This window comes from Pithys albifrons, chromosome 8, assembly GCF_047495875.1.
Source record: "Pithys albifrons albifrons isolate INPA30051 chromosome 8, PitAlb_v1, whole genome shotgun sequence".
In the NCBI taxonomy this organism is placed as follows: Eukaryota; Metazoa; Chordata; class Aves; order Passeriformes; family Thamnophilidae; genus Pithys; species Pithys albifrons.
The window spans coordinates 17135063-17191760 of record NC_092465.1 but is presented as its reverse complement, the minus strand read 5'-3'; the positions used below and the strand labels follow the sequence as shown (position 1 = coordinate 17191760).

Here is a 56698-nt window from a genome sequence, read left to right as displayed (position 1 = left end):
TGTTTGATGTCTTTGTTTCCGATAGATGTTGACTGAATTCAGGAGGATGACGGCACTTTGAAAAAACCAGCTGGGGAAGTCAGTTTGCTAATTATTAACCCTCTAGGGAGAGATTGGATTGGAAATGTGCATACAAAACATTTTGGAAAATATAAAACCTAATGTAGATCTCTTAGCATAAAAAATACTTAACATTGTGGCTTATATTTTTAAGAGGAAGGGAGGAGACAATTTGTGATATATGACTGAACTCCTCAAGATGGGTAACAATTTGGTCTCAGACTCCTTTTTTTCCCTCTAGTAGGATTCAGCAGTCCTGAGGCAGAAGACCTTTAGGCAATGACTTAGGGAATGAAGAGAAGTTGTATATTTATTGTGACATAAATCATGGGGGGGGGGGGGGGGGGAATAAGACTGTTGTCACCCTCTTGATCATTTTGCAGTGAGTCAAAGGGGGATTGTCAAAGCTGTTAAGCAGAAAAAATCATCAAAGTGCATACAGTGTCTTACAAAATACTATTCAGAAGCTACTGTGATAAATATTCAGATACCCAATATAAAAATATAAATAAAAAAAATAAAAGGAAAAAGCACCAAAATACAGTGCTGTTCAGTGTTTAACTAGTGGCCAGTCTTAGCTATAATTATAGCATGAAATGGAAACAGAAAAAAGAGATAAAAGGTGAAAAAAAAATCTGGTACAAAAAGCCCCAACAAAACATGGGAGAAGAAAAGAAACTCATGAACAACTTTAGCTATCTGCTTACACTGGAGCTCTTTTCCTGCTTGACACATTGGTTGCAGCACAGAGGCATCAGCTGTTGCAAGTAAGTGCCAAAATAGATGTAGTAGAAAGCATTATTGTTTAAAACAAATAGGGCATATGGATGCTGAACTGATTTTTGTTTTGTGCCCCATAGTTCAGTGTGATGCCATTTTAGATGTCTGATTGTTAGATAAAAATCTTATTGTTAGACAAGCTTTTTAAAGTTAAACCATTTGACAGTTAGTTTAATATCAGAGTTGTGCCTATTTTTGTCGTTTTAATTCTGTTGGGGATATTACATACCTAGCTAAAGTGCTGTCCAGTAGACAATGTGGTAGCTAGCAAAGTACCTTCTGAGCTTGTTCATTCTCTGACTACTTGTGACTCTTTAGGTGTTTTGATATAACTCATGTGTGCGTAGTGACAGCTGTTAAAATAGTGAACTGGAGTAATTATGAAATGTGCCATTTCCACAATGCTCCAACAGTCCCCTGTCCCTCCCAGGATCAATTTAAAATGCAACTGGTTATGTAAAAGGAACACTTACAGTATTTTTGACAGAAAGCTGATTACATTCAAGCATCCCAGAGAGAGTCTCAAAAATGAGTCTCAGTATGTTACTACACACTTCAAGTAGAGGGGAAATCCACACATTTGTGCAAGAATTAATGCAAGAGGGACCCAACCCTGACTGAGTGTCAGTTCTATGAGATGCCTTCACTCATGGGTAATGCTGCTGTCATCCTGCCCATGTGAGGGAAAAAACGAAGCCTGCAATCAAGCAAACAAACCCAACAGGTGGAGTATTCAGGATGTGTGGGCATGCATTGCTATTTCATTGCTTATGCAGTTACAACACTACTAAGTAGCCAAATTACGTCAGAGGTCAGTCATTGAGTCCATGAATTAGCCAGTCTTTATTTCTCTGTTTCAGAGGAAAACTGGGCTAAGAGAAAGGAAAAGCTGTGCATTTTACTATTCAGCTGTTTGGTGGCAGGTACAGGCAAAATGATTTGCCCAGTGCTGAGAGCTGGGTAGGTTCAGGCTTTGTTCTTGGCTCCACCATCACTATGTTATCTTGGCCAATTCACCTGGTTTTTTTGCTTTGAGCTTTCTGCATACGAAATGGAGAAAAAAACTTATTCTTTGGCAGTGTTATTGTGAGAATGATTGCCAAGTACCATGCAAGCTGCAAAAACAACACCTTGTTACTAAGGGGAAACCTCTTTGCAGGAACAGTGTGAAGTACCTCATTCCATCACTGTTGCCTGTGTGCTTCTGAGGCCAGACAGATACGTGATTTGCCAGAAAGTTGTTGGTAAAATTTAATTTTCAAAGGGTTTTTTTTTCCAACTAAACTTGAAATAATGTTTGTTCTCAGTTCAGGCTAATAGCAGTAACAGGAAGAGGCTGAAATGACAGGGTAAAGAAATGGATAAACCAAGTCTATTTTCAGTTATGTGTTGGGTTAAAAATGTGAGATTACCATCCCATACTTGTTTCATTACAGTGTTCTTATGGTGTTATATTACAGCATGAGCAATCTTTCAAAATCCATGGTATTGTTTATAAAAATAAACTAATTGAAGGTAATTTCTGTTTAAAGTGATCTCTAGCACTATTTGTTTGCTCATACTTTCTTTTTATGTCCAACACTTGTGTTTAAACTTGTTTTGTTAGAATAATAAAATATAGTCTGACTTGGAGTCCCCACTAACCTTTGCTTTTAAAGTCAAGACTCTTGGCTTCCCTTTTGCTTGTTCCTAATTTGCCATGTCTGTCACGTCCTCTCTGGCAGGGCTTGTGGCTATAAAACTGTGTGGGAGTAAAGGTTAAAGATAAATGCTAGGTTTAACAAATGTGGCTATTCTTGCTGTAAGGATTCACTTCTGAAGTTAGTGGTTGGTTTTGTCCTATTTTTAAGGTAGGATCACAATTGCATTGTGTGTCCATGCCTCAGTTAAAATCAACATACTTTTAGCACTTTGTCTCTGAAGACTTGTCAATTCAAGGGCTAGATTCATAAATGAAACATAGTCTACCTGTCGGACTTTATACCAATAAGTAAACATTCAATAGGTCACCATGAGAATACGAGTAAGACTGTGCTCCAGTAGTAGCAGTACTCATTTGTGCGGAAACGGAAGAGAGAAACATAAATTCCACTTTGTGCTCTAGTACATATTTTGGTGCCTTGAATAAAGCTCATCAGCTCCAAAAGGAAACACTGAGAACTTACTTTAGCCTGGTAGTTATTGAGTTAATCTGGATCAATTTAGGTTCAGGTTCTTCCTAGAAAAAGGGATTGCATTTGAGTCTTTTGCAGCAAAGATGCCCAAACTGTTATGTGTTTGTTAAAAAGGGGACAACAGCATCTTCTCTTTCTCTGTCTGGGAACCATCCTAGAGGACCAGTCCTTTGATACAGTTTAGAGACAAGTGAGGAGATTAATAGCTCTGCACTGTTCAGGCTTCTGCAAGTGTATTGGCAGCAAAAGGAAGACTAGAGAAAATGTGAGCGTGCTGCTGAGTAGGGTAGTGGTAACAAAGGCTGTGAAAAAGTCAGAGATATTAAATGCCTTCTTCATCTATCTTTATTAGTTAGATTTGTTTTCAGGAATCCCAAGACCCTCAGACCAGTGAGAGACTTGGCCTCAGTAGAGAAGATCAAAACATTTAAACCAACTGGATAGAAACAAGTCCATGGGACTCAGTGGGTGGCACCCACAAGTGATGAGGGAGCTGGCAGAGGCCAGTTTCAAGTATCTTTGAAAGACAACAGTGACCAGAGAAAGACTAGAAGTTCAATGCAGATGCCATGTCTAGCTTCAAGAAGAAAAGAAGGGAAGATGTGGGGAACTACAGGCCAGTCAGCATTATCTCAATACCCAGGAAAAGTCTTGGACCAAATCGTTCTGGAAACCATTTCAAAATATATTAAGGATATGAAGATGTTTGGGAATCATCAATATGGATACATGAAAGGGAAAATCATACCTGACCAATCTGATAGCCTTCTATGATGAAATGACTAGCTTGGTGGATGAGGAAAGAGCAGAGGATGTTAATCATTTTAACTTAAGCAAAGCTTTCATCACTGGCTGTATCCTCATTAACCATCTGCTGACTAGACAAGTAGATAGTGAATTAGATTGAAAACTGCCTGAAATGCCTGTCTTAAGAGATAATAATCAGTGGGACAAAATCCAGTTGGAGTCCAGTCACTAATGGTGTACCCTTGAGGTCAATACTGGAACAAATACTGTTAAACATCCTCATTAGTGATCCTGGATAATGCAACAGAGTGCACCTTCAGCAAGTTTGCAGACAGTTGAAGACTGGGAGGAGTGGCTTATACTCCAGATGGTTGTGCTGCCTTTCAGAGGGATCTTGTTAAACTGGATAGATTAGTCAAGAGGAAACTCATGGAATTTAACAAGCTGGGCAGTAGCTTTACAGAATAGGACCTGGGAACCCTGGTGAACACCAACTTGAACATGGGCCAGCAATGCGACCTGGTGGCAAAGGTGGCCAACAGTGTCCTTCCTAGACTGCATCTGGAGTGCTGGATCTAATTCTGGAGTTCCCAGTGCAGGAAAAATACGGTTTTACTAGACTGAATCCAGCAAAGAGCTCCAGTTCCATGATTATCTCCAGTCATGTGAGGAGTGGCTGAGAGCTGGAGGAGAGAAGGCTCAGGGAATTAAAGAAGATGAAACCAGACTTTTCTCAGTGGCATTCAGGGAGAGAACAAGAAGCAATAGCCACAACTGACCTACAGGAATTTTTTTTTGACAGAAGAAAAAGGGTTGATTTTTCTTTTTACTGTGATGGCCATCAGACACTGGAGCATATTGTCCAGAGAGGTTGTGGAGTCTTCATGCATGGAGATACTAAAAATGTAACTGGAATCCGGGCAATCTGTTCTAGTTGGCTCTGCTCTAAGCAAGGGGGCATGCTAAATGATCTCTACAGATACTGTGATTCTTTGACTAAGTTACTTCAATTTGTTTCAACTGCATCTGACTATTTCTCCCAGGTTCACTGTTTATAAAGAGATTTCTGATGCTTCCAAAGTTTTCACATATTAATGGACTTAAATTATGGTCCACAAGTTCCTGCAGGGCTATTTAAATGCCACATATGATAGATCCAGCCCAGGTTATTCCATGTGGCCAAACTGTTCCAGTGTAAAATACAAACAAACCTTATAAAACTTATGGACTTCATAGAATGGAGGGATGCTGTTTAATAGAATTTATACAAAAATCGATGGTTTAGTACTATGGGCATATTATTGCCTCCAAAAAAGAAATAGAAATGTAGATGCACTCCTTAAAGTAATAGGACTATTTAAGTAAGCATCAGTGAAATAGATCACTAGCTAAACCTCTACACACACTTCATTATTATAACCTCTTGCTAATTTTTTTTAAGAATTCTGTGATTTATTTAGGTATATTGAGAATTATGACATATACAAATCAAAGAGTGATAATAGTGCTATTTAGGTATCTTACTGATTATATAGTGCTGTTATCTTTTTCTTTTTCTTTCTTTTTTTGGCATTGAAAAATATAACTAGATATACTCATGTAACATTCTTAAATATGTCTTCCATAAGCTACCAGAAAGAGCAGGCTTACTCCTTGATAGCCTTAGCAAAGGAAAGAAAGTGGGCTTTGACTTTTCAGAGCCAGAAACAGGTTCAGCTTGGACATGACTAATGATTTCTACAATAGAAGTATGTCACACACAGAGGTGATCTCTGAAGTGACCAAATCATGAAGCCTTTATAGCTTAAAATCTACTCTGAAGTCTTGCCTAGAAGCTTATTAATGGTTAGTGCATGTGCAGAGCACTGCAGATCTGAGTCATAAGGGATCTGTGCTGCTCTGTACTATCTTTGTCTTTCACATTCTCCCTCGTGCATTCTGTGTCAAGCACATGAAACCAGTTCACCAGTGGTACTTGTGCAGTGATGAAAAGCTGATAGGAATACTCTCATAGTCTCTCCCTGATTTACCCATGGTGTCAAGCACAGATAGGAGTTTTATAAACTCATTTATATGCACTGTCCACCCACAAAGTTTATCTCAAGTTGTGTTGGGTGTTGAGTCACAGACAGGTAGTTCTTGTTCAAGTCACAGCTTCGAGTAAGCTGTGAGTAATAACAAAAGCTATTTCAGTCTCACTCACAGAAATAATAAGTAAGGTACAAATACAAAAAAGCCCCTTCAAAACAACAGAAAAATGCAAATAGCAAGTTCCTGCTAGGAGTGCCTCCTAATTTGTTCACCCAGTAGGAGCTTTCATCCAGATTAAGAAATAAGTGGTGGACTTTATGAGCCAGATCACTCATCTGTGTGCTTGCTGACTCCACAAAAAACCTGTTTAGAGGCCTAGATGGTAAATACTACATTTAGAGAAGATGTGTTTTCACTGTCCAAATAGATCATATTTATCCAGATGCACAAAAATTCTATCCTTCATTGCCATTCCTACTGCTCTGCCAGGCACTGATGTTAAGTCTCTAGTATTGTTTGTCCTTATGCCTCATTCCTGCCCTGTAATATTTTTTAGAGATTAGTGTCACATTGGCACCCTCCAGACTCCAGACACATAGAAAAAGTGAAGAGAAATTTAAGCCCATTAGTAGATCTGCTCCTTCTCAGTGCTCAGCACTCCCTTAGAAAGCTCAGATGCCTGGGGGTTTGTTCCTCTGCCTACCTTGGATTATAGACTTTCCCAGTTAGCACACTTTCAGGAAGAGTCTCTGCTGACTCTCAAAAAGAAGGGTTCAAGTATGGGGGTTATCTGCTTATTCCAGTGAACACATGCAGGTACATAATTTCACTTCCCTGGAATTGTTTTTGGCCTCTCCTCTTTTTCACTCTGCAGTTGTCATTTTGATCTATCAGACTCCATTGGGCTTTTTGGTTTTAATGTGTCTAAGGAAAGATTTAATATTAGCTTGGATTCCTTTTGCTAGTTGTTGCTCACACTTTTTTATTGTTCTTTCACTCTGTTTTTCTTTAACATGTTGGTTTATGATCCTTTCTGTGTTTTTGCATTTGCAGAAGACTTGAACTTCTGATTTCTAATAATCTACCCTGCAATGATATTATTGGTGCCCACTTCCTTTTGCCACTTCTCAAGACTTTAGCAGATGGCACACACTGATGCTGTGCTGTGCATCCTTCAGGAAGTTCAGCTCCACCTTTAAAATTTGCTATTCCTAGCAGCTCATTTTTGTTTCCTCTTCACAAGCTTTCTCATTGCCATGTCCCTTTTGAAACTGGTTGCAACTACTGAGAATGTGTGGCCTTTGTCAAGCCTGTGGGATTTCTGAATGTAAACACAGGAACAGAATCCATGAGCTGAAGATGTAGGTCAAGATTTTGCACATAAATTAGGACCAAATTAGGGCTGCATCTCTTCTGAGGCTTCCCTGTCCCTACTGCCCTGTGAAGCAGTATTTATGGAGTCTTAGTCTGTGTTACATAGCAATGCTGCAGTGTCCAGAAAACAAGGGATTGCCTGAAGTACAGTGTTGGTTTTATTTCCCACCCTCTTTGCCCATCTGATCTCTCCCAGCACATTCTCTCTCTCCTTCTGGTCAGGCAGGCAGTCTGCAGACTCAGGACTACATATGCTTAAAGATGACATTTTGGTCCATTGGCATTCTGTGTCACCTGTTGGGTTCCTATTTTGTTAATTTAATTTGAGTATAATATCTCAGTAATAAACTTCATTACCCTATCACGAGCAGAGGTGACTCTTACCTTTTCTGCATATTTTATATTTTATATTTATGTCCTGCATGTGTGTAGCATTGTCATTGCCTTCACATAAGACAAGACATTTTATTTCCCTCCATTTATTCATTGGATTTTTAGCATTTATGTAGAAGTATGTGTTATTCCAGCATTTGTTTCCTCCTTCATCTTCCATTTGAAAAGCAGTTTCCTTGTTTTCCATTCCTTATTTTTGCTCTCTGGCCTCTCTTGCACTCAGAAAGGCACAATTTCTAAGCCTTTGCTGATGACATAGTGAACTGTATGTTCCCCTTACCTGCTGCTCTTCAGTGTATACCTTAATCAATCACAACCATTAAATGCCAGCAGCCTAGCCCACAGTGAGTTCACACGTTCTATACAACCTCTTTTTATTTCAAAAGTCCTTCCAAGTTCAGATTAATCTGGAGTTTTGTTCTTTAAACTATCCTCTCATCTGCATGTTGAAAGTTTGTCTCTTTCTGGTCAAACATAAGGCAGTGGGGGCATTTTGGAAATTGCCACTGGACTTGGATGAATTTTAGCTCCAAAATATGTGAGACACAAAACTATAGGCTCTTACCCAGCACTTCTAGGGAATTGTTCTGCTTTGCATGTTTAAAGAAATGAAAAAGCTTTTTCATTTAAAATTAGAAGCTCTTGCTTCTGAATTATTTTTTATTTGCTTAAAAAACATTTTCCAAGTTATAATTGATTTTCTTTCAAACCATGTTTTTTGCAACAAACTATCATCTGAATAGCCAGCTCCCACAATCATAATTTGAGTAATAATCCCATACCAGCACAGTGACAATGGAAAACAGCTTTTGAGAAGATTGAACATATAATCTCTGCCAGCAGAGCTACTAAACTGAGGCACAATTTCTGTTAAAATGGCACAGTACCGGTGTCAGAGATCCTTTTTTTAAAGTGCTACAAAAGAGTATAATTTACCACTTTAAAATTTTAAGCAGTTCTCTCACTGTTAAAGTATTGCTTATATTATTATGTTGTTCTTCCAGGAGCACACAGAGATCCCAGCAGGAGTCAAAGCCAAAACAACACCCAGAGAAAGACATTCTCCACTATCAACAAAGCTACAATGTGGATGTGTCCACACTCCTTTCTTTGTCTTATTTCTCAGACATTTCTAGCATTTAGGAGCGCCTTGTCTTATCTTAGTTTAAATATTCACCAGGGCAGAACTGGAGGCAGTACTACAGATGTTGCCACTGTCACATCTGAGTAAAAAAGGAGGTTGGTATTAGAATAAAGGTCCTTTTATTATTTCTGAAAGTTACTTACCATTTTTTAGTGCAGTGGAAGAAACAGAACAGTCTCTAAAATGCTATAATAACATCTAGCCTATTTATTATGGATGGTGACACATAAAGAGAGTTAAATGTGAGGGACCCTAGCAATAATAATCCTTTCAAATGCAATGAAACCTTCAAAACCTTGAAACTTGTGCTAAAGATTCATATAGATACTGTAGAAGGGATGTAAGAAATACATAAAAACTCAGCTGAGAGAGCATGTTTCAAAGTCACTGCTGGGGGAAGCAGAGAAAAGCAGAAGTTACCATCTCCAGAACTTCTTCCCACTCTTGGGAGATGCTGGAGGTAACAACTTTTTGCTTTTCCAGCATTCCCTTTGCGCTCACTGGCACATGTAGATGTACTAAACTTAGCCAGTAAAACTGGATTAGAGCGTGTTAATTGTAAAAGGAGGAGGAAGGTTGCTCATGCAAAGTATCTATTTCATGTGGTGAGCAGAAAAGAGATGGGGTAGAGATTTATGGATAGGCAAGTGTTGACACTTTCTGCAGGTAATGCTACTGTTGTAAACATATGGGCATAAAGGCAAAACTATCTGTTGATAAGCAACAAAGACTCCTGCTAGAAATAAAAGGCTCTTAGTCATGATGTTGGCATCTTGGAAAGTTTTTTAACTGGAACAGCAAAGTAGTCTGCTTGGAAGCAAAAGGCTGTTGTACATTATTGTCAGTTCCGTGGCTGGGTCCCTCCTGTATCTGAAATTCTGTATTTGGTTACCTCTGCAGGTGTGGTTGAATTTGGTCAGCCACTAGCTCTACTTTGAAGAGAGCTGTAGGTATTCATGAGAATGTGATGATGTTTGTGACTGCAATACGGAAATTGCTCACCAGTTATGCTGGGACTAATGCTGCTGTGCAGGTCACACTAAATTCAGAAATCTCATTGATAAAGCTAGGATAAATCCTTTAAGAAGTAGTCTTCAACCTTTTTATAATTTTTATAACCTTTAGTACAAACCCACTTTTTCAATAACAGAAAACTGTATTAGAATTCTGTAGGTTATCACATGACATACACTGAATTTCATTTTCCTGCATGTTCTTTCCAAAATTTTCCTTGGTGAGTGGGCTTATCAGGGCTGTACATTGTGTATGTCCTCCTATATTAATATTTGACAGAATTTAAGTCTAGAACATGTACATGGACATAAAACTAAATTAAACTAAAAGGCACCAATGCAAACAGCAATTTTTCCTATCCTTGGGCATTCTTTGATTTTTGAGTCAGGATCAGGGGCTGATTCTGTATTATCAATCACAATATTTTATGAACCAATGAACAAAGAAGGACCTCAGATTCCAAGGGCATATAAGAGACCATATGTTACATATGTTAAGATACCTCAAGAGAACCTCCCCTCTATTAATACAAAAATTGGCTGAGATACGTTTGCTAAGTAGGGTGCTATTGATTTCAGAGTTGCTGGTCTATGCTCAGAAAATATGCCCCACATGCTATTAGTTTAAAAGTTAAACTCTACAGCTCACTGTACCCAAACTGGGACAGTCAGTTATTACAGTGATAATAACATGCATTTGGAAAGGTTCATGGGAATGCAGGGTTCACACCTGCTTCTTGTTATGATGTTTTATTTAAAAAGAGACACATCATCCCACAATGCATTTAATTTTAGTTTCAATAGCTTGCTTTTACATCAGGCTCACCAGTCCACCTCATACTTGCTGTGTGGAGACTTTAAAGCTTTGCTCTTACCAAAAATGAACTATATCTGGTAGTGCAGCTTCAATATCACTGCATCTATGGACTCCTCTCTTCCTGAACCTAATTTCTGTTTTTCAAAATAGCTTGTGCCTTGGCAGCCAGGTCTTGTTCTGCAGTTTCCAGCAGAACACTTGCTGGATCTTGCAGGTGCCTGCTTTTGCTCACTGTCCTTCCACTCAACTCCTGGCCGGTATACCCTCAAATCCTGTGTCCCCAAGTGTCCAGATTCCTACTTGCTGGGCCCATTTGAAACATAGAAAAGAGACGGCATGTTGCATTTCCCATTTTTATGAAAACCTAGTATTTCTTTCCCTGAACAACTGCTCCTCCAAGTCTAACCAATATAGATTTTCCCATCAAGAAGTGTTTTTTTTTCTTGTGACTTTCGAAATCCTTTTTTAAACAGCTGGGACTTGAGCTATGCAGACTCTCCAGGTCAGGGCCCAATCAATCAGCATGCAGCTATAAACAGACATTTTATTTTACATAGTTTCTGTCAGTTTCCATTCTTTCTCTTTTCCCTTTTCAGTGTCAGTTTCCCTTCTTTCTCTTTTCCCTCTTCAGGCCAACTGGTTCTTGACATCTTTTGTTTTTACTTTTGGTTTCTCTAACTTTCTGCAGCTGGCACCAAAACTTTCTCAGCAACAGTTATTTCAACTGTGCACAGTCTCATCCCTTTCTCCTGCTTCCCCCAGCAGGGACAGGTCAGACAATTGCAAATTTCAGCTGCTAAAATTCCCCTGTGGACATTCAGCAGCCTCTGCCTTGGGGATGGCATCATGGCCATTGCACCAGCCTGGCAGCACATGGCCCCACGACCAGAGGGGGATGGGGATGCTGTAAAAATTTGTACCATCGTAGATATTTTATTTCATCATAGATATTTTATTTCAGTGTGTTTGTTAATTTTGGATCGTTCTCTTCACTTTTTGCCTTTTCTTCACTTCTAGCACTTACACTTTCCTTTATTCCTCAACTGAACTTATAAAAAGTTTTTTATAGTTTTAACTCAAGACAATTCAGTTTTTTCCTTTTCTTTTCTTTTCTTTTTTTTTTCTTTTCTTTTCTTTTCTCTTTTCTTTTCTTTTTTTTTCTTTTCTTCTTTTCTTTTTTCCTTTCTTTTTCTTTTTTCTCTTTTCTTTTTCCTTTTTCTCTTTTCTTTTTCTTTTTCTTTTTTCTCTTTCTCTTTTCTTTTTCCTTTTTATCTTTTCTTTTCTTTTTCTTTTTTCTCTTTCTCTTTTCTTTCTCTTTTCCTTTTTCTTTTTTCCCCTTCGCCGCATTTTCCCTTCATCCTTACTCCCACGTTTTCCCTTGCCGCAGCCCCGCTCCGTTCGGGACAGCCGGGGCCGGCTCGGCCTCGCCCCAACCTCGGGGCCGCTTCTCTCCTGGCAACAAGTGACGCGCTGAGGGGCGGCCAATGGGCAGCGCTCGCCGTGCCGGAGCGGGCGTGGGGCCGGGCAGAGCGGGCCGGTAGCGCGGCCGCTCCGCGCAGCCTGAGAGCCGCGGGTGGAGGATGGCGCGGGCGGCGGAGCGCTGCCTGCTCGCCGGCGGCCTCGCCTGGCTTCTGCTGTGCTGCGCGGCCCACCGGGACTCCGCAGGTAAGCCGGGCGCCCGCCGTGCCAGGGTGCGCTGCGGGGCGCGGGGCACCTTCCCCGCCCCGGCGGGCGGCTGAGCGGGTGAGGCGGAGCGGGGACGGGCCTTCCGTCCCGGCGGCCCCGCCGGGCGCTGCGCTGGGTGGTAAAGTCCAACTGCGTGGAAACAACCTGGGAAACTTGGAAGGAAGAGTGAAAAAGGCAGGGGAAAGCACAGCGTTTCTCTCCCGGACCGTGCGCTTGTCCCGGGGCGTCGCGAAAGCCACGGCTGCCCCGCCGCCTGGGCTGCCACGTTCCCGGAGGTGCCCGCGGGGCCGGGGCCGCCCCGGGGCCTTTGGCCGCACACGGCGCGGGGAGCCAGAGGCACAGCCCGAAGCCGGGCAGGTCCCCGGCACGGCGTGCGGCCGTCGCGGATGTCCGCAGGGAGAGGGGAAGGAGACTGCCTCTGTCCGACAGAAAGGAGGTGGAAAAGTTTCACGTTTAGCAAATTCTTGCAAGCCGAAGCCACTAGCTTGGGGAGAGCTGCTGGGAAGCAAGTTGAGCTCTTCACTTAGTTGTTCCTCACGTATTTTTTATATCCTATGACACTAACAGGCTTGGGTTTGTAGCTGGAGACGCCAGGTAAGACCTCATCGCCTGAATGTTGAACTGGACTAGTTGAGTCTTAATAAATTGCTGGAGATTTGGTGAGACACCACCAGCAGTTTTTCCGGGGAAATTTTAAAAACTGATTTTCTACTTGACGTCAGTATGAGGGTTGTGGGGGTAAAAGTGAAAGCAAATGTAACATGTTTACAGCCTCTTCTCACAAGAAATCAAAAAGAGGAAATAGGTTAGGAGGGGACAATATAAAGCAAAAAGCAGATACAGTGCTGAAAAAGCACAGGTTGTTAAAATTTCATAGTTAATAGGATGACAGAGACAGTTGGTTGAAATGTGCTGTTTAGAATAAGTTGCTGCAGTAGGTGGCTGTCTTAGAGATTCTTTACAGTGTGACCAGCTCAGTACTATTTAGATACTATTTGGCATTTACACAGGGGAAAATAATATTGTATATACTGGGAAGTAGTGGTAAAATTCACTGCATAACATCACTGAATATTTTCCTTGCTGTTCAGCCAAATCCATTATTAAGTCATAGTAGAAAAACGCAGTAGGAATGTAATTGACAGTGCAAAATAATAAATACAAAATGCTACTCAGCAGAATCTGTATTTAAGCAGCAGAGAAGTAGCTTTGTGGCTCTGGGACAGCCAAGGTCCATTTCAGCCTAATTAGTGAAAGTTTTATACTGTGGAGAAATTTTTATTGTGGCAGAGTAATAGCATTAGGTAATTTTTTTCATGGTTAGCTTAAACCTACTGCCACTTGGCAGAAGCATTCTTATACCAGCAGATGTGTTAGTTTGTAAGAGTTAAGTGATCCATGTATTTTAAAAATTATATACTGTACTTATTTTGCTTTTAATGACAAACTGCATCACAAACGAAAATGAAACTCATACAACTGAAATTGAAACTAGGGTGCGTATATAATTTTTTTAATTATACTCTCAATCTTTTGTGTGCCATCTTTGGTGGGATACCCTTTCTAATACTCTCTCCCCAAAACAGTGCCAGTTATTTCAGTAATACTGCAGCTGCACCTAGAAACTGGTTTGCATGTAAACCTGTCGTGCTGTGTATTGTATGTGATACATAGTTTAAAAAAAGTGCTTACTAAGTGAAGATTATTATTAATTATATTTTATGGTGTCTGCTGTGTATAACTGCACTTGTAGATAGGCATGAAGACAAAATTCTTTACCCAGTATGCTTGCAAAATAATCAGGGATCGATCCAATCAGTATATGTTAAATATAAAGAAGAATTCTCATCAATAGAGTTGGACTTAGAAGTCTGATTTTGTCTCTCCTCCTTTTATAAAGACTGAAAGAGCTCTTTTTTCCTAGACGTGAAGGGTACTCACTACAGAGCAGGAAAAAGTACTGAATGTGGATTATACGAAAGAGGTAGTTTAGCGTACGAACAGCGGTAGCTGTACTTTCCTGGTAGCATCTCTCAGAATTGTGATTACCCTTTTAAAAATTGGCTTCCTGTGAAAATGATGCTGAATCATAGCCATGTGTGGATTTTTTTGTTGTTGTTGTTGTTGTTACACAGGCAATGATGCTTTTATCATTCGTCATGACAAACAGAACAAATGCATACAAGTTAAAAACTCATTGATAGTGATAGATGACTGCATAGGGACAAGAGAAGCTTTATGGAAATGGGTATCCCAGAATCGCCTCTTTCACTTGGAGTCCAAGCAGTGCCTGGGACTTGATATATTCACGAAATCAGTGTCTCGCCTGAAAATGGTTGATTGTAACTCAGAATTAATGCTGTGGTGGCGATGTGCTGATGCTTCCATCATTGGCGCCTCTCAGTACAAAGTGACTATCAAGAATACCTATGTGACTGCAAGCATAAATGCAACAGACCAGTGGAGAAGCAACGATTCCTCCAGTGATATATGTCAGTACCCTTACCGTGGTAAGTAAGTTTGTACAAAGCTTTCAAGGTTCTTTATTTGTTAAGGGCTTTTTGAATATGTCTGTGCTGATCAGTTGTTGAAATTAATCACATGAAAAGACTGATCAAATATGAAACTTCAATGGTTTTTAGTAAAAAATAACAATACACAACTGCAGAAGTTGTGTTATCGGGTGTCTTCCTTAGCAGTTTTAAATCCCTCCCCCCATATTTGAGTGCAAACCTATTTAATTATGAAATACCATACATCTTCTACCAGAACTGACACTGTGCTCTTGACCGTGATAGAAATTTTGCTGTTAGCAGGGTTTGAGGATATTTTCTTTACTGATAGGCTGTGCAGTCCAATTCAGAGCATGCTGCCAGTTCACAGCCCGCTGGACTGTCAGGAGCCAACCATTCACTTCGATATGATAGTCTGTCCACTTGCCATGGAAGCCAGTCTTGTCTAAAATCTCATGATTGCTGGAAGAAGTGGTGAAAACATGTTTTACCATATTTAAAAGCAGATTTTGCTTTGTATTTTGATTGTTCAAAGTGGCCAGTCTGAAGAGCCCAGTGGGCTCCTGTTTGAAATGTTTTCCCCCTCCTGTATGTGTTGATTCCTAGAGCCTTGTTCTGTAGGACTCTGTGCAAACCACCTGGATTTCAATATGACAGTGAATTTATCCCTAACTTACCAGGATGGAGGAAACAAGTTTCTGCTGTTTCTCAGAAGAAAAACTACAGAAAAATATTTTCCTGTAATTTGTTTCAGTTCTAGCATTGTTATATATTGTCTGTAACAAGAAGATACAAGTGTGATTTTCATGGTTTTAAGTTAATTGTGTCTGCAGAAACATTGCTTTGTTGCCCTTTCCATCCCTGCGCAACTTGTATTGCTTCTCTTTTTTTCTACAGAGGTTTATACCAAAGACGGCAACTCATATGGAAAACCCTGTGAGTTCCCGTTTCTGTATAATAAGATGTGGCATCATGACTGCGTTCAGGACGACACACATATGGGTGGGAAATGGTGTGCCACATCTGAAGATTATACTCGTGATGGAAAATGGGGAATCTGCTTACAACCAGGCATGTTGGGTTTCTGAATAGACATCCTAAAAACATTCTGTCATTTCACGTCTGTTTAGCTCCAACTTGGAGTAGCATGTGGCTGTTAAACTGGAAAAAGCTTTCCTATTGTAGCATTGACGTACTCTACTGTATTTTTTGCTGACTGATACAAAAATCAGTAGACCTTCAGTATTATATTCAAAAGCTTTTCTTTTGGAATGTTCATTATGCTTCCAGATACTTGTAGTTACAGGCACCTTTGCTTCCTTTAAACAGAGGATGGATGTCATGATATCTGGGAACAGGATCCAGGGTCTGAAAATTGCTATCAGTTTAATACACAGTCTGCTCTTTCTTGGAAGGAAGCTTATATTTCATGTCAAAGGCAAGGAGGAGATTTGCTTAGCATCCATAATGCATCTGAATTAAGTTACATACAAGGTAAGTGTAATTACTCACATACGAATATTGGGACATCTTGATAAATTAGCATAAATTGGAGGCAGCATTTTAGTTTCTGTCTTAAAATTCTGGGTTAAAACTTGATTGTACTTAAAATGTTTTGGTTTTCAATTATGTAGCAAAACTAAAGTGCTGATCTCACTTTAGAGTGTTTTTTAAATTTATCTGTATGATTTCATTGTAGTGATTACATGTTCATATTTATAATGAGAAATGCCCTCAAAATGTCAAATACAGGCCAGAGTGACAGTTGGTGTTCTAGCAGCCTGTTACTCACTTATTGTGAAATTGTCCCCACTGATGTTCATTTTTGGCTTGGAGGAATTATCCATGTGCCTTTGGGACTGTAAAACCAAAGGGCAAACATCTGAAGACACTGGGAGGGAAGGCTTGTGTGAATTAATTCCTCCTCAGTTCGGGAAAGTTTGTGTCCCCAACTATAGTAGCAATCTTTCTTTCCTTAAATGCATACCATTTCAGATCACATCTTTAATTTAAAGGAGAGCAATAAAAGATGAGCAATTTATACTAATTGTTTTCTTTTTAAAAAAAATCTTTAGCCAAGGATGACATTGCTGAGATCTTCTGGATTGGCTTAAATCAACTGGACGTTTCTGGAGGCTGGCAGTGGTCAGATCACAAACCTTTAAATTTTGTCAACTGGCATCCAGGTACTGATGTTTGTGGTGGTATTAACAATATTCACAACAATAACTAGCATTTTACTGGTTTTTTTTCCCTTCTCATTCAATTTTTGGAAGAATTTCTTCCTCCTAGCCAGTGAATCTTTCTGTTCTCATTCTATATTTATGGCTGATTAGATTAATAGATATCTAAAAAGTTAAAAAATAGTACCTTTTAAGTCCATTTTAGTGAAGGATTCACAGCGTTTCTAGCTGCTGAATTTCTCTTCCCCCTGACTGAATGGCATTGACTTTCCTCAAATATTATGATTGATTGTGTATGCACAAGGACTGACATTACTTAGAAGCTTAACTTGTGTTTTTAAACTTCAAGGTTACTTAAATTTGTTTCAAGGTGAAGATGAAAGAAGTATAATACCTTTGAAAAACCTTTTTTAATTACTCCAAAGATCCTAGTAAGAGTGGTGAGACTGGGTTTTTTTGAATTTTCAGAACGGATTTGTAATATTCTGACAAATATGTCGCAGATATATATATGAGACTCCCAGAGACATAATCATTGGGATTGCTGAAGCTAATACTGTTCTGTCATTCAAGCTGAATTTGAGCTTTTTTAAAGTGGAATTCTCTTTTTTCCTTTACTTTCTAGAATAGTGCTGCAATAGGAATTCTTTGAAAAGTTGTTAAGTGGTTTCTGTTGCTTCTTTGAAAGCTTTACTAAGTACTTTCTGTGAGATTTTCCAAATGTGGTCTGTCTTTTGGAAAGGGTAAGAACTTTGCTGCTTGTACTGCTGACTGCACCTTGTTCTGGAACTGTGAATCACTGTAGGACTGTAATGCAGAGGTAGAGGCCAGACTATCCTGAGCTACAGTGGCATAACTTAGTCTGCAGTCATAGCAGACGTACTTATGTCTACCCCTCTTGTGAAAATACTTTATTGGTACCTTACAGAATTTTGATAGCTGCAAGGTGTGCCTATTAATTCTTGTCCTTTCACTATACACCTCTGAAAGGAGCCTGGCCCTGTCTCTGCTGTAGTCTCCCATGAGCAGCTAAGATCCACCCTGAGCCTTTTTTATGTGAGCCCGAACGAACTCAGTACAGGGGGAGCTGAGGTACTCTATGTAAGTCACAGCCAAAAAGTTGTGTTTGGAAAGGGGCTCCGAGGGAAGCTGGGGACTGCAAAAATGATAGTTCTTCTATGTGATATTTCTAATTTGGGGCCTTGCCTAAGATTTTTGTTAAGGTAAAGGGTTGTGGTTAGGATTGAGAGAAAGTGCAGAGCTGTGTTTGGAGTGAGGGTGGAAAGGAACTGCCAGAGGAAACTGAGGGCTACAGAAACGGTTCTCCCCTGAGATATTTCTGGTCTGGGAAAGTGCTCAGCCAAAGGCTTGTTGTATTGTAAATAGAACATTCCTCCTGGTTCTATGAGTAAACAGTGGAAAAGAAATCCAGATTCCTTGATTCTGAAACTTTCTTAGAAAAAACTCTCACCAGGACCTATGGTAGGACAAGTGGTTTCATTCAGTGCAAGTTATGTTAAGGTGCTGTGCAATGCAAAGTGTGTTATTCTTGTATTGAAAAGCAGTCACTGCCTTACTGTTTGATAACTTGTGCTGTTCTGGTTTTATTTGCTCCTCTCTATAGATATGCAGAGTTTGTCCCCACTGGATGGGACTAGCTGTGCAGTGATGAATGCTGGCTCAGGTCAGTGGCAGAGTTACCATTGTGGGGCCCAACTTCCATATACATGCAAGAAGTCACTCAGTGAAGTTTCAAGCCTCCCAGGTAGGACAGTTTGCATTTTTGAGTTTTGTATGTTAGTGTCAATGTTCACTTGTGGAGTCTTTTTTTCCCTCCCCAAGCCTTCTTAGGCATCTCTGCCAAAACATTTTCACAACAGCTTTGGGTTTTTTAGCAGAGCAGAAGCAAACTCTTTCTTCAGTGTCAAGATGATGCATCACAAACAGTTTTCATTTTTTACAGCTTTCTCATTCACACATAAAGCGTTTTGCAGCACAGTCCTGCCCTTTTCATCACATTTTGCTCTGTGGCTTTTGCCTACTTTCTTGTGTTACGGGAAGTCTGGAACTGGCAGTTGCACCTTGAGCTTTTCCATCTTTTCTTTAAGCCTGGTTCTCTCACTCTTGTTGTGTATTAACATTGAATGGGACTTACCTGGGTCTTGGATCATACTCCATTGAATTCAAATAGAATTAGTTAAATAAGTGCTGTCCTTTGAAATCAGGCCCAGCACTGGAAATCAGAGTGCAAGAGTTGGTAGCTTGCCCAGTATGTAATCTTTACTGGACCTGTAACAGCTCTTATGAGATAATTACTCCCTTCTCTCTACCTACACACACACATGCAGTCCTTCAGTATTTACAGTGTCCAGCTGTGACACAGAACTGCTTCCCTGCTTTTGGCCATTTGCCTTTGCTTAGATGTCCAACCCTTCCCATATCCATGACCTGTTCTTCCATGTGCACTTTGGCCTTACCAAGTTTCCAGGGCTCATGCTTGCAGGGATCTTCTGCAAAGACTTTTCCTGGAAGGTATTTATCCTTGGATAATGGGGAGGAGTAGGAGATAAGAGGGAAAAAGAAGCAGTGTTATGGAGGTGGAAAGCATCTTAGAGTGTCTCTAAGGCATGTTCTCTCCAGCTCCCCCTGGAGAGGTGTGTGCCTTTGAGGAAAAAGTAGTAATCAATTTAAATTTAAACTGTTTCAAAGTTTGAAATGATCCCTAGAAAACTAGTTGCCAGTTTACAATTCTTGTCTGTTATCTGGCTCCTCAGTGGTGTATGTGGAATTGTTACCAGTGTTTACGTAGTGTATTATAAATTAAGAAACAAAATTCCTGTGATTGGAGTAGTTTGTAGTGGATTTTGAACTAGAAAGGCTATTAAATACATACCTTTTCACCACACATTAAAACCAGTTTGAATTCTTGAATATCTTGAGAAGAAAAAAGTACTTAAAAGTAAGCATTTGTTAAGTTGTGTGCTTCTCTCCTGCAATGAATTAACTTGATTTGTCGTTAGTTGCTTTTGATATCTTGCTTACAATTAATTCTGAACCTTTTGTTTACACTAATGTAATGAATTTCTTCTTTTTACTTTCACATTCACTAACTTATTTCTTCTGCCTATTTCATGGCCCCAAAATATTAAGAGTTCTCATAGTCCTGCTCTTTGACTTCACTAAACTGTGACCCTTTCTTAAAAAATTTCCCTGAAGAGTTGCGAACATGATCTGATTGCTGCATTCTGGCTGTTTTCAAGGTGCTGCTGGGTTTGAAGCCAACACCTTCCACTAGCCGATGTAAATCAAAAGCCTCTAATTCCACTTCTCTTCATTATTAGAGTTTCAGAGACACTTCGATACTCGCTGTGATTTGGGCTGGCTTCCCCAGGATGGCTTTTGCTACATGCTGATGAATAACCCGGCACCTTGGAATACAGCAGATGAGTTGTGCAAAGCAAATAAAAGTAACCTCATCAGCATACACTCCTTGGCAGATGTTGAACTGATTGTTACAAAGCTTCATAATGGTGAGTTGGGATAGTTATAAGGGTCAAACACCAAGTACTGTATACCATAAATGATAAACTGCTTTCTGTGTTCTGGGATATGATTTTCATAACCTCTTGTTTTTAAATGTAGGTGTTAGTGCTGAACTTGTACTCAGGCTAGTGCTGTATGTTGCTGTTCAGATCCAGGCTGTCTGTTTTAGCTCTTGTTTTGGTTTGATCTATTTATTTATTTATTTACTGGGCTAGCCTACTTTTAGTTTCTCAATACTTAGTGTTTAATTTTCTCATTCAAAGAGAATAGTAGATAGTTTGGTCAATATTTTGGCTGCTGGGACACTGAATTAATAAATATTATCTGTAGTCTCTGCCTGTACTCATAAAATTAATTTTTTTTGAGCTTTATTTTGCTTTGTCTTCATTGTCTCTGTTTGTTTTGGGGTATTTTTTCCCTTTTTGTTACTTTCTCTGTGAAACTCACAGTCACACATATAAGTTAAGAAACAAGGTAATAAGAATACATTATGCTTGTCTCAGATATCCCTTTTCACTGTAAGAAAAAACAAACATGCAGTATAGTGATAAAAAAATAATTTTGCTGATACCACATTCCTGTTAGTTTTAATATTATTTTGAAACTACAGTGTCATCCTAATTTTAAATTATAGATGCCGAAGAAGAAGTGTGGATGGGTCTCAGGAATGAAGATGTGCCAACCTTGTTCAAATGGTCAGATCAATCGACTGTAGTTTTTACATACTGGGATCAGAATGAACCAAGAGTTCCTTTTAACAGCACTCCTAACTGCGTGGCATATTCAGGCAAGGTAGGAACACAGTGTTGGTGTTTTTTGGTTTTTTTTCCATCGTAGTAGAGGCAATATTGATGTGTGTGAAAGTCAAGGAGGGGGATAAAGCCAATAACTGATCTTATTCTGGAATAACGTTTAAAATACAGATAATCATTTTTCTACGAGCAAATTTCTTATTTAACCAAAACTTGATAGCTCTGTACTGGAAAGAATGGAAGAAATGTCTTGCAGCTCTGAGACTGCCACTACTCTTGGCCAGACAGTTGTCTTTGTCACTCTGCATTTTGGGTTACCGTTTTCTTGCATGTATCTATCAGAAAGCCAGGAAGAAGGTGGGGCAAACTAATGAAAGGAAAAGCTGAGTTCAGTCATCTCTAGAACCAATTCAGGCCACCCAGTCTGAGGATGGGTAGTGAGATACCTTTGTAAGAGGAGAGGACAGACACTGAGGCTATACAGTACAGAAGAAGAAAGGAGTGAGTGAGGAAAGGAGGTCACTAGGAGAGTGGGAAGAAGCAGGCTGCATCCCATCTCGCAGATTCTGTAGAAAAGTGGGACAAGTGTCTGCCAGTGCAGCTCACGTGCTCAGCTCTTCTGAGCTGCTTCTGCAGCAAGCTGAGCACCCTTCCTGAACCACCATCCTGGCCTTTTCTTCCCCTTTTGAATGTGATCCAGAATATTCCCATCTCCACATGTGTAAGCTTTCTCTCACCTTTCCAAACATGCACCTATGCATACAACTCAGGGCATCTCACCCTATTTGTGGTAGAGGCATCTTGGCCTTCCCCCTTATGGAAACTCAGGGAAAACAAACAAACATGGAAATGGGAAGATGTTAGAATTTAAAATATTTTTTCCTTTCATTTTTACAGTTAGGACAGTGGAGAGTGAAATCCTGTGGAGAAAAATTGAAATATGTTTGCAGGAAAAAAGGAGAGATTTTGAATGAAACAAAATCAGATGAAAAGTGTTCATTGGAAGAGGTAATAAGAAAAACCTGTATTTCTTTTACAGTCACTTGTTTCAGAAAGCTGCCTAAAATCAGTTACTTCCTCTACTTCCATTTCTTTCCTGTCCATTCAGTAAAATCTGTGAAACATTTTAGCTGGAAAAGGACTTTTGCATGGCATGAGCCAAATTTCAGATTCTCCTAAGCAGCCTCTGGATGTACTATTATCGGTCTGTATATTGCTGAAAGTGTTAAGAGCCTGGACCCAGGAGATTACTGTGTTTTATTTACTTGTTTAAAAAAAGTTGCTTTTATTAGAAATGTTATTGATAACACCATATGTTCTATGATTTTTGCTTTAAATACGTTTTAAAATTTAAGATAAGCACAACATAAAAATATCTAGAGATTGTTAACTAAGTTCTGTTACACATCACTTCGCTCTCCTTTTTGTTCTCTGACTTGAAGGTGGGACAGGTTTGATTGGTTTGGGGTTTTGCTTGGTTTTTTTACAGTATAATATGTTGCAGCATAAATAAGGCTTAAAAAGAGTCCTCTGTCTTTTGAACAAGCTTAGGATGGTATTGTTAGCTACTTCAGACTTACTTAGTTCAGTCTTGTGTGGCATATTACTTGCAACAGGAAAAATGTTTACCCTTTATCTTTCTTCCTGCACAACCTCGGAGTATTTTTCATCAGGGTCTTTCAGAGACCTCTGGCATGTAGAGTTACAGTTTTCTGTGCTGTTCAGACACCAATGGCATTAGTGGGCTAGAAAAGATTTAATACATTAATATTCTTTGAAATTGCCATGTAAATATGGGGAGAAATATGTGAATAATAGAGAAATTTTGGAAGTTCACACATTTTCAGTATAAAGTATTTTTCTCAGTAAAGAAACACTGGCAATGCCTTCTCAGTATTCCTCTGTTAATAGCCTGGTGTTGGTGGAATAGCATAAAAACTCTTATTGTTTTGAATAGGACTAGGCTGTTGCCCTTGCGTTTCTCTCTGTAAATGCCCATAGTGGTCAGAAGACTCTGCACAGGCAAGCTGAAACAGTGGTGTGTTTTATTCCTGTGACTGCATTATTTTTTAGAACTGTGAATCTAAGAGTTGATGGTACTGGACCATGTATGTGACACGCTGCAACACACTGACTTTCTTTCTTATATATGCTGTGCCCGCTTGTGGGCACCAGCAATGGTGGCAATGATTATTTTCTCCTGTAGGTAATGCCTAAATTAGGTTGTTTTGTACAAATGTGGTTTTTGTTCTCTAACCAGGGATGGGAGAGACATGGAAACTATTGTTACAGGATTGATAAAATGGAAGTTTCATTTGGAACTCAGTGCAATCTTACAGTGATGAACAGGTAAAGCAGATTTTTAATTTATGGGCAGGTGTAGCAATACAGTCGTGGAAAAAAAAATCAGGGATTAAAACCTCTATATGCTAACCAATGGTTTATAAAGAAAGGTAGAGAAAAATTGCCTTTGCCAAGAACTAGTGAAAACTACTTTCCGTGATGTGACAGTGGTCAACCTACCTACCTGGAAGCATGAAAATTCCCAGCCTGCAGGCCCCATGTTGAATACAGGACTGCCTGAACTGACTCATGTAGTAATATGCCTAGTTTTAAAATTGTCTCAATATTTTCAGATATCTTTCAAATACTGACTCAGATAAATATGTGAATTTTCAGATTTGAACAAGAATTTATAAACAGTCTGATTAGAAAGCACACTAAAGCTGAAGAAAAGTACTTCTGGACCGGTTTGCAGGATATTAGCCAATCAGGAATATATTCCTGGGGTACAGTGGATGGGGAAAAAAATGAAGCTGTGACATACACTAACTGGAATTCCTTGCAACCAGGTAAACTTGAAAATTAAAAAATACATAAAAATGCTATTGTTTTATATAGAGCAAGCATTGAAATACCATGCTACAGAACTCCAGGCATGAAATAAAATAATAATTCACAAGTACATAAGGACTTTTTTGAAAATCAGCCAATGGTTTTAAATATGTTTTTGGTGGCTTTAATCTTAGAGTTTTCAGGTGGATGTGTGGCCATGTCCAGTGGAAGTTCTCTTGGAAAGTGGGAAACTAAGGACTGTAAAACCACTAAAGCATTTTCTGTCTGCAAAAAATATATCGGGCAGCCCAAGGAGCCAGAAGTGCTCCCAAAGCCAACTGATCCCTGTCCCCCTGGGTGGCACAATGGTTCCGGCCTTGCCTGCTACAAGGTAAAAAGTTATTCCTGTTTGATGTTAATTGCTTCTTATTGCCTTGGAGCAAGTGTGTGATCAGCCCTTTTGTGGTGCAAAGCTGCTCTGAATGGTATTTTAAAGGTGTTTTACACCAGAGCGGGAATTTATGTTGCCTGTGCTGCCATCTCAGCAGTCTGTTGCTGTCAGAGGGTGCTGTGCCTGTGTCATAGCCTGCTGCCGACTTGCATGCTGAGACAGCACAATGGTGAAGGAAAGCGCTTTGCATCACCTTCCCTTTTTTTGGTTTACTTTCTATACTCTAAGTGTAGATAGGAGAGGTGGGATTTTCTCTGGTTTGAATACGGATATAAAAAATGTGCAACTTCAGTTCTTCTGAAGTGAGTAGTGGAAGTAAGCAGTTGTGCTGTTAGCTGAAACAGCTTAAACAAATTCATATTTAGAAATGGAGGGGTTTCCCCTCCTATTAACAATTAAATCAAGTCAAAACTGAGGCTGTTCCTTGGGTTGTTTATTCATTATTTCTGGACTCAATGTCTGCAACGAACTGTCTCTTGTAAACAGCTCAGATAGCAAAGAGGGGAAACTGAGATTGAATAACAAGGGTGTGGGCAAGGATGCTGAAAGGATGGGTCTAGCTGATGTGCAGCATAGCTGTCCCATAGCTGATGGACATGACAGCTGGCCCTGGCAGATTCTCCAAAACTGTTGTTGTACAAATGCAGCATGTCTGTACACAGAGATCTAGCTGATGGGAATTGGCTTGGACTGAAGCCAAGGGATCAAGTGGACCTGTCAGCTGAGGTCTATGAGCTAAACCTGCAAATCTTAACGCATACAGGTAGTAAAGCGCATGCCAAAGAACTTCCTTCACCTGCAGCACCCAAACGAGCCCAGTTTCTGTGGCTATTAGACTTTGCAGATCATCATAAATTTGAAAAAACAGCATCCCTTAAAACTTACACTTTGACTTAGTTTTTGGAATAAGTTGGGTAATGTTTTCTAAAATCTTTCTGATAAAGAGAAACAGAGAAAGTCTGTCATATGGAATATGTTGAGTTTGAAGCAAATTTTGTCAGCTAAACTTCAGAGTCTGGCTGTTGTCAAACAAACTGAAAAAAAATACAATAATGGTTAAAAAGTGAAGCTCTCTCCCTGTGGAAATACCAGTTATTAAATCTCAGGTGATCATATTTGAGTAGTACCAGAAGTGTTTTAAAAATGGTGTTGGTTGTATCACTTTCTGCTCTGACATTTGGCTGTTGTGAAGTTCTTCCACAGTGAAAGAGTGCTGCGAACCAGGACCTGGGAAGAGGCAGAAAGGTTCTGTGAAGCACTTGGAGGCCATCTGCCTAGTTTTAGTCACTCAGAAGAAGTCAAGGCACTGCATTCCATCCTGAGAAAAATAATCAGGTAATAAACTAGCCATGCTCTAAAATTCTGATTTCGATTGCTTTCTGCAGCAGATCACAAATGCTGCTGCAGACCTGAACGGCAAGTATGAGATACTGCGCGGCATCTGTGTTTCCCATAGTGAAAACAGTTAGATGTGGCATTTGAACTGCCTTGCTGGAAAATGTCAAGGGAATACAGCTTGGGCAAATATTTCACATTGCTAGAGGCAGCACAGGAAAAGAGGAATTTATGTAATGGAGGATACTCAAAACAAATTGTGTGGTTGTAATAAGTATTTCCTTCTTTATGTTGAATTTTGGCACAGCAAGAGGGGTAGTTGTACCAATTCTATACTGATACATTCTTTAGAGATATTATTTCAGTTTTGCAGAGGCATCTCATTTTTATTCATGAAATATTTTATTCATGCTTCTGACTAAATTGGGTGCTATCTTTTGAAAATGTGATTAATGTAGTGTCCAGCAATCTGGTTGGCACAGATCCCATTTGACATAACTTGCAATAACACTGTATAGGCCTTAGATGGGTATGCTGAGTCTTCTGGTATCAACAGATTAAATGCTACATAATTTATGAGTTTAAACATTTATTTTTAATCAAATGAACTGTCACTGCAAAGCTTTATTAGGCATTGGTGTCTCAGATCCTTGTGTAATATGTTTTTTTGATTGACAGCCTGTTTTTTCAGAACTTTTGCCAGCTTCAATTCAAATGCTACCAGTTATGTGATAGAAATTTTTTCATCAACAAACTATATCAGGATTATCTCAGAAGCTGCCAGCACACAACACTGTGATTAAATTTTGAAACCTGATGACTGAAGAGATGCCTTCTTGGAAAGACAGTGAACTTTTTTTAGAAGTGAACAAGTAATGAAACTACTCTGTGTTTATGTTAAGAAGAGACAAAAACAAACTTGTATGCTCTATATATAGATAGTTTTGCTTGCTTAAAAGCCACTTGTAATTCCTTTGCTAAACTAGCTAAAGTTCCTGAAATAAAAATGAATGCACAAATTATTTGTAGCTTATGTATAGATATTAGACACTTTTGCAATTACAAATTTTGTTTTAGTGTTCCTAATCTACTATGAAACGTGAGTAGAGAAGTAACATTTTATTATTCTACAAGTACTTGGAACTGCTTTTGAGCTTGCAGACCATCTGAGGTATTACAGTTAAGGACCATTTTTTTGTTAGGAGTTTAAAGATAGAGACTTCTGTCTATCCAAGAAGTCAGCTGACACACAATGCTCCTGCACTTCCCATACTTCAGAAAACTTGAACTTAGTCTGAAAGAAGGAAAGTCCCACTACTTTAGTATTATTCTACTGGAACTTAAAATAAGGGGCAATATATTGAGCCCAGTATAAATCAACTTTGCAGTCAGTGTTGCAGTGACTGCACATGTTAAATAAAACCAAACCCACAGTATTTTCCTCTGAGCTAACCTCTTTTTCAGCACTTAAGAACATTCTGAACTGGAATGCTACGTATTTGATATTGCCTAAAATATTTTAAACTATGTTTGTTTGTTTAGATAATAGTTGAAGATACTTATGCTTTTAAGTTACTGAGAGGTGGTGATTACATAAAATATTTCGGAAGTCAAGTGTCAAGGGTAGCTTGTCTGAAACTTAAGCTCATTTGAGAATGGAAAAAGGAAACCAAGTGAATTATTTCACCAAGAACAAAGAACTTAGCTAACTGGGAGAAATCCTCCTAAGGTAATGTTAGATGTGATTAGCTGTGGAGTGGTCTGGCATGCAGTTTGTTCATGTTCCCTACATTTAGTCACTGCAAACTCTGACCTTAAGTATTCATTCAGTGCATTCATTTCATCTTGGGGAAAGAGCCACACCTCTACTCTTTTGGTTTCAGGACTTTTTGCCTTGCACAGTTCTCTGATGACTCATGGAGAATTACTTGTTTTTTAAATGTTAGCAGGAGTCAGTTTGATTCACCAGGAAAAGGGCAGCTTGCCTAGTCCATTCTGTTCTTTACTCGGATTCCACCTTAGAGGCAAATAAGAACTAAAATTGCTCCAGCCAAGTCAGGCTATTGCTATTGGAAAGGAAAATAAACTTTGCTTGCCAACCTTTTCCTCTCTGGAAGAAATAGGAGATAACCTCTTTTCACTTCAAGGGACGTGATACAGCCAGAGCAGATCTGGTTCAGTTACTTCCATTCTTTTAGGACTGTGTTTGTGTTCTGCAGCTTATAGCTGGCAGCAACGCTGGACTCAGGGAGAGTAATAGCTTGAATTGGTTAGAAACAACATTTCAGTGAGGACACCATACTGAAAAGAAATCAGTTCCCTTTTGTACAAACAGCTCTGATGCTGTAATTGTTCTGAATCTAGAAGGCCTCATGAACACTTGAGTTTGAAAGAAAGAACTGATCTTAACACGCTGGCTAAAACAGCAATAAAGCTGAGACGCAAGTTGTAGTAATTGCATTAATTCAGCTTCTCTTTTCTCCCAGTCAAGAGTAGCTAATTAACAGGATGTGAGGGGGAAGAACAGGGGGTTAGGTGGGATTCATGCATAGTTTTAGGCCAGCGCTGCCCAAGATTAAATGGTGTCTTAAATTGCACCATTAACGAGTTGGCCCAGATGTACACATTACCTCTTGTCAAGAACTAGGTTGACCTAGAAGCCCCAATAACTTCACTTAGGCTCTTAATCTTGTGTTGGAGCTGACATAAAGGACAGAAAAATTAGTTTTTCAATTTGAGCAGTTAGAATATGACTAGAAAAATTACTGGTTTGTAGTCTCTTTGCATCAATCTAAACTGTATTTATCCACTCCTTTAGAACATTGACTTTTATGAAATTTTAGTTTTGTATGAGAGAAAAGCCACCAATATTCTGCAGGGATTGCTGGAGATTTAGGGTCTTTCATTGTTAATCAGCGTGGAGTCCTTTGTAAAACACAAGTTGCACCTATTTTGTAGGCTAAAACTCAGGATTATCTAGGTTTTAGAGACAGCTTCAGGAGTGTAGCTCTAAGTATACTCTGTCACTGATAAATCCATTTTGATACGAAACCATAGAATGGATTTTAAATGCTTTGCAGTGAGAAGACAGATACTCGAAGCACAAGGAAATTCCTTGCTGCAAGCTTAGTTACAATAGAAATTATCAATTCATATTTTTTGTAAATAGTTGGTGGAATTCTTTCCTGTGGTGATATGATAGTATAATTTCAGAGTGCTATCAGAAGGCTTTACTGTAGCTTAAAAGTACTGTCAAGCATGGTGTAGCAGTTGCTGAATTACTTGTGGTTGTGTCTGTACGGCTCCAGAAGAAGCAAAATGTGTACATTAATGTGTAAGAGCCTAGTCAGCTGAAAACATTGTTCTGTTTGCAGGCCACTACTTTTGAAGTGGAAGAGTAGCTAATTCTTGACCTGACACACTTTTTTTAAAAAATCTGTTTATTACTTAAAAGCCAAATACAGGTTGACAGACTTCAAAAAATTGCTCTAGATCCTCAGGTAATTACTGCAAATCCTTCTGAAACGACTGTCTCAAATGGTCAAGGGAATTCTACCAAATAAAATATTATTGCCCTTTTAGGATTTCATGTACTTTGGCCACATACTCTGGGCTAAACTTTTTCTTGGTGCTGCACCATCAGTATTTTCAGGCTGTTGACCATCTCTGTGGTGATGTGTGTGGAAAGCTAGTGACAGAGCTGTATCGAAGACTTTATTTACTGCCTCGTGATCTCATAACATTGCTTGTGTGGGTAAGCCTGGGTTCAGTCCATCCTGTCTTGTAGTAAAGTCATCTTATAAACTTTCCAAGTTCTGACTTTAAAATTACTTTTTTAAGTTTGTCAGCACTACTTTTCTGGGAGACTTTTCCAAACTCTGACCTCTGCTGGTCAGACATTTCTTTCCATTTTTGAGCCTAAACTTATTCCTGGGTTGTGGTTCATTCAGATGTAATGTCCTTTTTGCTCAAATAGCAAAATAGTTTGGTCTCTTAAAATATTATAAAGAATTATTATATCCTTTTCCTGTCTTTCTTTGCAAAGGCTAGACAAGAAAATCCTTAATTCTTGTTAATAGCCTAAACTGTTAATTTCCTCAAATGTCCTGTGTTCCTTCTTTGTGTTTGGTACAGCATGAATACAACATGATACAGTTTTACAAAAGCCCTATACTGTGATATCAATACTTTACTATTGCTGTCAGACCACCTTGGTGAGAGTGCCTTTTCCACTGCTCTTTTGCAGTGGGGTTTCATGTAGCACGTGCTTTGATAGAAAACTCATAGTCTTTCTACCCTCTGCTGCTTCCATGTGAGACCATCATTCAGAGAAGTGTCTGTTGCCTTTCTTGGGCAGGGGAGTGGATTGGAGTGAATTATCATAAACTTCAGTAACTGGCACAAAATTAATACTTTGAGAAGCTGGAGTACAAAACTAACCTTGCAGTTTGACTGGTACATTCAACTTCGTTATAGCATCTTCAGATTCATAAGCAATAGCAAAGGGTACGGTAAAAGTTCTCACTGCAGACTTGAGAGTATATACATTGTAAACCAAATTTATCAGGCAACTTATTATCTTGAAGCATAGCTGAAATTTTGGATTAAATCATCCCCTGCTTATCAAGAAGTAAAATTCAGAAAAAAATACAGCTCTGACTGGACTGTGATTTCTATTGCCATTCATTTATGCCGCCATTGAAGTCAATGGTGTTAGACGCTTATTTATGTCTATACCTCGTTTATTAAGGTGCATAATTGAAATAGGTGGCCATGTTTGATGTTTATATCACTGACAGATGTTTTTTGAGTAGAAGCTTTTTTGTAGTTTGAGGAAAAGTGTATTTGACCTGATAGTGAAGAGAGAGATAGACAAGAGAAAGAGAACCAAGCCATATAAACACTTTTTGTGTGATTCAGGAAGAAAAGTGTAGAAAAGAGACCTTTATATCAAGTGACAACTGAAGAATTGGTGATTTAGCCAACAAGGGATTTATCTGATTAGTTAGTTTTCTTCTGTCCAGGAAAAGTCTTAGCCCTTATGCCTGTTTTCTCTTTAAACTGCTACAATTGCAGTAGTAAGGCTTTGTTTTTGCTGGTCGATTGTAAGTAATGCATGGCATAGGTTGGTCTTTTTATTAAATGAGCTGAACCATATGCTTGATGTAAGATTTTTATCTTGTTTATTTACAGCAATGACAGATGGGTATGGATTGGAATGAATAAGAGGAGTCCAGATTCTTTGGGAACCTGGCAATGGAGTGATAATAAACCTGTAAGTTAACTTTTAACCAGGAAACATGATGTTCTGATTTGTTTCAACACTGAATTGAAAGTAAATTGAAAAATATTTTAATTAAAATATGGCAGATCCTTCAGTAGATTAGTAATTCAGAAGAAGGTTGTGCACTTAAGAGCTGTCATCCAGGCAGATTTCCAATTAAAACCATGTTTTTAGTAAGGTTAACCTGATTTCTGTCTCCATTAGATTAAAATACTTAATGTAGTAGTAGTTAACAGAAATATAGTAGTAAATGTCTAAGAGCTGGTGGAGGCAACAAAGTGTCTTCTTGCCTCAACGGAGTAGAGGGTTTATCAGTGCGTTTCCTTGGTACGTCAGACTTCTCCAAAAATATCTTACTCACTCTAATAGTTTTATTTGCCTGAAATTGTGAGTTCTTCTGCCCACACAATAACATATAAGGAAACTCAAAATGGATTGAGTAACTGCTGTACAACACCTATTTTAATAGTAATAAACATAATGGAATGCCAGGTTTGAATAGTTTTCTCTTGGGATTACCGCAGCAAACCGTAAATTCATTATTCTTTCATCCTGTCCATCACCTTGTAGGTAACTAGTGTTGTTATGCCCCTTGAGTACTTGGAAGATGAATATGGTACAAGAGACTGTGCTGCATTAAAGGTTAGTTTCAAGGTTTTTAATAACAACATGCATGTTTTTACTCTGAAGTACCTGGAAAAAATATTTTCTCCAGGTGTATATTGAATTTAGGTTGAAATGTTTCCTTAACATAGTGAAAAAGCTGCTAATGTTCCCTTTAGCAATCTACACCTATTACCAATTATCCTTATTCAAATAGCTTTTTATGAACCAAGCACTAAGGAACCAACCCTAATTATAATCTTTCATAAGATTTCTTCTGAAACTTTTTAACTACAAAATATTTTAGTGACAATGCTGTTCACTATTGAATAATGCCATACTATGTATCTTTCGTATATTACACATAACTCTTAAGACTGTATTATGGCATCTAAAACAGAAAAGCAGAGCCTTGCCACTAACTTTTAAAAACTAAATTAGTTTTTCTGAACTGCAAATTAAGAAAAAGTCTGAAACCTGAAGTAAGGGAATGCAGTAGCCAGGATAGAGCATGTGTTCCTGTTTATTTTGTGTACTTCCTTGTTTACTTTTGAAATAGACTGTAAGTGCTTTGTTGGTTTTTAATTTCATATGTCAAACCTCTGCTTAATTTCTAATTATTTTCTTCGTTATTCAATTTAGTCTTGATGGCAGTCCCGTGGTGTAATGGAGAGCACTCTGGACTCTTGAGTCCCAAGGTCCTGAGTTCAGTAGGGACCCGTCCCCTGGCAGTTAAATGCCTCCCTGCCATCTGATCCCATCAGATCTCGGATGCTCAGCAGGGTCAGTTAGTACCAGGTGCTGTAGACAGTCCTGAGGACTTCCCTGTCACTGTCCAAGCTCTTGGCCGTGGCAGATGGACCTTAGGAGTTAAATGGTGGGGCCCGTGCTGCGCACACTGTGCCTCACTTAAAAAAATCCACTGTGCAGGCTCGAAGGGCACACCCACGTGGGGAGAGCCCTTCCCAAGTCTTCCTTCGTGATGGCATGAGATTTAAAATGGCCTTTAAATTTTCTGCAGCATCACCTGACTTTTTACAAGATCGTTCCAATACCATCCCTTTAACATAGTTTGAACCATATCTGCTTTTAGGACTTTCTGAGGGAAAGGATAGTGTTGTATCCCTTTGCTTCTGTTCACAGCCATTTCCCTCATTCTCTTCTGCTGTGTTCATTATCCCAGACTTGAGAAGCTGGTTCAGCATTGAGCTCCTAAAACTTTTAGACAAAGGAGAACAGTTTGAAGGGGATGTTGTGAATGTAGTAACTTCCCTCCCCTACCTGCTAGTTACAGACATGTTGTTTCACTTAAATGATGATAAATTATCCATACTGGAGAGGTCAGCAAGAGTGAAGTCAGTTCTTTTAAGCTTGATTGTAAGAAATAATGTTAAGTAAGAAAGATTATTTCTGTGTCAGTTCAGATAGTTTCTTCTTTTCACCAAAAGTGAAAATCATTTCAGGGGAGCAAGTTGCAACAAATAATTTAAGAACAAGCATTGATGAGATCCTGTGCACTACAGAAACCCTAAGAAACAATATTGCTAGAAACGACTTTTGTGTGTAGACTGACCTTAAGCCTTTACCTAATTGCTTCACAACCTTGACTAACATGGAGACATTGCAGTTATCTGCTCTTTTTTGCAAAATAAACTGTGGGACTAACAACACCATAAAATACACTGGCTTTGCCAAAGTACTTTTTTAATACAGTTAATTTTACATTTAAGAGACCTGTGCTGTGCTAACTCTGTTTCTACTTTTATACAGACCTCCCAGTTTTCACGGAGGTCATTTTGGAGATTTTATTTCCATGAAGGCAGAGACCTGGAATTTTACTTCAGGCCTTTTGATTGTGAAGCTAAACTTGAATGGGTCTGCCAGATAACAAAAGGTAAACTGTAGTTACATCCATGTTTTCCTATAAAGAGTTTTTTACAACTGAGTTGTCAGTGCTACCCAATAATAGAGACTTTGCAAACAGTATTTTATTGTTTCCTCTCTGAACTACTAAGAGGACAGTATATGGAATGTCTCACATACGTCACATACAAACAGATGTACAATTAGAATATTTGAAGATATATCAGAAAATATCCATGAGGAGGACTCAGTATCACTGCTCTCATATTCTTCCTAGTCCCATGAAGTGAGAAGTGGTTTCCTGGGAGGTGATGTAAGCCACAGATTTGCAGCATTTTTGGTTTTTACTTAATCTTTCTTAGTGATATTTTTAACTGTATCACGACAAATATTTGAGTGTACAGTTTTCTTCAACCTTAGTTGAAATAGACTTCTTGTGGTAAAACTGGTATACTAGCTCCTCATTGTAGTAAAACAGAGGAGTGGGAATACAAAAGAATGGCACGACATATCTACACAGATCCAGGATATTTCATGCAGTGTGAAAAGTAATCCAGTAGACTTTTGCATTTTGGTTGTTCATTAAAAGGTGTTGCAGGGGATGAAACTTTCTTGTTGTGGTGAGATACTGGTAGATACACTACTTAGATGCATGCATTCTGCTTGAGAGGTAAAAATAATACAGATGTTTAAGACAGACGTATGCAGTACTCCTATTAGTTTTACATCAGCTCATTTTAAACTATTAAACCTGTGTATGTTCTCCTATTGTTTTTTTTTATCATGAATACTGAGAAGTATGAGTACTAACTGTCACTTCCATTATTGGTGGCCACAGTCTTGGTAGAAGGTGTGAACTCTTAAGTGAATATTCCTTTTTTCCTCTGGACAGGTAGCACTCCAAAGACACCTGAGTGGTATATACCAGGTAAATTGATTTCTTGTGTATTCTTCCACTATGTGTATATGGTTGTTTATACTCAATATCTTATATTAGTTTTGTTACATTGCTACTGCAATATCTGTTTGATAACAGAAAGGGTTATGATGGGTAGAATTTGATTCTGAGAGAGTTAGGAATGCAGAGTGTTTACTCTTCCCAGTGTCAAACTGAGATTTCTTACTACATTCAGAAGAAGAAAGAATTAGTTTTCCAGAACTGATTTCTTATGCATGTGGTATTTCTTCTGCATAGATGAAATTGGAATTCATGGAGCCCCACTTGTTGTTGATGGAGCAGAACTGTGGTTTGTACCAGATAAAAATCTCAGCTACCAGGAAGCTATGTTTTACTGTCAAAAAAATGATAGTGATTTAGCCTCTGTGGAGTCTTACCCAAAACTTAGGACAATACTGTCTCAGATAGAAAAGGTAAGGGGGTATAATGTGTTCTGGCAGTTACTTTATGCTGTTGGTGAAATTTTCTTACAAGGTTTTTTGATATAAAAAAATATTAATTGTTAATTTCTTTCTTTTTCCTGTTGGCCTTAGTAGTTTTCAATTATACTGAAAAGGAAAAGATGAGTTAAAAGAGAATTATTTTAATGGCAGTCTTGTAAATGCCTTGCAAATACTTCATTACCAATTGTGCCAGTCCTTAATTTTATGCGTGGGACAACACATCATTTTGCATTCGATGAGAGGATTTAATTATAAATTCATGATGGTCTGATAGGCTTTACTGAAAGGAGTTTGTGGTATTCATAGCATGAAAGTACTACTTTTAAGGAATCTTAGAAAAGCAATACCTCTGTGACTAATTTTGTCTTTGCTTTATCTTTGGTAGAGTCTGGGGCTCTTTCTCTGTGCATTATAAAGTACTGGGTTTTGTTCTTTATTTCCACAGTTATCAAACAGCGAGCAGAAGTGGTGGCTGAAGTTCATTGATTATGGCTACAGCTATCATTCACCGTATGTAGAATAATTATGAGATGCTTTACTGTAAGCTTTTTTTCATGTGCTTCTTAGGAATACAGTTAACTGGAATAGTTGATTCAGAGTAATTTAATAATAGCTGAACTAATAATCCCTTTCTTTTGGGTCTATCAAAGCCTCTAGATTTCAGGCTTTTGGGCTTAGTTTTGTCATGGGAACCTTTAAAATCTGTGGTCCTAGTAGCTAATGTATTCCCTTGATCTTTAAAATGCTTTTATTGGATTTCTGAGCCAAGTTCTGTGTTCTGTTAATACTTGAAGAACTGACAAAAACAAAAAAGCCCTGTCTTTTGACTCTGACGACATGTGAGGAATACCTGAGGACAGGGAATAGGAAATTGATTTAAAACATAACTCTTCTGGTTAGGTAATGCCAAAGTCCTCTGGAGTGCTTTTAGGGTAGTCCTGTAGAGTTGAAAGACTAACAGCAAACTTTGCTTCATGCTCTTCATGACTGCAAAGAAGATTCACTGACTTCTTAGAAAGTCCTTCACTTTCCAAAATAGTACAGCAATGTACTACCATGAAAAGAGAACCAGAATTATTGTCCATTTCCCTCACTTGTCCTGACAGTATGCTCTGATTGCAGCATGGTGATAAATGACCTCATTCTGCGCATCTCAACAAAGTTAATTTGAGCATGGTACATACCTACTGAAGGTAGCATGTATTTATTCCTAGTCTAATTTTTGTAGGGCATCTAAAAACAGTTACCAGCCCACGTTTTTGTGTTCACTGATTCTGTTGCTATCAGAGTTTGCATTGGAATGTTGCACTGGATTGGAGAATGTTGCATTGGATTGGAGATTAACTCTGAAATGTTTATATCCAGTTTACAGTTATTTCCACGCCTCCATGATAGATTCCTGAGAGAGTGCTGGTATGTTTCTAGAAAGAGCTGGTATAGAGGTAAGGCTGTTACTATTTTTTCACCTCCTCTGTAATTATTATTTTTTTTAAAAGAAGTAATTATAGTTCTGTCCACATTCTTATACTGGATGCAAATGATACTGAAGTGAATGGCTTCTTCATTATAATCTGATTGAATTTTGAATAATTTATTACTTCTTCATGGTAAAAGCCATAATATGTTTTGATGACCAGAGGCAAATCTGAATTCAGATGACAAATTTTTATGATTGATTGTCACTCTTTTTGTGGCATAAATTAATTAGGTGAAATCTGGTTTGATTATTACGTTTCTGTGTTTCTGCTACATATTCTGAGCTCTGGAATTTAAGTCTGAGTGTTAGTTAGAGTAGGGTTTGACTGCGTACTTGGAACCATGTATACATCTTGAGGTGCAAATTTCATTAAGTAGTGGAGTCACACTGTAAGAGATACACAAAATAATGGAACAGCCCCCTGGTGGTACTTGAGGCTTATTTCCTTTTTTCAACACTTCATGTTGGAGAAAACGTGTAACCCTCAGAGAGCAAGACTCTCCTCCTGTCTACTACCATTTCAACTTTAAATCGTGTTTTCCCCAACATTCAAGTTGTGTGCTGCTGAACTGTTTTCATCTCTTAACCAAAAAACGCTGTGGACTAGGAAGTCAATCCAAGTACTATAGGAGTCATGTAAAACAGTGCAGGCCACATGCTCTCCGTGTAGATGTTAATGGATTTCTTTTTGCTTTAATGACATTTAGGCCGCACCTTCTGTGCAAGAATAAGAGATTAATCCTCATAAATAAAATAATTTTTCATGATTTTTGTCTGTTTTCAAGTTGTTTCTGACTATATGAAACGGTACTACTGGAAATAAGGATCAGACTCTGGATCTTTAGGAATTTTATATTACTATCCATTATAAATCTTTTATCCTTTCCTTTTTCTCTACTATTATTTTAATGCTTTAGATTGCACAGTAGTTCAATGTGGTTGCACTGAAAAGAGCTTCCCTTCAGATTGGTCTTTGTCATGTCTTAAAGTGTGTCTGGAAATTGGAATATGATAGGCATTACCTAACTGTTTTTCTATTTCTGCAGACTACCCAGTTAACTGTAATGTGAAACTGCCCTTCATCTGTGAAAAAAATAATGCCTCCTTACTAGAGAAACATGACCCCAGTTACCACCCAGTCAGAGGAGGTTGCCCTAAAGGCTGGCATCAGTTCCAGAATAAGGTACAATTATAATACAGATTCATCATTCTTACCTATTTTTTATAGTCCAGTTAGCTGGAGTGCTCTTCTGAAAGAGATGAGGTGGCCCCTGTGTTGAGGAATAAACTAGGAAGGGGCTTTTGAAAACTATGTGTAGTGATTAAAATAACCTTCCCCACTTCTGTCCCTTATTCAGTATTGATGGTTTCTTATTTTCAAAGCATTCATTTTCAGCTATTTTTGCTTTTCCATCACCATATGTTTAATTTCAAGAACACTGGTTGTGTTGTATTGTCTAATCTTGGGCTTTACTTGACTGAAGAGTAGGATTAGAAAGGGAGAGAATGAGGTTGCTGTGGCAGGAGCATCTTCATTCTCTTGCTGAGGAATAGTAGGCAGGATGGTAAGCTGGCTGAGATTTCCTGAGTTGCCTTAAGGATTTAACTCACTTAAGAATTAGAAGCAGCTTTTAAGAATTAACCAAGAGGTCAGAAGCCATAGGATAGTCTATTTTAGTACTATGTTTTAGGCAGTCATCTAAAGTCTAAGTGGGATTCATTCCTGTTGTTTGGTCCACTGTTATTCTGTATGTGTACATCAAATCTGCACATCACATTGTGCTAAGCTTTGCAAATTTTCTTCACATCATTGCATGATAAAGCTTTTGAACTCCCATGTAGTTTTTCCCAAAAGGTAATTACAATACAAGGCATTACAGTACAAGTCCCTGGCACAACACTGTCTGACTCTAGAGTTCATGTGTGAGCTCTCATTCCTAAATCAGTATGTGATTCTGATGTAGCCAACAAAAATTACTGAATTCTAATCCTCACTGAATGAGCAGTTAGTCAGTGGAATCATTTTATATTTAGCTGTTCTGTTGAATCTAATAAATGCTTGCAGTGAGTATCAAGTCCCTCACTTCCTGCAAAAAATAATTACATGTTACTGCAGGAAATGAGAAGTGAATTTTTGGGGTTGGTTTAAGAACGTTTGCATATTGAGTTATTTCTTAGGCAGAATGGTATGATGAAAATCCATTTCATTATGCTTGTTTTACAGTGTTTTCTAAAGATGACACCTGAATATTTAACATTTAACGCAGCTAATGAAAAGTGTGTAACTTTTGGAGGCTCTCTTCCATCTATCTCAGGTCAAACTGAGCAAGGTATGGTGGTGAACTGGGGGCACTTTTAATATGCAGCTTCACTTCATTTGGTTAGCTACAGGCATACCGGGAACATTTTAAAAATCCAGAACCAGTTAAAGAAGTATGTTCTATCGTTTGCATCACTGGAAACATAGTATGAAAATGTAGTCAGCAGACATTGAGCCAGTTTGAAGAGAAGCTTCACCTGTTACAGAAAGAAAAAAAATTGTAAAACCTTGCATTAAGAGTTGAGCATAGGAGGGTCATCACTGAATGGAGAATTCCCATGTTCTGCTTTGCAAGTTAAAACATAACTGAGACTGTAGACTTTGCTTTGTGAAAACCCCCTTAGGAGCTGCTTCCAAGACAAGTTCAGCTGTCTGTGAGGGATTGGGTTGGCAAACACAATGCGCGCTGGAGCACATGGCACTCTCTGTGTCTTCGTATGCTGAGCAGCTTAATATAGCAGTGTGTCCAAACTGACCACCTGAAGGCTCTCTGGGACGCTGAGGAGAGGATGGAAGGCAGGGCTGCAAAACTCAGTACTGTTCCACCTCTCAGCTGTCCTATCAACTGGAGTCAATGAGGGAAATGAAGTGAGGAAGAAATGGGTTCACATTTGCTGCAAGTAATTGTTCAGCAATAAACTGCTGAATGATACGGCTGAATTAGCAGGTATATTCTTGAGGATAATTAAGAGTCCTCTGGGGGTATATCTGAAGTAGCTTGGTTGAATTCTGCAGTGTTCACAGTGGATATTTTCTTTATAAGCAAATAACTTCATGCTAAACAAAATATGGTTAGTAGACTAGAGAGGTCACTAGTGTACCTGCAGGCAGCAGCTGAATGGGATTTCTTTTTAACTGCTGTTTTTTGGAGGCAAAATAGGGGCATGTACAGGAATATACACGTCTGAGACCTGCATGGTTTTGGATGCTTTTAAGATTGCAAAAGCCTAGCTGTTCTGAAATGTTACATAGCAGGATCTTTTGTGTGATTTGATACATATGAAAGTGTTTTTCATTGTTTCTTGTTTGTTTTAATTTCCCCAGTGTAGTGGTGGTCACCTATACGGAAAGAAGACACAGTCTTTTAGACTTTCTGTAGGCTGCCTCTACTCTTCCCTGTGACATTAGGTCACTGGTTAGCTCTGACATAGTCTGGCATGTGACCACTGGTTAAAATGTATCAGCAGTAGCTAATTACATAGCTGCAATGTCTTTCTAATCTAGTCAAGATTAGTGAATGCCTTTGGTGCCTCTGGGGTTACCAAAGCCCATTGTTTCTTGCCAGAATGCTCACTAAGAAGGGTCTGATTTAAGGTTTGCCTGGCTGATTTTTTTTTTCCAACTAAACCCAACTTCCTCTGTCTTGTCCTGCTTTCTCTGATGGTGGGGTGGGAAAACTCTGCCAGAATCCAAAAAATTTTCTGCTTTATGATATGTATCAAGAAAGATGGGAGATAAGACTTCCTCCATCAATTCAGAGGGGGCAAGAGGGAGCTCTGCTATTACCTCTGCAGGGAAACAATAGAAGATCTTGCAGACTTGTGGAAAAGCAGCTTCTGAAATTTAGATGTAACTGCAAGACTACAAAGTACTGAGCAGAGAAACAGGTTAAATCTGGTCCTCAACTGAGTATTTGAAGGACAAATACCAATAGCCTGCTCCTTGCCAATAAAATCAGTATGAAAGGTGTTACAGTATGGAAGTAAGGGCTGATAAGCATTTGGCAGTCATGAAGGGCTGGGAAAATTAAATTAATACAAATGGGCGTTGCATTATCTTACTTATGTGAAGTGTTTTGTCAGATGTTTACTGTTTTCTGAACCACAATATGTACATTTACTGTTCTGCTCAACAGATTATATAACATCATTGCTTCCTGGTATGCCAAAAGATATTTGGATTGGATTACAGTTTCTGTTCAGCACAAGGGAAAACAAATGGATAGATGGGAGTAGACTGATGTATAGTAACTTTCACCCACTCCTGACGGGAAGATTGAGAAAAATTCCACTGGATGTAAGTTCTCTCTTTTGACTTCTGTTGCCTATTGAGTAATGAAATTTGGAACTATAGCCAAAAAAACCCAAACAAACATGTAACAGACCGAATTCCCCAGTTAGTAATTTTAATTGGCTGACAGTAATGAAGTTCTTCTTGTCTTTATTTGGATGACAACTTCTGAAATGTAATTGACTTAGGAAGTCTTTCTAAGTCCAGGCACCTGGTAGTGTTTGTAAAACAGGTAAGCTGTATTGCACCACTCCTTTGAAACTTCTTAAACAAGTTCAGACAACTGGGGTTCTCCTAGCCTCATGTTACTTCACTTGTACACAAGTATGTTTATGCCTTATTTAGTCTGATAAGGTTATTTCTGTTTCTCAGCTTTTTGATGAAGAATTTAACAATCAGTGCGGTGTAATCCTCAATGATCCCAAATCACAGTATGCTGGAACATGGAATTTCACTGCTTGTGCTGACAGACACTTCTTGGGTATATGCCAGCGTCCTATAGGTAAGTCTGAAGAGTCAAAATAAATGACAGCCAGAGTTGCACTTAAGGTGCATGTGCCAGGAGAGCTTTTAATGCATGTAAATTCTTTTATTTGAAAAGCAAGATTCTTGTAGAGACTGAGCAGGAAGATTAGGAAAAGCACAGTGTGGAAGAGGATGTGGGGCCTATTTTGTCAGCCATTCAGAATTTTCCCTGTTATTTTTCATAGCCCAGTTCAGAGGGAATCTCTTTTCCTGAGAGACTTTGTGGGGTTTTAGTGAATGATACCTCAACAGACGAGTCTTTAATGTTCTGTGGATATAGAGGTGAGGTACATCAAGGCATGGAACAAGTGACTGCTTTTTTTCCTTTTCAGAACTGTGAAAGTGAGAAGCCCTGTGAAGGAATCTGACAATATTTCTATCCTCCTTAAATATATTCTAAGTGTTTTTAGTACTATTAGAATATAAAGTATCACAGACTCTTAATGTTGAAATTGGTTTCTGCAAAGCAAACTTGAGGGCATACATGGAGGGTGATGATTTGCAGTTTTGCAGCTTTCTCTGGCTTGACACAAGTCCATTGGTGTGAGTGGGATTTCTTAATCTGAACTAAAAATAACATTCAGATGTATCCATGTGGGTTGGCCAGTACCAGTTACTGGAATGAGATCAAACACATTTAGTTATTATATGCATTTAATTACTGCTATGTTCAGCATACCTACTTCTGAGTAAGTTCCTTTATATAAATAAGCTTTTTAAGTAACGAACATGGTATCTTCTAAAGAAATAACCGCAAAACCACAAATAAACCTAGGTATACAAGACACCCAAGAACATGCCCACCTTCTTTGTTCTCAAATAGAGATTTCCACCTCCCACCCCCCACCTCCATTTAACACACAAAATCTTCTTTACTTCAGTGGCAAATACTTCAGAAATTTAAAGTGTCGAAAGTAGAAGTCTGGATGCAAGAGACGTCATAAAAATTTGAAAAGGAGATTTTTATGAATAGGAGGTTGACAGTATATCTGTTTATGTCAATATCTTATTAGTCTGGGATGAGCACTTCTTTGCCATAGCTATAGAAACTGTAATGAAAATGGTTTTCAGAGCGACAGAGGATGTGTCTTGCTGTGGTCTGGTGTTACATCTAAGGATAATTCACATTGGAAGGGCCTTCAGCAGGTTGCAGGGACAGTCGTGAAAGTCCAGCTTGTCTAGGGCTTTATCCCAGGGCATAAGACGATTCATGTTCATTGGAAATTTTGGTGTGATTGTGATTTGCAGAATTTCTTGAGAGGGTAATCACCGATGATTTTTTCAGAAATGAACACTTTACTTACTGCCTTGTTTCCAATTTGGTACCCCTTGGTGTGTGATGGCACCCTGGGTTCCATGGTTATCTTTTGTAGCTGTTCATTAAGTGAAAGCTTTTGGGAGTAGACACAAACCACTTGAAACAATCTGTTTCAGCCTTGTCCCTTTTCTCATTTATTGAAAGCTGTAAGTATCAAATTAATATTGTGTTTCTGTCATCTTAAAATTTGGAAAATGGCCCTGTCAGCCTATCAGTCAGCCATTTATATCCTGTTATTTATAGAGTGATTCCCACTCCTCCCCCATGAGCCTTTTCCTGCTTTCTGGGGTTTTAACCTTTTGGAGAGCATATTTATTTTTGGTTGTGTATAAAGTTTTGGGGGTTCCATTTGTATGCTTTTAACTTACCATCCAGAGGAATATTTTCATATTCTATTAACTGAATTGCTGAGCTGTGTGCCTTCAGGTATGATGCTGATAACTGTGATAACACTCAGTGCTTTGAGCATAAATAATGAATTATATCCCTCCCTATGCAAGGTGGATTTTCTGCAATTAGTTAAGCACATATGGAGGCAAAATCAGTTCTCACTATACTCATGGATGACAATAAGGATTTCTGGGACTCTGCTATACCAAGATCTGCATAGACAAGTTTTGTGGCCCATTAGATTTGCATAAGCATAAATCCACAGGCTCCACAGAGATAAATGTGTCAAGTTTAGCTGTTGCTGTACTTCAGGAGAGAGCAGTCGGTCTCTCCCATTTGTGTATAATTAAAGTTATATGATACGTTTTTAATTCAATATAGTATTTATCAGTTAGTTAAAAATAACAGATATAAATAGATGTGAACCTAAATTGAGAAAAAAAGATATTTAAAACTACATTGGATGAAAATAATACTTATTTTTTTAATATGTATTTTTCTATCTAAGGCGTTAAAGATACTTCTTCAAACTGTAATTATAGCATAATCTACTAAGATGATTTTTTTTCCAGGCATAGTTCAAACAGATTTTTCTGATTGTTACAGAGACCTTGGGAGTTTAAGATGTATTACAGCATCTAACTACCTAATTACTGGATTTCTTTTGTAGGTATAGGAACTTCTGATAACCAGACAGAGCAAGTCATTAATGAAACATTGAGCTATCAAAATGTTCAATACATGGTAATTCTGAAGAATTTGTCCTGGAATGATGCAATGGCTGCATGCATAAATAACAAGATGCAGCTAGTTAGCATCACAGATCAGTTCCAGCAGGCTTTTCTTGCTGTTCAGGCTGCCCTTTATAATTACCCACTCTGGATTGGACTCTTCAGCAGAGATGTAAGTTTTGTTTTTCCCTCAGACTGTGGCTTAAGGTTATTTTTAAAGTTGTGGGAAACAGAACCCGAGTTAAAAAAATGCAGTGAAGAATTAGTTGCTAAGATAATTGTTTTCATTTAGGGATAACCATCTGGAGCATCTCAAGATTAATGTTTTAAACCCTCAGTTCTCCAAGATACATAATTCTTTAACTCTACTGGACAAATTGATGATAAGAAAATTCTTTTAAAAGACTGTTAATGAAGGGATATATTGTAGAGTAGCAGCAGCCTAGATTGCTGAATCATCTTTGTCTCTTTTGTAAGCAAAATTGGGGTTGCCATTTAACATCACCACCACAGTTTACAGTAGAAGTATAGAAAGATGATGCAAAATTTGCTTTGGAAGAGAGAAACTACAAGTGACAAATAAAATCCAAAGTGAATCATTGAACAGTTCTGGATATACATTTCTAAAGCTTAAATTAGATTCTGTTGTTACTGCATGTTATTTGTGCCTGCATTTTCAGTTTGAGGGAGAAACAACTGAGACAGGTCAGTGGGTTTTTATTTTTCCTTCTGTTCTGTCAAAAGCATTTGAAAAAGTTCAGGGGATGCTGATTTTTTTGGTTTTATTAGCTGAAGGACCTCTTGAAGATCTTTGTTGTGGATTAAATGCTGTCTCTCAACTGTTAACAGAATGCCTTGGGCTTTCTTACAGGGTTTATCTTTTTGTCAACCACATGAGTCTGGAGATAATTGCAAGAAAAAAGTTACACTTTTTTTAGAAATGCCTTATCTACGAAGTTTGGTGGTGCTCACTTAACATCTGTGGTGTTATGTTCTTCCAGTGTCAGTAATGAGCTACTGACTACTTTAGCAAAGTAGGAGAAAAACATAGAAATTTGAGTATATATGTTATGGAGAGTATTGTCAAATACTCTTTAGATTTTTTTTTTTATCTGTAAGTGTAGATCAAGTAATTCATTTTAGGGCATACAGTTCAGGCATGTTCTGGCTTTTCACTGTTGCAACACTTCATTATTTGGGCTCAATTAACAAGTCACATGAAAGAAAATTATAATGCAACTGGTCAACAGAACTTGTTACTCCAGTGCTGCAATCACAGACACAGAAGAGAGATACAAGATAAATTACAAACGAGCAAGGGGATTTCCTGAAGAAGGCTTTAGAATGTAAGATTTTTAAGGATGACATGCTGCTTGTATGTAGGTTTTTCTTATTCCTCCTGCATCCTCCAGGGCAGGAACACAGCATCTGATGCATTAAATCAATTAAGTTTTTAATAGATTACTTTCAACTCAGTATGGAGCAACTGAGACTGGACCTTATTCTGTTATTACCAGTTTTCCAAGACCAGATAATTATATCCACCACTGACTTGTAGATGCAAACAGTGCAATTTGGACATCTCACTGCCAGGCCTTCCTCCACAAGCACAGTGGTTTAAACATCACCATTGGATAATTTGCCATCTACTTCAGCTAACTCACATTTTTGCAACTGCAAAACTTAAAATAATGAAGCTTGATATATTGTGAACAGCAAGTGAGACCATGAGGGCAGTGGAACTTAGAGTTCTCATCAGAGGCACTGCAAATGATTAGGCAATGTAAATATATTATCATGTCATTTTCTGTACCTCATATTTTGTACTTTGTAAGCTCATCCTTTTTACTTAAAACATTGCTAGGGTGGAAAGCATTATGGCTGGCTGGATGGGAAATATGTTAGCTTTAGTCGCTGGTCTGAAGATGATGAAGAAATAAGCGAAGAATGTGTGTTTTTGGATAGTGATGGCTTCTGGAAAACTTCTGACTGTTCCTCTGAAAACCGAGGTGCTATTTGCTACACATCAAAAAGTATGTATACGGGCATAATATTTATAAAAACTGAATTTTGATTTATTATGAAACATATTTGATGATTCCAGCTTGTTCCTCAAACAGGCTGATTTGCATGTCATGAAAAAAAGAAACAAGCTTCAAATGGGGGACCTGTTTGTCTGTACTATTTACATCTTAATACTGGGACCTCCTGAAATCTCTTCAGACATGGAAGTCAGTAGAGGGAGAACATACTATATGGAGAAGAAAGATAGAAGACAGACACTGAATTGAAAGGTGTAAATTAAAGTCATCTGCAGTTCACAAAACTCTTTTAAGTATCTACTAATTATAACAAAGATAGGGATATGGTAGGAGGGGGAGGGGTGGTGTATTTTCAGGGAAGTGCTTGCTAGTTATGTATCATTCAGAAAAATACCTTTCTGAGAGATAATCACAGATTTCTTGCCTATGAGACCATTATCATTAGTTTTGTTTTTTTCCGGGGGGGACAGAGCTAAGCCACCGTACATCCTGAGTCACACCAAAGTGTGGCATTATGACATTGTTAACTATTTTGTGCTTGCAATCTAGGCAACTGCAGAAAGAGTCCCTCTCACTCCTCAAATGTTAGATTAAGATGTGTTGCTAGTTAGGAATTAGCTTATTTGTTTGAATGATCTGCTTTGCAAAAGAGACAATAATAGCTTTTAGTTATTAGCCCACACTTAGTGCTTTTATGTAGGGATTTTGTTCTTAAACCTGTGTAATGTAGCAATTGTGAAAACTTGTAGGCATCTATATTCTTCAGCAGAGTTTACTGCTGTTTTACTACTTCAAAAAAAATCACCATCATGAGGAAACTGAAAACAACAATGCATCACACATTTAGAGAGTGGCACTTAATTTGTCTTACCAGTTTTTAAGTGGTACCTGAAAGTGGTTTGTGGAGTCAGGTTGGGTGTTGTTAATAGTAAGTCATGTCCTGAATGTCATCTTTTCTTTCTTTAGAGGAGACTGAAAAAGAACATGTTCCACAAGTGAAGTGCCCACATAAGATTAAAAATACACCCTGGATATCATTTAGAAACAATTGTTACACTTTTATGATAACAAAAAATAGATGGAGAGAACTGAAGTCTCAAGAAGCTCATCATTTATGCCAGAAAATGAGTAAGTACTTTGTCATACTGCAGGTATTTATGGACTTAGATTAGCTTGAGGAAGATGAATCTTAGATCTGAGTCACTGTCTTACAAAGACAGCAAAGTGAGAGTTGAGGAAGGTTGTAGCATTTGGAAATACACATATATTGCACTGCCTGATGCTGTTTGGTCTTGCACTAACTACTCTGACAAAAAGTGACAGTGTGAGTAGGACAGTTGGAGAGAAAGAGAGATGGCTAGGAACTACTGAACGCTGAGATCTGTGAAAAATTGCAAGGTTTGTTTTTGTCTTTGATTAGTTTGGTTTTTTCTTTGTAATACGCCAATTTTAAATAGGCTGGATAATTGTTATCCTATTGGCAACATTCTGGCTTTACAATCACATTTGCTTCATGGTTTCCCTCCGCCTTGCTGTGTGGAACACTTCGGTGAACAAAGTAAATAGACTGAGACTAGTCCAATACAGAAAACACATGGACTTTTTCTGTCCATCCTCAATAAAGTGCAAGCTCAGGAACAGCTTCCTTTTATAGTCAAACCTTCAGATGTGCATCCTTCCAGGTACTATTTTTATTTTTTGTGAATTGATTTCAATTCAATCTTAATACTGTTTCCCTGCTAGGGAAGTTCATGCAAATCATGAAAGATCACTGATATTTTTATGTTCTATGCAGAAAATTGTTACTACAGAATCACAAAATACGCTGAGTTGGAAGTGATAGTAGGACCTACAAGTATGTCTGGAGCTGCTGTCTTTCAGTTATCTGCAAAATCAGGGGAAGCACTATTGCTAATATATTTGAAAATTGGTTTTGCACTGTTCACTTAGTTATTATGTTATAAAGATACGGCCTTTACAGACTGTTGACGTATCTGTACTAATTATTAACAGTAATAGAAAAAAAGTATTTATTTTGTAACTGAAAGGTGAATTTTTAAGAAAGTAATAAAACAATTTTCAACAGGCCCAGAAGCATTTGTTCTGAGTGTTCGAGATGAAGAAGAGAATAACTTTGTTACTGAGCAGCTTCATTCGTTCAGCGGTCTGGCTCTGTGGGTCTGGCTAGGTGTGATTTATGATGACAGTGGTAAGATTTAAGGGTTGTTTTTATTTTTCTAATAACTGGATTGGAGACAAAGTTTGCAGCATTAAGTGCATGGGTTTTGCATGTTTCAGTTTATAATTAAAGTCAAACTGAATACACACCTGTAGCAATGTTTTATGTTTGTATTTATTTTATAGAAGAAAATAACCAGACATGCTCTCTGTTTCAGTGATAATTAGATCCAGTATTTTCTGTTTAGTCTAGATTTGATTTCCCTGGAAAGCAGGATTTTAAAAGGCCAGGATGAGTAATACTAACATATTTAGCCTTGGATATGGAACTCATTTAAAGTAACTTACAGTATCACTGCATTTTTTCCTAAGTAAATATCTGCTAATGTCATCAATATATTCAAAGTTAAATGATATTTGTAGACATAATGCCAGCATTTTAATAAGTATACAATGTTTTCCACAGATAAAGTTCTCAAGTGGTATGATGAAACTCACCTGACTTACAATAACTGGAGGCTGGGAAGACCTATCATAAAGAAAAACAGTTTTTTTGCCGGTGTAAATCTTGATGGGTTTTGGGATATTTACAATTATTCTCAAAGTTGGCACGCTAATCACTATAATATGTACAGTATTCTCGCCTGTAAAATTGAAAGGGGTAAGTAGTATTGGAGTGTTGAATCAGGGTCATAATTTAAATCCTGGTTCCTCCTATATAAGACTTTGGTTTTGCTCCGAGTGAAACACATGGCACAGCTGTCACGGGCATCTGGGGTCATACTGTATGTGCATCACTGCTGTAATACTCTGATCAGGGGGAATGTGTTTGCTGTGCTAGTCCAGCAGCTGCTCAGTGTCTGAAGTAGCAAAAGTGAACTTACTTGATATAAGTAGCTTGTACTGAACATTTTCATGTTTGAGTTACATTGATACAGATGGATTTTAATGCTTCCTGTATGTTCCTAATAACATGGAAGAAATGCACAGGACTTTTTGTCTTCTTATTCTTTGAAATAGGACCCCAACAGCACAAGCCTCCATTGCCTGAGTCTATTCCACATGGAAACAGAACATACAGGATCCTGCAGAAAAAATTAACATGGTATGAGGCATTGAGAGCCTGCAAACAAAATAACAGTGATTTAGCAAGTGTACACAGTGAATCACAACAGCTATTTCTAGAAGATATTGTTAAACAGGATGGTTATCCTCTGTGGCTTGGGTTGTCAATTCATGACGTAAGTATATACTGTTGGTGACATCAGTAACAGAGCTTGTAAATAATATTTTGGACAAGATATGAAATATTTTCTGATGCTTTTTTGGAGTTTCTTAGATTCTCTTTTCCATGTGGTATATGATCTCCTTTTTCAATCCTGTGTAACATATATTAATATTGAATTTTAGTGAAGGTAGCCATATGGAGATACTTCCAAATCCTTGACACTTTAAAATAATACAATGGTCCTACATCATTCCTTGCAGCACAAGATGTGATTTGCAGTGCTACCTTTAGAGGCTTCAGCCTTTATGGCCCTCTGTATAACCACTTTCCATTAGGAAATATACAAGGGTGTGTGGAACTTGCTTAGTCCAGGTCCAGGGCAGGACTGGCTCTCCAAAGCAGTTCAGGATCTGGCTCTCAAGCAAGTTACGCATCCCTTCTCCCAGTAAGCATAGCAAGAGGTAGCTGAAGATCTTCCTCCTCTGAACTGCTTTATCATGGAGCCAAAAGCCTGTGATGCTGACCCTCCTCTCCTTCCTAATTGCCAGATCTGGCCATAGTTGGTTGCCTGGAATATCTCTCTGCAGAAGTATGTGATTTCTATGCACACTTGTTACACCTCTGGTGTCCTATGACCTGAATGGGTCCCTCAATAACTGACTCCTCATTGGCATGGGCTCCCAGGAATGCATCTGAAGTAGAAGCTGGCACTGCAAACCACTCCCCAGCTGCCCAGCTTTATTCACTGAGGCCATCTCATCAGTTTAGTAGTTTGCAACATATCCAGTTGTGTTCACAGCACGGAAGGCAGACTGCTTAAATCAAACAGCAAAATGGAATTAAGTAAAATGTTCCCCTTAGAATAAAACAGTCACGTTGCAGGTTTAAACTTGCAAACATGCTGTACTTTCTCAGTTCCCACAAATAATCAGGATTTCTATGTTTAGAGTTGATTGTAAAATGCAAATTATGTTGTACATTTATTTACTATGGATTTAGATGAAGCCACCTGCACTTTCATTTACCCCTCTGCAAGGAACAAATATTGCTACATGACTTAACTCATGACTGACAAGATTTAATCCACAATCATATGTAACTTAAAAGTTCTGATTTTTTTTCCTTAATTAGGGAAGTAAAGCTAATTTTGAGTGGTCAGATGGAAGTGACTTTAACTACTATCCATGGGAATTAGAAAACTCACATACTACTGAGAACTGTGTTCTGTTGGATACTAAAGGATCTTGGAACCGTACAAAATGTACAAATGTTGCTGAAGGTGCCATTTGTTACAGCCCTCCAAACAGTAAGTGTTATTAAGGTTTTGTGTAGTTGTCTTATGTATTCTATCTTTATATATTCTACTTAGAAGTAGAAATGAAATTTGAAATACTATATGATCCCCTCTTTAAGAAGAGTTTTGTATCAGGAATGGTAAAACACTTTTTAATACTTCAGGGAGATTAATTCTTTCCATTCCAGTGGCGAAGACCTAAACCAATCCTGGTTAGTTTTTGATCACTTGTGATATGAATATCAAATGTATGTATCTTTTCTGAATCAAAGTGCTTGTGAAATGCATACAACAAACTTCAAAAGACCAGTAAAAAGAAAGAATTGTTCCCAAGCTTTTGTCATTTGTCTTACGCTTGCTTTCAAATAAATTCATCTGTGACACATGTGAGCTAATTGACTAATGTGGTTGTTGGTAGGAGTAGTAGTCCTTGTTCATACTTACTGTCTTGTTGCCCCAGAGAGACTGTGTGCAAACTGCTGCAGTAGAAATAACGTCAGTTTCTTTGTCTTTGCAGAGAGGCAATTTCAGCCAGAACAAGTGAGGAGAGCCTCAGGGTGCCCACAGAACAGCGGTGCCCTACAGTGGGTACAGTATAAGGATCACTGTTACGCGTTTGACATGGCATTCTACAATTTTTCTGTATATAATGTGGAAGATGCTAAGAAAGTCTGCCAGAAACTGAGTATGTTCTGCTTCTTTTTCACATTACAACTTGTAATTAGTCCACTATTTGAGAAGAAATAAAACCAAACAACCAAAATACCTGTACTAGTTATACTTCAACTTTGCCATTTTTGTTCTTCTTTAGTTTAGGAAGAGCAATAGCAAGCTTTATTTTTGAACATCTGATGAAAATGCTTAATGGAATGCTGCAGTGTGCTAACAGATTGTTTGGCACACAGCTATCTGCAAATAAAATGCAGATAGCAAATTGTAGAAAATTCAGAAATTTAAGGCTTGCAATTTGGAGGAAGACATTTTATCTGCATACAAAGTTAGTGGTATTGGCAGGGCTTTCTTACATATCCTTGAAGTATCTGCATTCTAACCTACCAAATGGTTCAAAGCATCTACTTTTTAGATATTAAGGAACATAATATCACTAAAAAACTTAATTTTAAGTCAAAAGGATTTTATGTAATCTTTAACTGAGCTACATGGGGAATTGCATTGTGGAGATGATGTTAAGCAGTTTCATTTACAGAAGTTTTAATCACCTTAACTTAGAAGCTAGTGACTGTCATAACCTTGTTTTATGGATTTACATAAAATGTGAAGTTGAACTCATTATTTAGGATGAAAAAGAACCAGTCCTGGATTCAGTTTTCTGTTGAATCCAACTTGGCCTGATATTTTAAAGAGAAAGTGAACTTTCTCTAAATGAAGTTTTCGGCTTGGTACTCTGAGCACATCTCTAGTATATATACCTTTTCCTCCCTCTTATTCCTTAATTACTGTAACACTGTATATGAGAACCTGAGGCACAATGAGAGGATTGATTTAGAAATTGACTCAGCAAAATGCCAAGCTTTTGTTCAACTATAGTTTTGAAAAGGGCTTATTACTTGGATAAGACTAGTGGTTCTCAATGGGCATATCTTTTGATATTTTCCGTGTATGTAGTCTGCAGCTGCAGTAAGTTTACTCCCATTTTAGTTTGTATAACCTGCTAGAATAATCAGTCATGTGAAGCCATCTTGTATAACAGGCTGTATTTTAGGGCATGGAAGGTTGATGTCTATTCTGAAGGTTACTTCAAGCTAATTTTACAAGCTCAGATCAGCAAATCTTTCCCATAGTAATTGTTCCCACAGAAACCCAATGTACAAGCACAGTGAAAAATCTTGTCAGTTGCAATTCTGACTGGTTTCCTCTGCAACTTAGATCCCTCAGCAACCCTTCTGACTGTAGTGGACGCTGAAGAGAATGCATTTGTGAGCAGACACATAAGGGAACATGATCTTATCACCAAGAATGTATGGCTTGGCCTGGCTCAGAACTCTAAGGGTAAGAAATAGCAACCATGTATGAGTACAAATGTTAAATGTGGTAAATGAAAATGCATAAATCCTCAACTAAGAATAGTTTCATAGTGTTGGTAGTCTACAGTAACTTCTGCTTGAGGTTGGAATCCCTTATTTGGCATTATAAAGCCCTTTGAACTTCATTGTAGGTAGATCTCTTCCTATTGCACACCTAGTGTAATCAAGAGACTGAAAATCATTTTTCCCAACACTGGCATTGGTGCCTAATGGTTAAGCTGGAAATGCATCAATTGCTAGAGGTCTAGAGAAGAGGTGTGGCTAAAGGTTACGTGTTTTTATTTATTACTTTCAATGTATGAGATGGGTCATCAGCCCTGTTCCTTTTAGCAATGTAAAGAAAGCAATAGATTGTGAATGGCACTGTGTAGCATTATAGCATGTTATGGTCATTAAATTAAGTAATGTTTTTTCCCAACAGGTCAGTCTCTGAAGTGGCTGGATGGCTCATCAGTTAATTATGTCAACTGGGAGAATAAAACTGCAGAAGCCAATGAAAAATGCAGTGTTATCATTTCCACAACTGGCACGTGGTCCAAAGTTGACTGTGGTCGTAGTCAAAGCAGAGTGGTTTGCAAAGCCCCTTTAGGTACGGAAGCATTGATTTTACTGAAGACTTAATTTTGTAGAGGCTGTTTTCTAGGTTTTCTGGTTTGTTGGATAAAGTCTGTGTTGAAATAATGGAAGTGCACTTCACGACAGAACCTGTCAAGTGCCTGTGCCCAAGCAAGAGCTTTCTGTCGTTGTTTTAGCCATGAAATTGCATTCAGAGACAAATTGTCTAGGAATTTACTAATTCTGGCTCCCACTGTCCACTCAGTGGGTAAGGGAGAGAACTGAAATGTCCACTTAAAAGTGAGCATAGAGTAGTTGTCATGGGTGAGTCTGTGTAGGTGGAATCAGAAAGAGTTCTGCTTATAGGAGGTGTTGAGTAAGCAGGTACTGCAGATTGTGTTTTCAGTCTTGAGGAGGCTTCTGGAAATGGCTCTGGAAAAAGGCTCAGGCCACATATTACTTCCTCATACTTTGATTTGCACAGGAAAGAAAGCAGCTACCTTAGCATTAAGCAAGCAAGTTCCTGAGAAGCAGTGGAATCTTTCTGATTTTGTGTACATTTTCGCTGAGGCGAAAATGCAGGAATTGATTTAACTTCATGGTGCTAAGGAAGACCTCAATAAAATCTTTTCAGCCTGAAGGAAGTATAATTATCTTCCATTCCCAGAGGTTCCATCCAGCAGTCCAAGATCTCATTAGGTTTCTGAAGTATACAAACCTCTAAATGAGTGCAGCATTTACAAGTAGGTTTTTTGACCTCTGGAGGTCCTTTCCGACCTAAATATTAGTAAATTAACAGAATTATCAAAAATAAGCTAATATGTTCCTGTATGAATCAGCGTCTAACTTCCCATATGATGAATTGAAGACTATTAATATGATGGAGCAGTTTGCCTTGAATTCAACTAAGTGCACTCAGGACGAGTGTATAGTTACCTAAGAGTGAACCCCATTACAAAATATTCTTTACAAAACTCGTAAGGAATAACTGTCTTTTTTTCTCTTCCAGGTTCTAATCATATTGGTGTGGCTGTAACATTTGCCTTGCTAGTTACCTTTGTCTTTGTTGGTGGATTGTTGTTTTATCTCTACAAAAAGAAGCGTCTTCACTGGAGTGCCTTCTCTTCAGTACGCTATCAAAGAGGGATGAATGATGATGAAACCGATGATATGTTCACAAAAGATAGCTATTGAGAAACTTCCTTCTGGTTAATTTAAGAATGAACTTCACTGTGTGAAGCCATAAGAAATGAGCTACTTGATGTTTTATTACTTCTTTTTGGAAAAGTAATAAGGTTATTAATGGGGGCTAAAATTTTTTCTTTTATATGCAAGTGCAATTTTTGTTCAAGTCAATGGTAATTATTTACATTTGGCCTCAGCCTTTTAAGGTGCACGGCTTCTAGACTTCTGTTGTATTTTTTAATTTATAGCATTTTCTCTCCCTACTGGGAAGAGTTTATTGGAATAAATTAATGCCAACAGCACTTCATGTAACAACACTTTAATGAATACACTTAAAATTTACTTCCGCCATCCAACGCTCTTATTTATATTAGGATTAAATGCCTAACCTTATAGGCAAAATGTGTCATCTGTCCAAGAAACAAGATAAAAGATACATCTAAGGAAAGAGTGAGAAAGAATATATGGTAGACAAACTTGTGTATATAAATGCTAAAAATACTTGAGTACTTTATGTAAGACTTAAACTTGATTTTTATATGTGATGTGTCACTGTAGCCTTTCCTATGCACTCCAAAGAAAGCTATAAAGGGAAAAAGGGAAGAGAGAGTTGTATATATTAATTACTCAATGATTTGTTCAATTAATGTTTTGAAAAAGTATTTTGACATTTTTTAATGCACAGTACAAAGAACAGGTGCATTTACTTTTATGAAGGATAATCTGCAAAAGACCAAATCCATTCTGCATGTGATGGTGTCATGAGATGGTAAATAGGATTCCATTTGGACTGACGTGCTGGGAAGAGTACTACTGATTTCTCTGAAGCAGCGGTGCGAGGTCACAATGTTCAACTGCCTTTTTTTCCTGCAGTTTGCTCACGTTGATGGCACTTTTCTTTGTTCCTGTTTGCACTATTTTGATAAGCGAACGTTTATCATTTGTGTTGAGAAATAGAGAACTCTTTATAGATACTGTTTCGAGCCTGTTAAAACAACAGCCTGAAAGGGGCAAGTTAAAGGAGCCATTGTGGTAGTTTGCTGATCAAAGAAGGTAAAGCACTTTTGTTGTTTGTTTGGTACTTTGGGCACAATTGTGAACATTTGCTTTTCTGAGATAACTTGTAGAAAAAGTAGTTATGATGCTAGTTACTGTGTAATGAAAGTAACCTTTATTCTGTAACTTACCCTGGTATGAGGATTGTTTGAAATGTTGCAAATCCTGGTTCCTGATGTCTTCTGGTTTAGTTTATATGCCTAAGTGCTTTGCCAAATGGCTTTTAACTTAATGGACTAAACAAGTGTTGCTTATTGTCTTTTTCTACCTGCAGTAATAAGTGGGGGAAATTATTTAGAAGTTTCTATATTTTGAGATTTACTAGTTTTCTAGATGTTTATACTTTGAGCATTTTTAGGTGTGAATCTGAAATGTAAAGTGGCAATTGGTAGTAAAATCCTAATTCAATCCAAAAGAATATATACTTTTTATTAAAAATTGTATATTTTATTCTTATGAATGGTGTAAATAATTTTTAAGGCCCCATTTCTCATCTTTGTTTCATCATACCCAAGTTGTCCAGTCACTGGTAAGTCTCTCTTGAGTAAGCACAACAGCCTTAGTGCAGGTGAATAACTCACTTCATTTGAAATACACAGAAAGATTATTTAGCAATACCATTATTGAAAGAATAAAGTTAAATAAACCACTAAACTGCTTACACTGGTTTTATTTCCATGAGAGCAGTTATCAGAGCTAAGGTATAGCTCATTAATCACTGGGCAAAAAAGCACATAACACAGGAGCTGTGATCAGAACTAAAGGAGGTAAGTAAGTGTTACCACAATAAGAAAACTTCAGAGATAATAAATATCTTTGACCAAATTAAACAGACTTTGCACAGTTTTAAACCAAGAATTATGAGCAATATTAAATAACTAAGCTTAGGTAAAACAGGAATGTAAAATTCAATTGTCACTCTAACAGAGCTTTCCCATTTAGTTCTGAAGTTTTAAGGTGGGAGTTGACAAAGCACTAGAGAAGATCATTTTCTGTTAATAGCAAATTTACTTCCAAATGGTGCATAGCATAAATACCATTATAAAATGCTATTATCTTGGGGTTTATTCCTTTAAACCACAACAGTGGTATTTTCACATTGAAAACTCCAGTGCGCTCTATCGTAATGCTGTCAGTAACTAAGGTTTTTAACAGATTTGAGGGGTAGGAGAGGATACCAGATGAGGTTTTTATTGTGATTCCACAGTAAGTCTTTATGGATTTCTTTTTGCCAATGCAGAAGAGATTATAATTACAAACAGAACAACAGCTGTCTGTTTAGCTGCTTTTTAGCATAAATAGAATAATTTACTCTAAGGTGACTTCTAAAAAAGTGGAATTTCAGCAATACAAAATAATTAT

The 56698-nt window shown here is 38.1% G+C and overlaps 1 protein-coding gene across 1 annotated transcript; it reads left to right on the top strand.

Annotated features, from left to right (window-relative positions):
* Window positions 1-12042: 12042 nt before the first annotated feature.
* LY75 (lymphocyte antigen 75) lies at window positions 12043-56476 on the top strand. Its single transcript, XM_071561815.1, has 35 exons — window positions 12043-12198; window positions 14355-14729; window positions 15630-15803; window positions 16062-16226; window positions 16808-16918; window positions 18540-18680; window positions 20257-20445; window positions 21093-21250; window positions 22108-22218; window positions 23471-23559; window positions 23890-24062; window positions 24240-24436; window positions 25689-25831; window positions 31025-31106; window positions 31686-31757; window positions 33489-33612; window positions 34474-34509; window positions 34777-34952; window positions 35428-35492; window positions 36348-36424; window positions 37506-37642; window positions 38684-38789; window positions 40635-40795; window positions 41162-41291; window positions 43693-43925; window positions 45618-45786; window positions 46762-46923; window positions 47882-48004; window positions 48440-48634; window positions 48994-49214; window positions 50333-50507; window positions 51013-51180; window positions 52383-52505; window positions 52962-53129; window positions 54105-56476. Exons 1-35 carry the CDS (start codon window positions 12114-12116, stop codon window positions 54287-54289), a joined length of 5199 nt encoding a protein of 1732 aa, XP_071417916.1. The 5' UTR covers window positions 12043-12113; the 3' UTR covers window positions 54290-56476.
* Window positions 56477-56698: the final 222 nt, after the last annotated feature.

Coding starts and splice junctions, on each gene's coding strand:
- LY75 (XM_071561815.1), top strand. CDS start 12,114: ATGGCGCGGGCGGCGGAGCGCTGCCTGCTCGCCGGCGGCCTCGCCTGG. Junction 16,919..18,539: donor TTTTGTCAACTGGCATCCAG/GTACTGATGTTT, acceptor TCCTCTCTATAG/ATATGCAGAGTTTGTCCCCA. Junction 23,560..23,889: donor AATCTTACAGTGATGAACAG/GTAAAGCAGATT, acceptor GTGAATTTTCAG/ATTTGAACAAGAATTTATAA.